At 43.0% G+C, this 63925-nt stretch overlaps 1 protein-coding gene across 3 annotated transcripts; it reads right to left on the bottom strand.

Annotated features, from left to right (window-relative positions):
- Positions 1-15372: 15372 nt before the first annotated feature.
- Positions 15373-36148, bottom strand: AMOTL2 (angiomotin like 2). 3 transcript variants are annotated; one of them, XM_061636594.1, is made up of 10 exons: positions 35791-36148; positions 32144-32982; positions 29160-29424; positions 25186-25330; positions 23930-24022; positions 22146-22441; positions 20820-21112; positions 20010-20209; positions 19119-19292; positions 15373-17527 (listed from the first exon to the last, which is right to left on the bottom strand). In XM_061636594.1, the coding sequence occupies exons 2-10, from the start codon at positions 32890-32892 to the stop codon at positions 17469-17471; spliced, it is 2274 nt and encodes a 757-aa protein (XP_061492578.1). In that variant the 5' UTR covers positions 32893-32982; positions 35791-36148; the 3' UTR covers positions 15373-17468. The 3 variants fall into 3 exon arrangements, with proteins under 3 accessions (XP_061492578.1, XP_061492580.1, XP_061492579.1); XM_061636596.1 differs by lacking the exons at positions 32144-32982; positions 35791-36148 and adding an exon at positions 31322-31340; XM_061636595.1 differs by lacking the exons at positions 32144-32982; positions 35791-36148 and adding an exon at positions 30999-31087.
- Between the last annotated feature and the right edge of the window lie 27777 nt (positions 36149-63925).

Genomic DNA, 63925 nt, shown 5'->3' with positions numbered 1-63925 from the left:
GCAAGCTCCCACAACTTTTGGGCACATTTATTCAAAAAGAAGAAGGGAGTCTGTGCTTACTGTACTTGGATTAACATTTGTAGAGCTGTTCATTAGCTATCCCTGCTCTTGCAGAAACAGTGGAGGAAGGCATGGAGGCAGTAACCAGCCTAGGCCTCATATTTAATCGTACTAATGGAAGAAAATGCACCATTTCCATCAAGTATGGGAGAAAGGTCTTAACATCAACCTTGATAAGAGCCCAATCAAAATTAAAGCAAAAAAGTCAAGCACGGACTGGATCAGATGATAAGCCTTGGCTTCCCTCCAGATTTAGCCCTGTGCAGGGGACATTTGAACATCTGAAGATGGGGGGAGTGGAGGAGAGAGAAGGGCTTGTAAATATCCTTCATCCGCTAGGGTGGCCGCCAACAATGAGGATATTCATCACCCAAAAAGAGGAAACAGATCAGCATAAAACGTGAATATCCTACTTTATATGTATACAAGCAAATTTAGAAATAATTGCTATAATTTAAAGAGAAATGCAATGTATCTCAGCACAGTGGGGAAGACAGTGACCTGTGTCCCTGCTCAGTCTGCTGTCGAGGTGCTCACTGTGGATGGGCAAGTTCAAGGCCCCTCCTGCTCTCCCTCCTTAGGGCGCTTTATCTTTAAACCATCCTTGGACTGGACAGCTCTTCAAATAGAGGACACCTTCAGCTTAGGGTTGCAAGGCTCAGGGCCTGAGAATGATTCTGTATCTTTAAGAGAAGAGAAAATTCTGCCAAGTGCAGGTTTTCTTGCAACACTGTAATGGGAAAAACCACAAGGTGAAATTCTCCCTTGCACAACTTTTAAAGATACAGAAGACCTCTTGGAGGCTGGGCCTGGCAACCAAGAGGTCTTCTGTATCTTTAAAAGTTGTGCAGGGGGAAGGGAGAATTTCACCTTGTGTTTTTTCCCATTACGGTGTTGCAAGAAAACCTGCAGTTGGCTGAATTTTCTCTTCTCTTAAAGATACAGAATCATCCTCAGTGCTACTTCAGCGTGAGGACTGGAAAATACGACAAATGGCCACCCTCCTCCTTCAGTGAGCCAGTGGTGGTGAGAGACAGCAAGAGTAGCTCAGGAGGAGAAGCCTCACCATGCAAAGGTTTGGTTCTAACTGCATGTGACATTCAGTCCCTTGCTAATTGCAGTGTGTGTGGGGTGAGGATTTTCATTGGGATCATGGCCAGACAGGGGAAAATTAACCCTCCCCTCCCCCCATGCTGTGGCTCCATGCTGTGGATCCAATGACAACGGCCCCCATCCTTAGCTTTCAATCAACAAAACCCACTGATGTGGCTGTCAGCAACGCGTTTAATGTCTCAAGTCATTAGACCCTAAGATTTAGCTGCACTGGGAGCCATTTCTAGGCCAGGTTCAATTCCTGAGAGACCTGCTCAGAGCTTAAGAAACAATGTGGCAGTTGGACCATCTGAGGACTGCACCCTCATACAGCCACAGAAAGCTTCTGCATGCAAAATGACCCTTCACAGCAGCAGCAATTGGTGATATCTTAGCATTGCTGAGCAAAACAGCAATACAATTAGAACTTACATTTATGCAAAATTATTACAATGATCCATACCAATACTGTGATGTTACTTAAATATCTCCTCTCTGGAACAGGCCGAGGCCTTGTGGGACAGGACGGAAGGACGTACTGGCTGATTCTATTGTTCTGATTTCATACTGGGAGGAAGGGTGGGGTATAAATTCAGTAAATAAATAAATACTAGTCATTTTTAGTTAAAAGCAAGGAGATAGCTCAAGTGGTAGAGCAAGAGTGGCATAGCTCAAGTGATAAAGGACATGCTTTGCATGCAAAGGGCCCAGGTGCAAACCCTGTCATCTCCAGTTAAAGGATCCCAGATAGTAGTGCTGAGAAAGACCCACAATCTTGGAGAGTCACCATCAGACAAGAGGAAACAACAATAGGCTCGATGTCTGACAGCTCCATGTAAGGCAGATTCATATGCAAGGTCAGTAGTACATTCTCACAGCTAAGGGGACATCGCACATTTACTAGGGAAGCATGCTTCACAGTGGCCACATTCACACCATACCTTTATTCCACTATTATTCCACTTTCAATAATCATGGCTTCCCCCAAAGAATCCTGCGAAGTGTAGTTTGTGAAGGATGCTGAGAGCTGTTGGGAGTTAACCCTATTCCCCTCACTGGAGTACAATTCCGTCTTCCCAGGGAAATCTGGGAATTGCAGATCTGTCTTTCTTTGTCTTTTGCTATGGGTATACCTGAAGAAAGCTTTTTAAAAATTCTTTTGGCATCTCTCACTAACCTCAGTCCATTCTCAGCTTTAGCCTTCCTGACGCCATCCCTGCAATTACGTGCTATCTGTCTGTATTTTCCGTTGTGGCCTGGCCTTCCTTCCACTTCCGGTATGTGTCCTTTTTTGTTTCCAGGTCATCTCTAAGCTCTTGGTGAAGCCACAAAAAATCTGGGTCTGTTCCAGTTACATAAAAAGAGTCTTCCAATTTTAACAGCAAAAGGGGTGCCTAGGTGAGAGGAACCCAACCTTCCCTCTAGGCATCTCTCTCCAAAGAGCCAGAGTTACTTCCAGCTCAGTTTATTTGCAAATAAGCCTCAGCTTGTTACTCTAATCTGAATACCTCATCACTGAATGTTGTGCTTGACTGATGGCACTTACTTCATTAATGTTGCTCATTTGCTTAGGGATCATGTGATAAATCTACACACAGAGACACCCTTACATTCCAACTATATTATGTTACTATATTAGTACAGTCACTAAATAACAATAACTCTGTATAATGAGAGTCTGCTAACTATTAGAATCAGTATCAGTCAGTGTTCTCCCGGGGGAAAGCTGAATGCAGCAACATCACTTTGCTCAGATCTTAAAATAGCTAATCTTAAAATTATTATTATTACAATAAACAAGGCTGTCCAGCTTATCACTGTTTATTTCAGAGAAGGGAAGAACAGAAAGATTGTTTAACCATTGCTTTCCTCACTGTAATAACCTTGTTGGCTGGCTCCTTACTTGCATTCTTCAGGTTAATCACAGCACATACCGGGGCCAAATGCATTGTTAGTAGTTACAGATTAACCACCAAGGTCAGCGTCTCCGCAGGATACAAGCTGCTGTGGCAAAGCAGAAAATGTCTGTGGTCCTTACCAGGACATTTTGGAAGCATACCCTTCCCTACACTGGAATGCAGCTGTAAACTCTATGTCTGTTTGTGTGTGTACTACTGAGGGCACAGTGTTTACTATTTCCACCAACTTGGTGGAATCTGCCTCACCCACATAGAGTTGCCACGTGCGCACAGATTGTTCCCTTCTTATATTGTTTGTGTTAACACTTAGGAGCCCAGCCAGGAACTAGGCCCTGTGGAAATAAAACAAGCCTGTGCCCTAATTTAATTATAGCAAGAATTGCTAACCTTTTTGGGCCAGTGGCCATATTTGGAATTTAGCAAAAGTGCCATGGGTGCCAGTTACAAAATGGTGCTGTTGTGTGTGCAGCATAACATAAAATGGCAACTGTGAGGATGTCGCATAACAAAATATGGCTACCTTGGGACATGGTGTAAGACTGCCATATTTGGAATTTAGCAAAAGTGCCATGGGTGGCAATCACAAAATGGTGCTGTTGTGTGCGCAGCATAACAAAACATGGCAACTGTGAGGATGTCGCATAACAAAATATGGCTGCCTTGGGACATGGCGTAAGACTGCCATTTCTGAAGCAGAAAAAGAGACAAGAACAAAAAATAGTGCAGGCTTACCCCTCCATCAGTGGAAAAGGGACACCTACATCAGTCACCACGGCACTCACAGAGAGAAGCTGTACCTCTCTGTTTAGAGTGGAAGGGAGAGTGGATGTCTGAACCCTGCCATCCAATGATATCTGGCATACAGTTAGGGCCCCGCTTTTTGGTGGCCTGCTTTTTGGTGTTCTGCTAATAAGGCAGCTTTCAATTAGAGTAGGGCCCCACTCATATGGCGCTTGTTCCGCTTTTACAGTGTTTTTCAGGTGTCGGGCACCATTTTATTTTATTTTATTGACGGAGTTCCGCTTTTTGGTGGGTTTCACTTTTGGGCAGGGGTCTGGAACGTAACCCGCCATATGAGTGGGGCCCTACTATATTTAAAGTCTTGTGTTCAGTGTAGGAGAGGCCAAGCCAGTGCAAACAGGAAACAAGCAGGAAGAGCAAACAGCCTCTTGTCTATTGCAGAATTTTGAGGGGATATTTACTGAGACTTTCTGTGGATGTCCAGGAGGATCTACTGGGCATACTGGCATCTGGGGATGCTGGGTTGGTGACCAGATGCAGTAGACAGATAGTTCAGATCATCTGAGGTACAATGAGATGGTGCTGGACAGCATGCGAGCTGCTCAGCCACCCATCCTTTCCAGTGCTGTTAAAGCTGCTGGTAATGTTTTCCTAAATGTATCTTTAGATGCCAAGAGTAACCAGAGTAACATGGTCCCACGGTGCCAGACAGTTATACCAAGGCTAACGAACTCTGGCTTCACCTAGCTGTTTGTGACACTGTGCTCAGCCAAGAAACAGAAGCACAATAGCTGTAGAAACTAAAGTAAAGATAGCAGCACCCCTGCTAACCCTTCCCTACCCCTCCTACCAACCATGAGGATCGCTGATAATTCCCCCTAATAGCTATAGGCAAAAGACACCACCAGATACACAGCAATGATGGAATGATCCATGACCTACCTAGCTCAGGACTCACAGCCCATCCACACACAGTGCACAGCCAAGCTGCCAGGAAGAGGGTTGCTGTTGACTGCAGAGTTTATTTGAATCTTGTCCTCAGTTACAGCTATGGGGGTGGAGCAAGAGAAAGTGGGGGATCATCTGGAGATGTCACACTCCAGTGGGACTGTTTAACTCAGGGGTGGAGAATCCTTTTCAGACCAAGGGCTGCACTCCCATCTGAGCAACCTTTTGGGAGCCATATGCCATGGGGAGGTGGGTGGGGTGGAACCAGAGGAAAAAGTGGGAGAAACTAATGGAAATTTTACCTATCTACGTAGGCCAATTTCTACACATACTCACGCGCCTCTCTCTGTCTTCCATCCAGGCAAGCAAGAGGCATTATTAGGTTCAAAGACACATTCCACCCAGCCAAAAACCTTCAAAGAAGGTGTGAAGCAAGGCTGGTGAGGGCCATGGCCTAGAGAGGGACGCCGGTGGCTACGGTAGTACTCTTATGTGAGTCCTCAGAACCTGATAGAGAGGCTTGGAGAGCCTAGCCCCCAAGCCTGAGGTCCCCACCCCAGTCTAACTTATTCCACTTCCTTTACAAGTCTAATATAAAATCATTGCTGGAGGTGGTGGTGGGAAACTGTAAGAGGACAGGCTTCCTCTTAAGTTCACTTTGCCCTCACCATGCTGCATCTCCACTCACGTTTGATCTTTGCATTGATGATGGTGCTCTGCCCATGTCCCACCAACAGAACACTTTTGTTTTGCCAGTTTACATTTCCCTCCACCAGCACAGAGGGACAGAGGAGTTGGAGCAATCCTATATTTCCCAATGGGTGTAAAACGTGGGTAGAATAACAGAATGAACTGTGAATTGGGAAGGTCTCCATCCCTCCTTTCAGCAGTCCCTTCAGTAACCTTTCAGGGGAACTGTAGTGGACTGTCAGTGCTAGGACCATTATACTTAATATATTTATTTCCCTATTTATCAAACCCACAGGCGGAGAAACATATCAGGAAGAAGGCAGCCATGTTCCTCCATGTTTGTAAAAACAATACAATCATGCCTCATTGCCCAAAACAAATCATTTCTACACTGGCCCTGCATCACCTTAAACTTAGATGTCAATTTCTCAAGTAATGCTACTTCCCACATCTTTTGGTATTAGGAATCTATAGTTGCTCCACATAACAGATGTCAAGCCAGACCTGTGTCATCGACAGGTTGCTGATAACAAATGACTTATCCCTATTTTTCAGATCTTTATCCTGCCCTAAAAATAAAAGAACCAGTTGCAGAGAGAATTATATAGTCTGCTTGTAATAACACTAACTTAATTAAAAACCAGATTCCAAAACTCCCTCACTCTGTGACATCTCCACCACATATGGAGATCCCCTCGCTGGATCTTCACCTTGTAGTGGTGAGTGGGCTTGCGTGTTCCAATGAACCCTGTGAGCGATGCCATCGGGAGTCATGTACTCCCAGCAGGGTCACCCATGGCGGTAAGGTCAAATTTTTATAACCAGCTGGACACCATCTTATCAGAGATACCTAAGGAGGATAAAATTATCCTCTTGGGTGATTTCAATGCAAGAATTGGGTGTGATTTCGATTTATGGCCAGAAACCATTGGGAAAGAAGGAGTTGGCAATAGCAACCTGAATGGCAGTCTACTTCTGACTAAATGTGCAGAGCATAATCTTGTTATTACAAACACACTGTTTCGTCAGAAAAATAAATTTAAAACATCATGGAAGCACCCTCGGTCAAAACACTGGCATCTCCTGGATTACGTAATTGTCGTGCCAGAGATCGTTGTGATGTACTCCTCACTAGGGCCATGACAAGTGCCGATGACTGCTGGACAGATCACCAATTAATTCGATCCACGATGGCCATTAATATTGTTCCTCAACGTAGGCTCCAAGGAAGAAAACCAAGGCGTAAAATGAACATCCATGCCCTTCAAGATCCTATTAAGTGAGCCTGCTTTCAAACAACTCTCAAGAAACATCTACCGATGGAACTCCCTGAAAATGTTGAGGAACACTGGATTAAACTGAAGACATCCATTACTGCAGCATGTGAACAAACTATTGGATACCAAACTAAGAAACATCAGGATTGGTTTGATGAGATTGATAGTGAGATTGAACATATCATCGACAAGAAAAGGAAAGCCTTCCAGATATGGCAGAAAGACATTAAATGTGCTGCTAAGAAAAAAAATCTATGCCAGTGCAAAAGCTGAGGTCCAAAGAAGAACTAGAGAACTTAAGAACGCCTGGTGGATAAAGAAAGCTCAAGAAATCCAGCACTTTGCAGATGCTCACGATGCACGGGGCTTTTTTAATGCCACAAAGGCCATCTATGGAGCAACAAATTACAGTGCAAATCCCTTACGTTCAATGGATGGTAGCAAACTTCTTAAGGATAAAGAGTCTATTGCACTGCGCTGGAAAGAGCATTACCACAACCTCCTTAATCGTAACTCTATTGTGGCTGATGAGGTCTTCTCACAAATTTCACAACAAACTAGAGACAAACTTGCAGTATCCCCTAATCTGGATGAAGTCAGTAAAGCCATAAATCAAATGAAGAACAACAAAGCTAGTGGACCTGATGGGATTCCTGCTGAAGTCTTTAAATAAGGTGGGCCTGAATTTACACAGCAATTTCATAAACTCATCGAAAAAATCTGGATGAGGGAGGAGATCCCAGAAGACTTTAGAGATGCCATAATTATCACCTTTTTAAAGAAGGGTGATAGAACAGATTGCGGGAACTATCGAGGTATCTCTCTTCTAGCTACCACAGGTAAAATCCTTGCAAGGATCCTCGCAAATCGCCTCCTGCTGATCTCAGAGGATGTCCTCCCCGAATCTCAAAATGGTTTCCGCCTTTCCAGGGGGACAGTGGACATGATCTTCACTGCACGACAGCTTCAAGAAAAATGCCGGGAGCAGAATCGACCTTTATATATGGCGTTTATTGATCTGACTCAGGCCTTTGACACTGTGAATCAAACCGCTCTATGGACCATCCTTCTGAAAACTGGATGCCCTGATAAATTTGTGAATATTTTGCAACTCCTTCATGACAACATGACAGCAACAATTCTGGACAACAATGGCTTTCAGAGCGATCCATTCAGAGTCGGAACAGGCGTAAAACAGGGAGACGTCATTGCTCCTACCTTATTTGCTATCTTCATTGCTATGATTCTACACCTTATTGAGGGGAAACTTCCTATTGGTGTGGAAATCATATATCGAACAGATGGAAAGCTTTTTAATCTTAGTAGGCTGAAAGCAAAAAGTAAGGTAATGTCAACCTCTGTCATAGAACTTCAATATGCTGATGATAATGTAGTCTCTGCACATTCACAAAGATCTTCCAACTATCCTAAATGTCTTCCCAGAAGCATATGGAAAGCCTGAGCTCTCATTTAATATTAAAAAAACCAAAGTGCTTCATCAACAGGTGCGAACTAGTCCTTCTGTAGCACCATCGATCCAGCTTAATGGTGTGTCGTTGGAGAACGTTGATCACTTCCTCTATCTCGGCAGCCATCTCTCTGTAAAAGCTGACATGGATGCTGAAATTTAACATTGTCTGAGCTCTGCGAGTGCAGCATTCTCCCAAATGAAGCATAGAGTGTTCGAGGATTGGGATATTCACAGGGAGACCAAAATGCTTATTTACAAAGCCATTGTACTACCAACCTTACTGTATGCCTGTGAAACATGGACCATTTATAAACGCCACTCCCAACTTCTTGACAGATTCCACCAACGCTGCCTCCGGAAAATTCTGCAAATTACTTGGGAAGACAGACGGACTAATGTTAGCATTTTGGAAGAAGCAAAGACTACCAGTGTTGAAACGATGATCCTTCAACATCAACTTCGCTGGACCGGCCATGTTGTTCGAATGCCTAATCACCGTCTTCCAAAACAGCTACTTTACTCTCAACTTAAGGATGGAAAACGGAACATCGGTGGACAGTAAAAGAGGTTTAAAGATGTTCTTAAAGCGAATCTAAAAAAATGTAACATGAACATCGAGAACTGGGAAGTCTTGGCCCATGAACATCCCAAATGGAGGTCAGCTATTATATAAAAGGTGCTGTGGACTTTGAAGAAGCACGAATACAGGGCAAACAGGACAGACGAGCTAAGCAGAAGGCACGTCAAACAAATCCTCATCGTGACCATCTTCCATCTGGAAACCTATGTCCTCACTGTGGGAGGCTGTGTGGATGCAGAATTGGCCTCCGCATTCACTTATGGACCAACTGTTAAAGACCTTATCTTGGAAGACAATCTTACTCGGCCATGAGGGATCGTCAATGAATGAATTAATGAATTAATGAAAATGGACATATGAAGATGTTTCAGTAATCTGACGCCCTCTCCAACACAGTGGAGAGGATCTAGGACTGATAAGAGATAACTTCTGTAGAGTAAGATAATTTTATTTTATTTTATTAGATTTTTATCCTGCCCTTCCTCTCAGTAGGAGCCCAGGGCAGCAAACAAAAATACTCTAAAACATCATAAAAACAGACTTTAAAATATATTACAACAAAACATTATTAAAAACATATTAAAACAAAAGATATTTTTTTAAAAGGGAGGGCTCTACTTAAAAGGCTTGTTGAAAGAGGAAGGTCTTCAGTAGGCACCAAAAAGATAACAGAGATGGTGCCTGTCTAATATTTAAGGAGAGGGAATTCTAAAGGGTAGGTGCCACTACACTAAAAGTCCATTTCCTGTATGTACGGAACAGACCTCTTGATAAGATGGTATCTGCAGGAGGCCCTCACCTGCAGATCGCAATGATCGATTGGGCATATAAGGGGTAAGCCATATAAGATATCCTGATCTCAAAGTGTATAGGGCTGTATAGGGCTTTGCACACCAAAACCATTTGTGACTGAGCTTTTTAATGAGGATTCCTTAATTTGAGTAGAAATTGATTTGTCAACAGGATTGTAGCCAAGATGATGCCACTGAGAAGTTACAGCAAGGTATCAAATGCCTGGGGGAATCCTGAGATTTTCAGAAGTACAAAAAAGCTTTAAAAAAATTAAGAGCAATTTCTTTTTCAATAGCCATGAATGTTCACTACCAGAGGGAAAACTGTGGTGGGAGGAGAATGTCCTGCTTACCCTCTAATGGCTTATATTATAGTCAGGGCTGGCGCCAGAGGGTGGCCAGGTCAGGCCCTGGCTGAGGGCCCCTAGGTCCCAAGGGGCTCTGAAGGGGCCCTCCTTAGGGTGGGTGGGTAGCACTTCCTTCTGTGATCTGCTTCAGCATCAGCTCCTGACCCTGCCACGGATTGTGAGAGGGAACTCCCAGGCATCCCCCTAGTGCCCACACAGGCTCACTATGCCCACCTGTATGGCCCAACTACCTCTCCCTTAACATAAATGTTGGTTGCACTATGGGTGCAAGCGTTACATTAACCAAGATGGTGGCTGAGGTTTCCCTAAAGGGCTCATGACCCTGCTGCCATCTTGGTTGATGGCAGGGTTGTGCACGCATGGCATGCACATGTGCCATCAGCCAAGATGGCGGCAGAGGCATTAGCCCCTTAGGGAAGCTTTGGCCACCATCTTGGCATGCGCACACAGTGCAGGCAGCATTCACCAAGGGGAAGGTTGGTAGGTTCAGCATGAGTGTGTGTGCCGGGACAGGCTGTTGCCCAAGGGCCCCTGCATACCTTGCGCCGGCCCTGATTATAGTATCCTGCAGTGGGCCATGCATGGCAAGTTGGCTGGCTGGCACCCTGTAAAGGAGAACTCCTATTAGAAGCTGAAGGTATCCTGTAAAATGTTGCAGGTCCCACTTGTAGTTTCACATTTCTTCCCTGGCCTGAAGAAAGGTTTATATTCAAATTCATTGGGCTTTATAATCACACTTCTGTGTACCAGCCCGGCCTCCAAGAGGTCTTCTGTATCTTTAAAAGTTGTGCAGGGAGAAGGGAGAATTCCACCTTGTGGTTTTTCCTATTACAGTGTTGCCAGAACACCTGCACTTGGCTGACTTTCTCTTCTCCTAAATATGCAGGATCAGTCTTAGGCCCTGAACCTGGCAACCCTAACTGGCATGCTGCTTCTAAACAATGAGATTCCATTTTACCATCATTGTTATTTGTTGTAAACACAGCTATGCTTCAAGAATCCCCCTTTTCAGGTTATCCAGGTCCATAGTCATCATCAAACATTGTGGCGGCAGGTAGCAGAAGTCTTTTCCTTTCTAAATCCTGTATCTACTATGGGCCCGTCCAAACTCACCTGGATAATCCACATTTTCCCTATTTGCTATGTGATTGCCTAGTCCCCAGGAAGCCTGTTTGTCCATTGTTTTAAATGTTAAGAAAACAGCTGTTTTTGCGCCCACACTTTAAACACATTCTGAGAGGAAGAAATCCCTCACTATTCACTTTCGCAACATCAAGCATAATTTTATAAACCTCTGACCATTTTCTACCCTTAGACAGAAAGCCTACATACGCTTACTCACCTGAGAGTAAATGTTGAATTTAACCTGTTGAATTTAACAAGGCTTACTTCTGTAGACAAGCATAGCTTGTACTGTCTGTATTGTGTGCCACCCATTTTTAGCCCCAAATGCTTTATTCTTTCTTCATGTGGATGACATTCCAATCCTCCAATTATTTTGGATGCTCTTTTCTGTGCTTTTGACAGTGCAGAACAATCAGCTTTCTTGGAAGCAAGGCTACTCCAGCTTCTTCCATGAGGTAGAGACTGGCTATAGAGTTGTTAAGGAGAAGAGGCCCTGGTAGTGCAAATTATAAGCAATCAATGTAGGGAAAAATGCAGGATGCAGGATTTTTTTTCTCCAAGACAGGCTGCTCATAAGCCTTCTTCACATTTTAGCTGTGCAGTCACACAGCCTAGACTTGTACAGGTCATCTTGCCTAATTGCCCATCTGCCTTGAGGCATCAAGTCCAATGAGTGCCAGGTACTTTTCCAGTGCTGTCTTTAAAAACAAACAGCCTAAGTAGGTTATTCCAGTAATTATTCAAATGGGATTTTTTTCTTAAGCCTGTCAAATCTATCTTCCCTCTACTGAGGTCATTATTCTTTGATCTCCCCCCCCCTTACATTTCCTAAGCGGTGTGTTTTAGGAAGGATGATGAACCTGTTATAACATAAGGCCAGAGTCAGACCAGAATTGAGGCGGCCCTTGACAGACTGCTATCTGGTGGGCTCACTTCTACATCAACCCCACCCTCTCCCCTCCAGTGCAGACTTACCTGGTGACACTAGCAGACAACCTGGAAGTCACCATCTAATATTCCCCACAGTGCCTTGGGGTATCTGACTTAGCATTGCACCAAGGCATTGCAAGAAACTGAAAGCAACTGTTTCTCAGACACCGTTGCTTGGTGCCCCAGTGCCAGTGGTTCTACTTAGGCCCTGGCAAGTGCTCATGGGTACCAGATACTTATGTTTACTTGCATAAGACCACATGACATCCCCACAAAGGCCATGGGCAGAACTAACATAAGAAGAGCCTGCTGGATCAGACCAATGGCCCATCTAGTCCAGCATCCTGTTCTTATGGTGGTCAACCAGATGCCTGTGAAAAGCCCACAAGTAGAACCTGAGTGCAAGAACACCCTCCCCTCCTGCGGTTTCCAGCAACTGGTATTCAGAAGCATACCGACTCCAAGAGGCAGAGCATATCCATCATGGTTAGTAGCCATTGATTGCCTTATTCTCCATGAATCTGTCTAAACCTCTTTTAGAACCATCCAAGTTCATAGCCATCGCTGCCTCTTGCTGGAGCAAATTCCATAGTTTAACTATGCATTGAGTTTTCTCTGTCCTGAATCTTCCAACATTCAGCCTCATTGAATGTCCCTGAATTCTAGTGTTAATGAGGTAAATACTTCTCCATTAACTTTCTCCACACCATGCATAACCATATACACATCTAACATGTCTCATCTTACTTGCCTTTCTCTAAACTAAAAAGCCTCAGATGTTGTAACCTGTCATCATAGAGGAGTTGCTCCATCTGCTTTAGTTTAGCTCCAGCAACTCCTGGATTGGGGCAAATTTTGATCATTTATTCAGATTCTGCTAGTCATAGGGAAGGGCTATACAACCCCTAATCTCAGCCTTTCTTTAATCAGCCACATTTCATGCACCATGAGAACTAGGATCATTATTTTGTGTTAATCCCACTCTTACACAAAGGAGATCCAGGCACCAATCATGTTCCTCCCATCCATTTATGGGCCAATCACTTTCACTCAGGCTTTACCACCAGGTAAGGGCTTAAACCCAAAATCTGACATCCTAGCCATTATACTTCTTATTTGTTTTGTTTTTACAGGGGCAGGGTGAGCTCAGGATTCTGAATGCTACATCTGATACTTGCTTGAAAACATTTGTTATAGTATTAGCACTGGAGTTCAGTCTCCCTCCTAGGAACACTGAATTCACAATCAAGGTCCTTAGGTCAAGAGTTATTGCACGCTTCATATATGGGAGATGAAAGAAACTCCACCTCCTGCAACCCAGGTGAGTAATTACTGTCAAGCAAAACACCACACAGAAGCACCAGAAGCATGTTTACTCTGAAGTAAGTAATGCTGAATTCTAACAGAACTTACTGCCAAGGCACTTTCTTCAGGATTGCAGCTGCAGGTTTTCCCCACCCCTTCTCAAACTGCCAGATTGTCACAGATCAAAGAAGTTTTCTTAAACCAGGCAAGTGTTTGAGCCTGTTTAGATGAGTTGCTCCACTTTCCTTGGTCAGCATTGTTGACACTGACTGGCAGCAGCTTTTCAGGGTTTCAGACAAGGGACATTCCCAGCCCTACATGAAGATGCTTGGGATTGAACTGGGACCTTTTGCATAAAAGCAGATGCTCTGCCACTGAGTCAGGGCCTTTTCCCCTAATGGGATGCACTTTTTTCTAGGCAACACTGTACCTTTCTCAGAACCAGCTTAAATTCCTTTGACATTGTTTCCTTCTTGTGAACATTCTAGGCATTAAACTAATACATCCATACTAATACATACAAAACTAATACATCCATTATAATCAACACCTACTTCAAGTATCAAGCACACTAACCCCCTTTTAAAAATGGTTAGGTACAATACCTGAATGTGGATTATAAAATTTAGTCTATGGCTGCATACACACCATACATGTAAGGAATATTTTATTTATTTGATTTATATCCCTCCCTTTCTCCCAGCAGGAGCCCAGGGCGGCATATCCCACTCCCCCAAGAATCCTGGGAACTGTAGCTCTGAGGGGTAAACTACATTTCCAGGATTCTTCGGGGAAAAGTGTGTTTAAGTGTATGGTGGGTTTGCAGCCTTAATGTCTTGACCCAGGATTCCTGGTTCATGAGCGAAGAACTTCCATTCACACGAGAATCTTCTCCAATACATTAAATGTATTAATTCTGGGCCACAAAAACTTTCCCTAAATAAGCCTATGAAAACAAAACCACACTTCTAAAAAATCCTCAAGCAGACTTTGGTAAGGGAAGCTCCATAATTGTGTAACAACTGCTGAGAATACCTTTTTATGCATGCTTCCCATCTAAATATGTGGTACATGGTTAGGGTTGCCAGGTTCAGGGCCTGATCCTGTATCTTTAGTAGAAGACAAAGTCAGCCAAGTACAGGTGTTCTTGCAACACTGTAATGGGAAAAACAAGGTGGAATTCTCCTTTCCCCCTGCACACCATTTAAAGATACAGAAGACCTCTTGGTTGCCAGGCCCGGCGTCCAAGAGGACTTCTGTCTCTTTAAAAGGTGTGCAGGGGGAAGGGAGAATTTTACCTTGTGGTTTTTCCCACTACAGTGTTGCAAGAACACCTGCACTTGGCTGACTTTCTCTTCTGCTGAAGATACAGGATCAGTCTCAGGCCCTGAGCCTGGCAACCCTATACACGGTGGTACATGGGCAACACTGTTAACAGTTCCATCACACTCTCACAGTGCAATCTGGAGAGCCAGTACAATGAGCTGGTTAGCTGTTGGGCTATGACCTGGGACAACAGGTTACTCAGCCATGAAGCTCTCTGGGTAGCCTTGGGCCAGTCACCATCTCTCTGCCTCACTTCTTTCACAGGGCTGTTTTGAGGTTAAAATGGGTGGGGGAGCATATATGCCACCTTGGGGAAAGGTGGGGTGTACATGTACTGTATTCAATTTTATTTATATCTATTCAAAAGTAAGCCCCATTGAGTTCAGAGGAGCTTACTCCTAGGTAAGTGTGTATAGGCTACAATTCTGTACACACTTCCCAAGAACGAAATCCCTCTGAACTGAGTATGGGCTTACTTCTGAGTAGAAATGGATATGTTTAGGACTGCATCGTGAATCTTACACAGCGTGATAGCACACAGAGGAAAAGAAAGCAGCCTCTTGGGGCTTTTATAAAGTAAATTGTGGATTAGGCCCAGGAGACAACCAGGAGGCACTACAAGTGTCACAATGCGAACACCGTCAGTGATAGGAAAAGGCACAAGAAAACCTCCCACTAGCTGCATGTGGATTCATTGCCTTTCCACTTCTCAAACACATTAGCAATGTAGAGGAGAAACACACTTATAGCTTATTAGACAATATTTATTTATTATTAAAATATTGTTATACCAAGTGGAATGCTACAGCAATCTCGGTATAGGGCAGCATAATAAAACAGTCAGGTTTACATTTAAATACTTAAGATAACTTAAAATGCACCCAAAAATAAAGAAAGGGAAAAAACACACCTCTCATCGTCTTTGGCAGAAAAAAAGTTCACAGCACAAAAATACTTATTAATATAAAATATATTAAGCTGTGTATCTTTCTCTCATAATTTTTTTGCTTTGTTTTTCACTTTGTAAACAATGCACAATAACTGAACACCTTTTTACATATTTATGGAGGGTTTTTTTTTTTTTTTAAATGCAGTTGTCCAGCAAATGCACATGTTTAACTGAGACAAAGGTGGGGATGAAAGAGTGTGAAGGAAGAATCAAAAGCACCAAGATTTGGTGAAGCGAGCAACTGATATTTGGCTCCTGTCAGAAGCCAGCTGTCAGTAGAAAGGGGAGTGTAAAAGGCTCTTAAGTGGTACTACAGATTCTGGAGTGGTTCTAGAGAAAAGATATGCCAGTAAACCAATCCTTATCCAATTTTTTTAAAGGCACATTAGGGAAATAAAGTTGTTTTGCATCTCCATATTCATTCACATAATTCCCACAGTTGCCATTTTTTTTAGTAACTGCTACTAGCTGTTGGCCATATAGAAAACTAGCTAGCTAGCTCTTGGCCACATTCCTTCCTTCAGTACCTGCTCAGCACAACCCCCCTGCATACATACTGCATCATACTTCCCCCACTCTCTTTGAATAGTTCAACTTTACTTCTAAACAATTTTAATGGAAATAAGTGTTGTTTATATCAGTACAAGGCCCAAATCATGATCTTGTTTTGGACCAGATTCTACTGATGGAAAGGCCCCAGTTTTATACCAGCTGGGGATCAGGGCCATTCATCCCTATTCAGCTGTGCTGATCTACATTACATGATTTCTCCAGGTTGTTTTTTTTAAAGGCAGCTTAGAAACAGCAGCACATGAAAAGAAACGCTGCTGCTCAAACAAAGAGCAGGGAAATTCCATTCTGAAGCATCATGGGAAACTGCTTCAAAGGAAATGGAATCTGAAGGATTCTGAAGGCGGATATTTAACTCTGGACAAACAGGATGTGAAATGGAGGAAATGAAAAAGCAAACACTAAAGAAATCTGAAAACAAGACAATGGGGGGAAATAGTTTAAGTGATGTGGAGCAAATAGAGAGATCAGGCAGAGCCACCACAAATATCATAGAGGTACAGGAAGAGTCAAAAAAGAGGGACTGTGGCTGAAATGTTTGTAACTGTTGGGCTTGTTCTTACGCAAGTTATTTACAGAAATGAAGACAGATGGGACCATCTCTTTGATTCCTCCTTCCCCAGTACCTGACAGGTCATGTGCTATCCCCCAGAGATCAGGCTGCTTGCAATCCCCAGTATCTGCAGCTGTCCTTCTGCCTGGGAGCTGAGAAGTGGATTTGGGGAGGGGGGGGGTGTAGGGAATTAATTATATTCACACCAGCACCAGACAAACACTCTTGCTTAAAATAGCTTACACTTCAGGTCCAGGTACCTGCCAGGAGCCCAGTGAATCAGGCATTATCACCTCTTTTGATGCCAAATCCCAGCATGCCCCTCTCTGTAGGGCCACACTCAGGCAGCGTGAGAGTCCCATACAGCTTCCCAACTATTGAGAAAGCCAGTGGCAAAGAAAACTGTGGAGCAGTTGTCTCTGCGCAAGCACCGGCCTAAACACAGTACCCCAGCTGTTGCTCAGCCCATTGGATGAGGAGGGAGAGAGAAATCTGTCTGGGCAACAGTGAATGCTCATGACCCAAATGAAAGCATGCTGCTGTTGTAGCTTTACACTCTGGGGGAAAAAAATCGATTGATCTGGTGTTCTCCTCCAACCCGCTCTTGCAAAGTCTTTGCCCTGCTCGCCACAGGCCTTTCTAATTTGCTGTAGGGTTCCCTCAGTCTTTGCCCTCTTGGTCGGTTACTGTCTCCTGATAAGGCAGCAATCTGCTAAAGCAGAGGGGAGTGGCAAGGTCTGGTCATGTGCTGGAGAATTCCCCTCCCCAATTCCTCAGATAAGAATCTCCACCATGTCCGAGAGATCCAGGCTTTTAGCAGCTGGCAAAATCTCTGGAAGAAAAAAAAAGGCAGCTGATGTTATACTGCAAACATTTTGAGGAAGAGTTCAAAGCTGTGTCTGGCAAGAGAGCAATGCAAACCATCAACGACCCCAGTGTCTTTTTCTGCTGAACATTTATCCTAACGATGCAAACTCAAATAAAAGTGGTCCAAGAACCATATATTAAAAAAGGACTTTAGTAATCAAGCAACCTGCTGGAAAAATCTGATGGCGTAAGGCACCAAAATTTGGTGGAAAACTGCAGTTTTCACCACTGCAGCCCTTCCCGCATACTAATGAATGAAACCCATGGCACACTGACATAATCAGAGGCATCTGTCATTCATTCAAGCCACATGTTAGAGGAGGCTGATCTAATCCAGCTCCCAGTATAAATTCTAAGCCTGTTGCCTTGTGTTATCTTTGTAGGCCCAAAGCAGGAAGCTCATCTTGGGTTTGTGGTTCTGAGGCCCCATCAGCTCTATACATTTAAAGCACTATAATTCAACTTTTAACAGTCATGGCTTCCCCTAAAGGAATCTGGGAACAGAGCTACAATTCCCGAAGTTCCCTGGGAGGAGTGATAGTTAAAGTATTCTGGGAATTATAGCTCTGAGAGGGGAATAGGGATATTCCAACAACTCTCAGCACCCTTAACTACAGTTCTGTGGGGGAAGCCATAACTGTTACAGGTACCAACGAATACTCATTCCGTATTCTTAAGAAATCGTTCTTTTAGGATGACAGCACCTACTCCTTGGAACTCCCTGTCCACTGACATCAGGCAGGCCCTTTCGCTGTATTCCTTTTGGCACCCGCTTAAAACTTTTCTGTTTAGGCAAGTGTTTCCAGGTGCATAATATGTTGATCTGTTTTAATTTTTTTTTAGTCAGTAGCTGTTTTAATTACTTGTTTTTAACTATTTTATTGATAATTTTAATGTTCTTTGTAAACCGCTTAGAGGTCTTTACATTCAAATGGTATATAAATTTTGATAAATAAAATAAATTAAAAGTGGTATGATACTGCTTTTAATGTATAGTGCAGATAAGGCCTGAGTTGAGCCCCTAAAAACACAGGTTATCAGCTAAAGAGGGTGGGGGATGGGTGGAAATAGAAAGCAGCCACTCAGATTTCACCTTCCTGCCTTGAATCCTCCTTCAGAACTTTTCCTCTCCTCCCCAAGATGTTTAAACAGTGGGTCTTGGGGACAGCTGGGCTTTATTGTGGAACAAGGTAACTATGAGACCACTAGGGAACTGAAGGAGTTTTAATCAGTGTAGTTTTTCCTCATAAGCCACAGTTTAATCTCTCTCCCCTTTCAATCCCACCTGCTTCTAGAGGATAAGCCTGTACCGCATTGCACGAAACTCATGATTAGTCACTATGGCAGGAATCTGGATTCTGGCATTTAGCCTGGAGAAGGCAGCTCTGTGTTCACTTCTTAGTTATGTGAACTTTGTCTGGCATCTCTGGAAGGGGAAGGCAGTTCACTGGGTTTACTGCAAGCACAGCTACTAGCAGAGCCCATTAAGACAATGTATAGCACTGTGGTAGTCCCACAGACACACTTTGTGGGTTAGGCCAACAGCTGGGACTTACCTAGAGAATTTGCTGCACCGCTGCCACTTTGAACGTGGGACTCGGGCTCATCGCACTGAATGCTCTCAGATGAGCTTTCGGTCTGCGTACTCCCATCTTTGCTGCCATGTTTGGCATGGAAGGCAAGAGGGGCACAAGCTGATGCAGCAGCAGCTTCTGCTGAGGCTTTGGGTGCTGAAGGAAGGAGAAAGGGAGTCTCATTTAGACCAGCAACCTCAAGGTAAATTCAAGTAGATTTACAGAATTTAAGGAGTACTCCAGGAACAAGCCCGATTAGAGGAAGGGAAAATATCTAGAACTGTATGTTAATGCCCTCCTCTGCATTTTATCTAGAACATGAACACTCGCAGGAAAAGGTGTCCAAGTCTTGCTTTCTGTAACTAAAGGATATTTATCCAATCTCTCACCTTAGCTTTTATAAGGCAATCCCTCAAGTCTGACTTACGTCCCAAGAGGCTCTTTACGGATGTCATGTCCCCGATTCTCCAAATGATGATTTGGAGGACGGGGAACATGATATTTGAATTAGAGCACTGTGAACCATAGTTTGCGGCCAAACCATGAAGTGGGTTTGCACATACACTATGATTTGTGGTACCTACAGTTGGTTCAATGTCATAATAAACTACAGTTATCCCAAACCACTTCATGTTCCTGATCCAGTATACCGTATTTTGGAGAATCAGAAACATGGCATCTGAAACAAGCCAGACTCTCTTCCAAGTAGCACAACAGTAAGTGGATGCACAAGAATGCTGATACAATACAAAACACTACCACCATCAAATGTTTCCTGGGAAGCCTAACAGGAGCCAAAAGGAAAAGCTCCTTTGCATACATTCCAGCTGTAGAATCCCTCCCTTCTTGTCTATCAAGCAAAGCCTCTATTACCTGGACTCCCTCGGGAACCACTTTCACTGACAGAAGCACCTGGCCAATACTGGGTGCCAGAGGCTGCAAAGATGGATGGCACAGATTTGGCAGGCCGCAGGGAACCCTGTTGAGCCTTGTTAGGGTCCTTGCGAGAGCGTTGCTGCAAGACTTTGATGACAGCATCCTTCTCAAGTATTTGCGCATGAAGTGCTTTTAATCTGGGGGTGGAAATATATACAATATGAGAAAAGGCTGGGGTAGCACCCAAATTTGCCAGAAGTGCTGTTTTTTGAAGTATCTGAAAGTGAGCCCTGTTGCATCAGACCAAAGAAGGCCTATCTAGTTCAGCATCCTAGTTCCCACAGTGGCCAAAAAGATTCTTGTGGAAAGCCCACAAGCAGCACATATGCGCCAATAGCTCTATCTTGCTGCTGTTCCCCCAGGAACTAGTAATCTGAGGCATGCTGATTCTAATCCTGGAAGTAGTATACAATCATCATGACTCACAGCGACTGATAACAAGGACATAAGAGCCCTCCTGGATCAGACTTCAGATGTTCTGCAGTTCAATGGAGCTTTCCCTTCAGTCATCCCTGTGCACATTTCCACCCTGACTCCATTTTGCAGAGGAAGAGGCTTCTATTAATTTGGTAGTGGACTTGTCATGGACACTAGGAGCACAAGCTTTCCTTTGGCATGTTTTGAAGGCTGTCCAACAAGGAAGCCAGTTTTTAAGTAACGCAGCGTGTCAAGGAACAGATTCCTTCTTTCTTGCCAGGGCCAAGCCAATGGACAAGTAACCTCATATGAAATCTTTGTCGGACGAACCTGTTCTCCATCTCTTGGTGCTTGTGGTTTGCCAGCAAGAGGTCCTCATCAAAGCTACTGTTGGGAGAGTGGCGTGGGGAGTGGTTGATGATGGTGGTGTCCCGCTGTGCAGCAGCCGTGGCAGCAGCATCCATGGCAAACTGCCTCATTGTACATTCTTCTAGGTACTTTTGCTCCCACTTGGTCATATCAGCCTCCAGGGCTAGGATCTTCTCTTCTCTTTCTCTCAGCTGTTCAGACAGCATGCAGGGGTTCAGCTCAGCTGATGCTCCACTGGGTGCTCCCATCTGTCTCTAGATTGGCAAAAAGGAACAAAGATCCATATGACATGGCAATTTATATTGCTGGTGAAAACAGCCTATTCGCACATCTAGCATCACGGGCTTCAAGTGATGGGGATCCTGAACTAACAGTGCAATCCTAGATCGTCTACTCAGAACTAAGTTCAATTCAGTTTAATAACAGTAATTTCCAGGTAAGTGTGACTAGGACTGTAGCCTAAACTACTTTTGAAAATGTGGGCACTTTTAGCTTGGAAGGAATCTGCATCTATTAAGCATATTCTTTGCAACAGAATTTTCTACAGGGTGTTGTCCAAGACATACCCCACCATTTGCCATAAGACTCCAGCCTTCCTTGCCACTGGGTTAGCACCATTCAGCTTAGTAAGCAGTTGTACTTATGGTAGTTCTGGAAATGGCAGAAACTCATTGTTTGCATCCTTAAAAACATAAAGATTTAACACCCAGAATCTGTTTCTCATCTTCTTCCCTGCTGCTGATTCAATAGATTAATATAACAATTTTTTACAATTAACTTTATCTTGCGAATACCATGCTGTCGTACTTGGTGTTGCTGTTGCTTTTAACTCATTTTTGTGGTTATCTCAGCACATTTTAACCAATGAGCTAGTAGGCAGCTCTATGCATGGGTAACTGCTAATCAGTTCATTCAATATGCAGCAGCCAGGTGCTTAATAACCTTGCATACTTGCCTCTGCAGATTTTGAATTACTGAGCAATCTGACTAAATGGGTAAAAAACAAAAAAGAAACTGCTGTGAGAGGAACCACACCCCCAGCAGCTATTACTTCATAGACTTTCCATAAATATTCTGCATGTTACTAGGTTCAAAGTGCCATGGGTCTAATATTTTAATAAACATTTCCCTTCAAGCAAATGCAAGGTGAAATTTGGGGGCCTCTTGCAAGGAGAAGACATAAGATTATAACCCATCAGGTGTTGGCTGATCCAGATTAAATAGCCCTGCCACCCAACACTGCAAGCACAGGGCTGCTTGTGCCGCTGGCTTGGCCTGCCTTCTTACCTGCTGAGCCCGCAGCATCTTCAGCTCCTGCTCTAACCGAGTGCGGAGTCGCAGTTCCAGCTGCTCACGCTTCTCGCAGGCGGCCTGGAGCTGGCCCAAAGCCTGCTGTAGCCTCTCCACTTTCTCCACATACGCCCGTTTCTTCCGTAGTTCATCTTCCGTTTTGGCAGCCCGTGCCTGGGCACTGCTAAGAGCCTGTTCCAGCAGCTCTGCCCGCCGGCGTTGGTCTTCATTGGCGCCATGCAGCCGTGCAACCTCCCGCTCCAGCTTCTCCCTTTCTTGATGGTGCTCATAGTCTGGAGGAAAACATAAGGAGAGGTCATTAAACCAAACCTTGGACACCCACCCCTTTTTAACAGGGAGAAAAGCAATGCAGCCAAAAGCCGTTTCCACAGTATCTACAATGAAGACCAACACCAGCAGGCAGAGAACTTTTAACCACCACAAACTAAACCAGCCATTCTCCAAGTCATTGAAAGAGAAACAGGTGTTGCCTGGATTCTTAGCAGCCACTGGCCTTTCACTTGTTTAATTGTTCCACGGAGGGGTCACACTGGGCCTGTGTCCACGAAGCTGACAGATGGGGGCGCATCCATTTGTGCCAAGATACTTTGTTCTTATACTCAGATTCTAGCTATCAGTGTCCTGATTTGGGCATTCTCACACTGTTGCTGTATGTGATATGATCACAATGGGGGCACCAAGTATGTTTAGCACACTAAGTGAAAGGAAGAACCTGTGGTAACTTAGCTTAGTAGTCTAAGAAGCTTTAGGGTTACCAGTTTTATGCCATACACATCTGCACTGGTTATTCAACTGCCTCTCTTTAATGTACTGGAAACCAGGATGACAGAGGAACCCAACGGAGTTCTGGCAGTTCCATCCATGATTCCAGAGAAGCCACCCAAATCCTTCATCCCACTCTCATAATTATTCAAGCACTATAGAACTACAAGCAAGCGAGCTCCTTCCCAGACCCTAAGAAATAGGGGCGGGAGGCATCCTTTCAGTATTAATTACAAGAGAAAGCTAAACTGATACAAGCAAAGGAATGGACCATGGTCCTTTTGATGCAATTCAGTCATAATTAAGTTCCAATAATTAAGAACCACTAACAGTGCAGCCACTGGGGAGGGGGGATATTCATTTAGTGCAGTCCTAAACAAACTTACTAGGGAGGGAGTCTCACTGAACATGGAGGAGCTTATTACTTCTAAGTAATCATGCACAGGGGAACTCATTTAAGAGTATTTACAAGGTCAGGGAGAAAGCTGTTCTTTGAGAGGGAGCAGAAGTAATCTTCAAGGAGTAAAGGCAGTTCCTTGGGTTGCATATTGAAAACTTTAAAAGCAACCACTACCCCCTCCCAGCTCCCCCAGGCCAGTTCCCACCCCTTGGCAACAATCTCTCCTTTTTCAAAAATTCAGAACAAAAGCAAGGAGAGAGACAAGTTGGGCCTAGGACTCTGAACAGAGGGAGTACAGCTTGTGTGCTGGAACAGCCGGAACAGCCACTGGAATGCAAAGAATCCAGGTCACACTGATGGCTGTAGTGATTAATGGCTCTAGTGTAAGTGCCAAGAACAGCTTAGCACTCTCTGGGGAATGGCAAAAAGCTTCCAAGGAAGGATCCACCTCCTCTTCAATCTTAAAGGGACCTTAAACTTTCCTCCCTTCTCAACCCATTGGCAGCAAACACTTCAGGAAGAAGGACTGCAGCGTAAAGAACAGCTCATTGGATTAGACCTACAATTGCAACAGCAGAAATCTTTCATGGAGACTTACTTTGAGCAATAAGTTTTGCCATAGTCCCTTGGCTTCCTTCTTGGTTTTCCTGTGCCCGGCTAGCCAGCTGCTTATTTGCAGATTCCAGTCTCTCTGTGGCAAATTTAAAGGAAAAAGAAGTCAGGATTATAATTTAATCCATAGAGAGGTTCATGAATTAATAGAAAGGAGTGGAAAACTACTGTCACCTGACAGAGATGGGGCTCTGCTAATACTACATAGGCTAGGGATGGGGAACTTGTAGCCCTTCAGATGATGTTGGTCTTGTACTCCCATTAGCCCCAGCCAGCACGGCCCATGGTTAGGAATGATGGGAATTGTAGTCCAACAACAACAAAACCTGGACAGCCATAGACTCCCTATCGCTGGTATAAGTAGTAAAGTCAGGGATGCACAGCTACTATCAATGGCACTCCCTGATGGCCAGGTGCATGCATATATATAGATATTTATGTTTAAGGCAGAAGCAGCAAGCCTCTCTCAGCAAAAAGCCTTAGGACTCTATCATCAATTTTTCTACCAAGCTCAACAGTTCAGTTTGGACAACCTTCCAAACAATGGTTCAAAGGACTGTGAACAAACCAAGGACTTGCATGCTCCCCTACCCTCTTGTGCCCAGCTTCCCTCTTTATTATCAGTTCGCAACTAACCAGTTTGCCATAGGCATCCACACTGACAAACCACAACCAGGATCCCACCATTAAACAGGAAAGAGAGAGAGGTCACAAGCGAGAGGGGAGGAGGACATGTGAAAGTCCTTTAATTTTTAAAATTGCTTTCTAAAAATGTGTTTTTAAATTTGTGTATTTGTTTTTAATTTTTGTAAACCGCCAAGAGAGCTTCGGCTATGGGGCTGTATACAAGTGCAATAAATAAATAAATAAGTCTGTAGCTTGTTCACAGTTACTTGAACTGAGCTAGCAGCTATGTTTGAGAGCAGATATGCAATCTGACTGCACCCAAGGCAGGACCATATCAGACGAACTGTGTTTGTTTTAAAGCAGGGGAGGCTGAACTATGGTCCACCAGATGTTGCTCAACTCCAGCTCCCATCAGGCTCAGCCAGCATAGCCAATGGCCAGAGAAGATGGAAGTTGTAGTACAACATCTGGAGAGCCACAGGTTCCCCACCTCTATTTTAAAGATATGTTGGATTGGAAGCTTCAATCCAGCATACATTTTCCCTGTAGTGACAATCTCCTTTCCCTAGTTATTGGGACCAAGTGTACTGTCCAGGACTATCCATATCACCTTACCTTTCAGATCCCGGTTGAAGTCCTGCAACCGCCGCATCTCTCCATCCTTCTTGTTCCTCATGGCCTTCTCCAATGCCTCTCGCTTAGAAGATGCCTTCATTAGGTTTTCATAATCCTCTGAAATTCGTTGAATTTCAGTTTCCAGCTAAGGTAGAGAATGAAGAGGCTTCAATTAAAAAAATGTCTGTATCAGAAGATATATAAATGTTCCTAACAGATAATTTCTCAAGATAATGTACTTTGCAACCTGAATGGGAACATTAGCAAACATCTCTTTGAATTTTGTAGCCTTCTTTGGTTGATGAAACTAATAGGCAGTGCTGCTGAGGGAAGGTTATGAACTGGAAATGCAGAAAATCTTGCAGGGCATGAGTGAAATGTAAACTCAAATATACAGGGCAATGGTGCTTACTATGTACCTGTCCCAAAATACTGTTTTTGAGCAAGTTTACACTTCTGTAGCCAGGTCAGACTGAGTGTTAATCGATAATGCGGTAATGATGCAATATTGGGAGGTGTGCGTGTAAATAATTAGTGGAAAATGTGTGCTTTTAAAAATATGTTTGGGGATTTGAAATGGCTGGGCACCCTCATGAAATGCAAACTCCAGGGTTTACTCAAAGAAATCACAATTAAACTGATTTCAAAGCAGTTTAAAATTTGTAGAGTGTACATATTCATTTTTAATGAATATATATACCTATGTACACACACACACCTTCTCACCCAGAGATGCAGCTAATATACCAGCCAAAAAGCTGTCTCAGCGTCACTGGATTCTAGTCCAAGATAAATTAAACAAGCCACTGTGCAATTCTAATTTCCCAGCTGGCTGCACAGAATCCACATGCCCCATTTTCTGCTGCTTTACTCAACTATCCAACAAAACTTAAGTTGGGGTTTGTGCTCTCAGTAGTTAAGCAGAGCTTGAGGCTTGTTTGAGCATGAGCAACAAAATTCACTATTAAGGAGCAATGTTGGCTGCATCACCTGCCCTCACCGTTTCTCTAGTAGAGGCTATCAGTGCTAGACCCAAATGCTCTAAAAAAGTTACGCAACACCCACAAAATAATTAAATTAAGATTTTAAAACTATTTTTTGAAAAACAATCATTCTATATTAGGGACTATGACAATTGCTTTTATAGTCTGCAGTCTTTCCTTCTTTCTTCACTCTCTCCTCCCCCTCAAACCCAGTCAGCAAGATCCTGAAATCCAATTATATGTTCCATTTTTACCCCCTTTCCCTTGCAGGCTTGGCACATTCTCTCTGCATCTCCACCTCTGCAACCCTGGCACGTGCCCCCTACACTCCCCAAATAACTCACTGGTTTAAAAAGAGTGTAGTTTCACCCTTGGCTGAAGCTGGGCTACAACAGGCCTCTCCTTGTGTGCCTCTGCACAAAAGGCTTTCTGTGACTTGCCTTAGTGCAGACCCCAACAGGGAGGGCTCCATAACGAGAAGACACAACTGTTCACAGAGGTGGTGAATGGACTCTTTTTCATCCACTCAACAACTGCTTCAGCTTAAGACCTGTTGCATACTGTGGTGCTTGCGCTCCACAGCTGTTTAAAAGGGACAAGTACAATTTAAAAAAATTAAATGAGATGTGTTTTCGTGACAGCTGTTTCTGGGAAACAAAAGACAAGAGTCACAGAATTTTAGGAAATGTTCCTGAAGACAAGACTGGGGCTGTGAGGATTTTACTTTGCTGAGCTCTCATCTCTTATAGGAAGCATCATGACTGTACCCAGTCACAATTGCTGGTTCGTTATGGCCTTGATATGCACTTTCTTTACAGCAAGGGGCCAGCCTGAAGGCCACATTGCCTTCTGGGCAACCTTCTGAAGGTTACAGGTCTGTGGTGGGCAGGGCCAGAGGCAAAACTGGGCTGAGCAACAAATGTAAATTTTAACTTTGTACTGTAGGCTTGTTTATACACCCCCCCCTCTATCCTTCATCCATCCGGGCAAGCAAGAGGCATTATCAGAGATCAAAGACACATTCCAGGTAGGCAAACACACTTGGGGTGGAAAGCAGTGTAAGTGAGGGGGTGTGGCCCAGGAGAGTTTGAAGGGCCAGATAGAGAAGCCTGGAGGGCCACATTTGGCCTCCAGGCCAGGGCTCCCCATCTCTGGGCCTGACCATTACTCCTGTCCTAATTGGAGGCTGTAAAGTCTAACAGCCCACAGGTCTTTGGTACAGCTCAACTTTTTACCCACCCAACCCAGTTGCCCAGCTTTGGTTTTCTGCTCTTCCCTATTGGAACAGACAGTTCTAACCTTTAAAACCCAAGCACCACTTCTTTGCTACTTGTGCTATGAGATGCCTCCCATCCTTTGACATACTTTGTACCTTGAAGCCAATTTTCAACACTGATGTGATCATCCTCCTTAAAATCTGAACCAATGGCCTCAGGCAATGGCAACCAAGTTTCAACCCCAAGGTTGAAACAGTAACTCATCAAGATGAGGCTAATGCTAGTCAGAATTAGGGACCATAACTCAGTGGTCTAGAACATGCTTTGCATGCAGAAGGTCCCAGGTTCAATCCCTGGAGCTTCTAGTTAAAAGGATCAAGTAACAGATGATCAAAAAGAGAAGACTATGGAGAACCATAGTCAGGGTAGACAAGACTAGGCTCAATGGACAAATATGCTGACCTGGTATAACATAGCTTCCTATGTTCCTAGGATAGAATTTCCAATTTCTGACCTAGACAGGGTTTCCTGCAACCCTAACAACTGTGTAGCACAGAATAATGGTTTCTTCCATCAACATGCTATGAGAATCACACTCTGCAAAGACTTCCTTGCCTCACATATTTAAAGGCCCAGGAACATCCCGCAATGCCAAACATCAACCACACCATTTTAGAAGGATGGCAAAGGCAGCAAGGTAGATTCCCACAACCCCCCAGTTCATTGGTGCTGCTCAGACATGGAATCTTTCTCACTTCTCTTATCAGTAAATGATGGAATGACTTGTGAATGAAGAGGAGCTGGACTGGCTTCCCCCAGTGACATGCTATGACCCTTGCCTTCTTCTTCTGCTCTCTGCATCCCTACCTACTAAGAGACATGAGTCAGCCTTGCAGCCATATTGAAGACAAACGCTAGGAAGAAAGCAATTTAGGGATAGCCCAACGGTCCTTGTTCTTTTATTCAACACAGTATTCAACACAGTACGCAGAGAAAGCAACTTTCACTGTGAATCTTTCCCAAAGTTCAACAGTATAAAAGTAGACCTTCTAGGACCCCTCCAGATGCTGCTCTACTACAATTCCCATCAGCCCCAGACAGCATGGCCAATGGTCATGGTTGATGGGTGCCTGGAAGGCACCAGGTTGGGGAAGTCTGTGTTTAGTATCACTGCCAGCTATGCCAAAGTAGAGGAGAGGCAGTCAACAAATGGCTTTGAAATATCCATTTTTGACATTAAATATGGATTTATACTCTAGAGCAGGGGCTGTGAACCTTTTTCAGACCAAGGACAACATACCCTCATAAGCAACCTTCGGTGGGCAGGGCCACAGACAAAAACGGGTAGACCAATAGATGTGACCCTCACTGTTGTAGAGTACACTGTATTCCAGCCATACAAAAAAAAGCCAGAGGTTTCTCCATGTATACACACAGCCCCCTCCACCCTCCATCTAGGCAAACAAGAGGCATTGTACATTCCAGTTGTGCAAATGCACTAGAGGAGGGTGCACAACAGGCCCAGAGAATGGTGTGGCCTGTGAGGATGTGCAGCCTGGGTAGAGTCTTGAGGGCTAGACAGAGAGGCTGGGATGACTGCATCCAGCCCCTGGCCTGATGCTTCCCACCCTTGCTCTTGAGTTTTGAGGAGTGATCGGCAAGCATGGCGTGCCCTGCCTGGAGTAGCTCCAGCCTCTACACGGGCTTGCATTTGTTCCATGTGCTCTGGTCAAGTGGGCTACTTAAAAAGGAACAGCTATGACTGCTCCTTTACCTTCTGCATGCAGTTGGCTTTTTCACTGTAGTTTTCCAGTTCCCTCCGCAGCATCTCATTTTCCCTCTGAAGTTTCTCATTCTCTCTCAGCAACTTCTCATTCTCCACCAACACAGCTTCCATTTGGGACAAGTGGCTACTGGCAGAAGCAGCCTGAGCTGACATAAGAGCCTCCATCCCAGCTGTAGTGAGAGATCCCAGAGGACTATGGCATAGCGCAGCCTGTTGTGGCAGGAAAGCCTGGGACATCTGGGCCTGCATCACCCTAAAGAAAAGAGAGATGAAATAATTAAAGACAAGCACTTTGTACAAAGAAGGCTTCAGCACTGACTTTGTGCACCTATACTCTGCAGGTACTACCTCCAGCTCAGGTACCTGATACAGTCAAATGAACTACCTAAATCACTAGGCCTCAAGGATTTTGCAACCTGAATTTCTGTTACTTTAAGATCTAGTGCTACACGGAGTTTTCACATTGACTTTCCACTAACAATGCATTCCTACACATCTAGTTGGACGTAATTCAGTTATTCTTACTCCCAATTTAATTGGGTACAGAACTGCAGCCTAAGTCTCAAGAGTCTGAGGGAACAATCCAGATTGTTTTAGACCCCTGTGTATTCACTGGTAAATTACTCCCCTTCCACCTGGATTATAGGAGGCACGTCGCTGAATTTATATGCACAGAAGATACTTTGACTACCTCCAGATTCATTCTCAAGAAAGACACAGCTTGTTTCACAAGACATGGACTCCATTGCATCAGTAAGTGCCACCCACTATTCCAAAAAATCACTTCTCACTGGCCAAGTTCTACTCCCAAGCAAACTGAGGGCTAATCAGAATAGTCAGGAGAATTAAAACTAGGGTAAGGAGTGTATGTTTAAATCTGAGCCATAAAGTTCTTGCAACTTATGTCTTTCAAGACTCCATGTTTATAAAGCAAACACTGTCCCACTCAACATTTGGCAAGTGTTTAAAACACAGAGGAATACAGAATTGTGTTGAACAACACTCGCCACAAATGAAATGTATCATTTTTACAGTTCTTGGTGCTAAGGAAACTAGTCTTTTGATTAACAATTAAATTTGTATTGCACAATTCATAAAGGAGAATGTTCTTCTTTGAAATATTTATATACATTAAGATTTATTTACTATTCAACAGGTTTGAATGATAATTCTGTGCCATGCAGCTAAGATGACAATTGAAGTTACTTGTACCTAGATCCTAAACAAGTTTACTTAAGCAGCAGTCCTAAACAACCTTAGTGGAAACCCCATACTTCTGAGTAAACATGCATAATAGTGTGCTGTTTGAGAACTAAGCAAACTGATGTCAATGTGTGTGTGCAATAATCATGATAGTATAAACCTATACATGTTTACTCAATAGCAAGCCCCACTATGTTCAATAGAGCTTACTCCAAGATAAGTGTGTAGAGGATTGCAGCTTAATCTGGGGGTGTTCAAATGATCAAAGAAATAAAGAGAAACAAAACTTGTGAATTTCACAAGAGGCATGAATTTGTTCAAAACACTAGAAGAAATAATCGGATTTGCCCGGGAAATATTTAAATAGGCAATTCAGTAAAAATAAAAGAACCCATTACATACAGAGGCCTTACTATTCATTAAGGTGGCTGCTAACAGCTCAAAAACTTTGTCTATGGAGAAGCAGCTTGAAATTCTTGGAATTTAAGCTGGCCACCATCCTGGTGCCTGAACGGGAAGGTGCTGCCTGTGAAGATATGACTCCCATTGACTATGGCTTCTCTGGTGGAGACTTATTCTGACATTCTTGTGAAGTGATCTTGCAGCAAGCAAGAGTAAATGCACCTTCCTTTCAGCATGTAGCCACCGCCCACTCCTTTTGTTCCCTTGGAAAGAGACTTATTTCCTGTCTCCAACATTATCTCTTCCTGTCAGCATTCACTAGTTTGCCTCACAGAGAGAAGCCATGGTTTAGTTCCCCCCTCCTTCTCTAAAGTAACCGCTTTTGCCAGTAAGTCACAAACAGTGGTAGGCAGCTGTGAAGCCACTTGTAAACACCCTAAAACATCAATAGAATTAGGATATTCCTGAGCAAGTAGGAAAGTCCTTTATATGATGACTTCAGAATGCCATACATTGCCCAAGACTAGCCCTCATTACACTCATACCATTGAGACTCCTGATTCCTCCCCTATATCTTGTGTATGGCTTGACCGGGTGGTGGCGCGGCCCGCCCTGACCAACCCTCTCCCAAAACAAAGCCATGTGGCCTTTGTGCCTCTTCACTCGGTTGTGTTCATAGATGAGGCCAAGAGTCAATCAGACAACCCTCTTATCTCTCACAGGGTGCTCAGGTCCTTCAAATATTACTATGCAACTCAGACCTGCTGCTTCTTTGCTTCCCTGGGGCAAGAATGAGCATTGTTAGGCAAGATACCCATTTCTCTTTTAACTTTGTTACCTTTATGGAAGCAGAGCAGAGGTGATTCACCCAGCCCTCAAAGCTCACCAGTACCTCTTTCTAAAGTAAAGGGAGCTATACATAATTCAGACCACAAAGAAAAGGAGGTTGTTTCCACAAGGACATGTAAATTTGGAGTAAAACAACACTAAACCTAGTTTACACCTTTCAAGCAGAATCAGTAGCACACAAGATTTTGAGTTAATATTATCTCCCAAGGCCCACTTGCATTTGTTACATTCCAAAACCAATTCCATTCTCTGAAAAAAAGGAAGGTGCTCTCCAGTCAAAGGACGAGGGGCAACTGTGAGAGGCAAATTATCAGTTTAGTGATGGGATCAAGCTATTGATCCTCAAGCACCTTCAGAACACAAGCCAATCATGGATTTCCAGCCACATGTCAACTCAATGACTGACCTGAACCCAGTCCGCCACCTGAGCCTTTCCAGAATCATCCCAAGAATTTCTACCTTTCATCCGCATCTGAAACACTAACGGGTGTGTTAAGTGCCACAGGGCAATGGATTACCTGATCTCAGGGTGTGGAAATCCTGGACCTCCTCTGTAGTGGTGCCTGGGGTCTGGGAGGTAACTGCCCGGAGCCTCTTGTGAAGGCATTATATAAGGGTATTCTGGAGGAGGACCACGAGATTCCAGCACCTCAGAGGGCTTCCCTCTTGAGGCAGAGAGCTGGTGGTGCCTAGACAGCTGAGGGTAGCTATGAGAGGAACTCATGTGGTTCTGAGCTTTGGCTCCATTCCTCTCGAGTGACATCTGCAGGAGCCGTTCACTGAGCGACCTCACGTGTCCATGTTTCAGCTCTTTCAGCGACTCATCCTGGTGCTGGCTGCTGGTGTCAGAGGCATAGGCCCTGCGCTGCCCACCTTCGGCATGTGCCCCAGGCGAGGCTACCCCAGCCTGCTGTCCTCGCTGTGAGGCATAATACTGGGAATGAGCTTTTGCCTCCTCATACGTGGGAAGCTCTTCTCCCTTGTGCTGAGGCTGGTAGAGGTGACACATGTTGTTCTCCAGGTAGAGGTGGTCACCGTGGTGCTCCTGGCCCTGGGGCTCCTGCCGTGTGGATTGCTGAACCATCTGGCTCTCTTCCTGGGTAAGGCTCTCAAGGGAAGACCGTGGGCTGCCACTGCTTCCCCCTCCACGCAGGGCCTGCTGCTGTATTGCCAGGAGTGTACGGTTCTCCGTCAGGTTGCCATACCTCAACTGCTCCTGGATGAGGCGGTGAAGGACAGTCCCAGAGGAATCCTCCGCTGTCCTCATTCTGAACTAACTGGTTGTCCACCACTGCTTTCCAAAGGCACAGAAGATACTATTCCTGGAGTCTAGCAGCCACTGCCCAGCCAAATGATCCTGGAAAGGTAGAGAACAGAAGTCAGCAAAGATAGCAAGCACAGCTTGTTACACAGAATGGGCAGAAATACATTCTTCCAGTTTTACATCTTCTTCAGTATCCAGCAGAATGCTAGCTTTAAGGGACTAGACCCAGTTTAAAAGTCACACCACCCTCACTGAGGCCACCTATCCTACCTCACAGGGTTGTTGAGAGGATAAAATGACATAACTGTATGTACTTCTTGGAGGAAAGCTGGGATGCAAATGCGATAGATATTTCAAGTTATTTAAAACAATCACTCATATCTGCTGCATGCCTCTCAGAGCTCTTGGAGTTGTGGGAAATAGAAATGCAACAAACAGACTCATTTCAATAGGGCTTTCTTCAACAGGGTTGCAGCCCTTTCTGGGATAGCAACCTATAAAGAACCTATGCATCTTTATTCATAAGCAAGTCCCTCTGATTGCAATGGACTTGTTCTCAAGCAACCATGCAGCGGATTACAGCTTCACAGTCATAAATATGCAAAGTGATGTACACTGTTAAAGTCTGGCTCTTCCTCACAACATCCTTGTGAAGTAGGCCATTGAGCAAAGAGGCATTGACCTGGTAAGCATCAGCAAGTAAGGGTTACAGCAGGAATCTAAACCAAGGTTTCCCAGATCCCAGTGGGCTCATTCTATTTAGGCAGTCCTATTAGGTGTATAACAGCCATAGCACCATAGGTAATATTCTAAAGAGAGACCATCTACTAAACGGGCTGCAGTAAAGCCCTCCCCACCTCCATCCACCCCGTGTCTTAATCTTTCACTGGAAAGGAGTCATAAGCCTCTCAGCCAACACACAAATATTTTATTCAATGCCAGAATGAAAAACAAAACACAAAAAAGGTCTCTGGGTAAATTCTGATTAAATATTCATTTTCTTTAAATGAGAAAAGTATTCTCCCAAAGAACGTGTTGTCTGTGCTGCAAAGTAGCCAGCCAGTTATTGCAACTGCTACAGCTGGAAACCAACCATGCGCTCTGCCCTGAAAGGTTTGCCTTCTGATGTGTGGAGGTTAGCTCTGGCCAGGGAAAGGCCCTCTGCACATGGCCAAAGGCACAGCCTTAACTAATATTTTACACACTGCACACTACTTATGACAGCAATCAGCGGTACAGAAATGACACACCAATTCCAACCAAAGCATGCTCTGGTTTAACAGAGTAAGGCTGCAATCCAGTACACACTTATATGGGAGTAAGTCCCATTAAACCCAATGGAGCTTACTTCTGAGTAGACATGTATTGGATTGCTGCCTAAGCTATTCTGGAGACAAAGTCCTGTAACGGGGGAACAAACAAGAGATGGCTAATTCTGGGGAAGGAGCATTTACCCATCCTATAACACCATTCAGCAATTCTGCATAATTAAGCCTTTTTTACTGTAAAAAGAGGTGGAGACTGATTATATGGGTGAGCTCAAACTCAAATTAATACCTGAATGCAGAAAACTGGGAGGTGGGGGGAAGAAATGAACTACAAATTTAAGCGTTATTTTGGCAGATCAAGCTGCAGAATTTGAAAAAGTATCAGTTCCTTATTATCTGGTACTTCTACAGCGCTCTGAATTGAACAAGATGCTTCATTTTTTATTGCACTCATTTTTCTACTGCATGTTATAGCGTAGAGGCACCTTAAAAGATGAACAATAAATAACAGAGCAATCCATGCATCTCTACTTGGAACTGAAGTCTCACTGTGTTCAACAGTCCTAGGAAAGGGCACATAGCTTTAGCCTTAGGCTGCAGCCCTATGCACACTTCCCCAGGGCTGCTTTGTTAGGCTGCTAGTCTTTAACTGCCACAAGCCTCTTTTGTGTGCGTGTTTGCTTATCTTAATGATCAGCAATAAATTCTACGGTCAGTTCCCGAAAAAAAACTCTCTCCCTACGCAGAGGTTAGAAGAGCCGGCCAAGGCCAGGATTCCGCCCCGCCCCCTCTGCCATCCTTCCAATCCAAATGCATGTAATGGAGAGCGATCGCCCCAAGCGCACTCAGCAGATTGCCATCTGCGCAGTATTTCGAGTTTCCCCTGCCTCGCTGCCCGCTCTTTGTTTTCCAAATAGTTCTGCGCTGACATCATAGGGGTTTGGATTGCAATTAACATTCCTTCTAAGTGAGAGCCAGAGCTCATGGCTCCGGGAAGCATCGGCCAGCAGCAGGCAAGACAAAGCCAAGGCGATCGCTCGCGAGGAATACCCCAGCAGCACCTGCAATTCGAGCACGCCCCCATCCCAAAACAGCAGCACTCTATTCTTGCTCCTACCCCCACACTCAGACACAAAGATCTCGAAACGTTTCCTCCCATGCACCAGAGAAAGGCTCTGGCAAAGTCAAATGCTCTTTGCAAGAACAGGAACAACTACAGGCAGGCTATGAGAAGTGGGGGAGATTATTGGGGGGAGGGGGGCAGAGAGAAGACAGCAGAAGGAGCGAAAGGGAGTCGCATCTCCAGATCTAAATTTAGACCGGGGTGCGGGGAAAGAGAGAGAACGGAAAGCCTTGCTTGCTCCTGCAAGTTTCTTTAAGATCACGGACCATCGACCCACAGAGATGCAATATGGCAATCATTCTGGGGTCAGTTCACCCACTTGTGTAACAACAGGGATTTTGTGCGCGTGTTTTTACGGTCGGATCTTCCATCTGCGTCTCACACCATAGGCACCGTAGGGGAGAGCCAAAGACAAGCGGATCGTTGCAGTCTCCTCTCATATAGAACGCCATATGTCACTGCCATCTCTCTGTCGCCCTTGCAGTCGCTCCCGAGTAGCGTGAAACTTACCCGACCATAGCAGCCCAAATAGCTTCGTTTAACTGCTGGTTCGGCTGAGATCCGCTCTTAACGCGGCCCCTTTCCTGGCTTTGGAGTGCGGAGGAAAACGAGGGCTTAACCCCGGCAAAAGCCCGCCGTGGCTCGCGTGGTCCTGGCTTCGGCGTCTGAGTGAACTGTGGGTGCATGTAAAACCTCGCACAGCGCCTGCTTGCGTCCGCCCCTGCTGGAAGGAAGGCAAATTGAGCGGAGAGCCTGCCTCCTTCAGCTGTAATGAGAGCCAGGGAGGCTGGGCTGCGCAAGAGTCGGCTGCTATGTCAGGAATGCGAGAGGTTCAGGTCCTCCTCCCTGGGATCAAAGCAGCTAACTGCAAATAACCCTGCGGCTGCTCCTCCTGTTCTCTCGGCAGTTACGCTTAAACAGAGCCCGGTAGGGGGCGAGAGGCAGCGTCCCCAACCCTTAAGCTACGCGGGCGAGCCGAGCAAACGCGTGCAACGTTTGTATTATACGCGCAGCAGAGTAACGGCTCGCTCTTTTACATCGCTGTACACCCCTGCTTGGAGAACTGTGGCACAGAAAGACACAGGAGAAGGGGAGCCCCATAAATCCATCTGAAATTACACAGTAATGTGCGTTTCTTATTGTGCTTGCCCTGTTCAAGAGTGCTTTTCAACTCAACACAGATTTTTTTTTAATTGTACAACGCATAGAGAGATTTTTTTTATGAGGCATCTCAAATTAGCTAACAGAATAGTTGCTGCTGGCCATTTTTAACTTTTGGTTCACATGGCTACTTCTCCCACAGCTAGTTTGTTTCTTTAAGACAATTTCTGTACCATTTAATATATAAAATACCTCTGAGCAATACATAGCCAGTTTTTAAAAAACACAAACATTACAAGATATATAATAAAACCCTCAATGTAACTCCATCTCCTTCTGACACACCTTTAAGCCTCCTATCCAGGAGTGTTGTTGTCCAGGGTCTTGGGGGTCTAGACCCCTTACTTCTTTGGGAGCAGGGTCCCAGCAGGGTCTCTGTGTTTCCAGCATCCTGTGAGCCAATCAGCATGAAAGAGGAGTATGTTAGCCACTGAGAAGATTTATTCTCAACTAGTGATGTGCTAGAATTCCACCCAATTTGGATTCGGTACCAAATTTTCCATTAATTTGCTTATTCCCTATAATTGCAGAGAGGATTTTTATGTAGAGATTTTCTACAGCTATCTTCAAAAATTGATTTTTTAAAAAAGAATCCACCTCTAAAATATCAATATTTTCTTTATTGGTATTTCCTTTCAAAATATTGACATTTCCTTTCACGATTATTGATAATTCCTTTTAAAATGTTGATATTATCAATATTTTTTGCGAGGGAAAAAACAAATCAGTAAAAGCAACAGCTAACAAACAAAGAACAAACTCTGATCTATACTGGCTTATTAGGTTGACAGAATGCTTTCAAACTTGCACTGGAGAACAGATCCCATCCCTATTTTCAACCAGCAGCAAAAAGGAAAAAAGGTGTGGTTATGACTATCATGAAGGGACCCTGCACTTCCGAATTTCCCACTGTACTACCGCTCCTATCCCTTACTTAGGGCCCCAAAATCTCACACAACAAAAATAGTCTCCTAAATCTACAAAACAAGACCTACAGAACCTACATAAATTTGTCAATATGGAAAATAAAACAATGGCCCACTGACTAGAAGCGCTCAATATACATCCCAATTCCAAAGAAAGGGGATCCCAGGGAATGCAGTAATTATCAAACTATTGCCTTAATCTCCCATACAAGTAAAGTAATGCTCAAGATTCTACAACAAAGGCTCTTACCATATATGGAGCAAGAAATGCCAGATGTCCAAGCTGGATTTAGAAAGGGAAGAGGCACCAGAGATCATATTGCAAACATACGTTGGATAATGGAATGGACCAAGGAATTTGAGAAGAAAGTCACCCTGTTTTATAGATTACAGCAGCCTTTGATTGTGTAGACCACGAAAAACGAAAAACCATGGTATTCCCGATCTCTATCTATGGATATGAAAGTTGGACAGTGAAAAAAGTGGGTAAGAGAAAAATCAACTCATTTGAAATGTGGTGTTGGAAGAGAGCTTTGCAGATACCATGAACTGAGAAAAAGACAAGTTATTGGATGTTAGAACAAATTAAACCAGAGCTATCACTAGAAGCTAAAATGATGAAACTGAGGTTATCATACATTGGACACATAATGAGAAGACATGATTCAATGGAAAAGACAATAATGCTGGGGAAAACAGAAGGAAGTAGAAAAAGAGGAAGACCAAACAAGAGATGGATTGATTCCATAAAGGAAGCTGCAGACCTGAACTTACAAGATCTGAACAGGGTGGTTTACGACAGATGCTACTGGAGGTCACTGATTCATAGGGTTGCCATAAGTCATAATCAACCTGAAGGCACATAAGACACACACAAGCCTACTCACGTCAGGACTTGCTTTTGTGAACAGGTACCAAGGTCTCATGGAGCTTCCTCAAGGTGCCCAGATCTGTGCTCTGTTCAGCAATCAATAAGCTGCTCTTCACACACCCAGTTCTAGGCTATAGTAGGCTTAGTGAGCTTCAGGATGCCGTTGTGCAAATAATGACAAATAAGACTCCCTCCACTCACTTCTTGCTCTAGCCTCTCTACACATCTCTCTTATTCCAGATACTTTACTGGCCTTTGGTAGAACTTGCTTTTATGGGCAGGCCCCAAGGTCTGATGGAACTTCCTTGGGTGGCCCATTCGGGAATCAGTCAGATGCACTTCATAAGCCAAGTTCCAGACTACAGCGGACTTTAGCAGGGAGGGAAAATACTATACACAAAAGGTACCAACCAGTGTAGGGTTTTGTATAACTCTTACTTTTTTAGACTTCATACACTGTGCTGAAACTCTAGTGTGCAGTTTGGAGTAGCAAGGATTGATCCAATTACCCGGTGGCTTGTGTGCATCATCAGGTATGCTGAATTAGCATATCTGACACTTGAAAATACCTCCATCTGGATACACCCATAGCATCAATTCTTCCAAGGACAACTCTAGTAATGCGGATAAAGAAAGCTGTATATGAACAAAGGAGCCAGTAGAGGGAGATGTGTGCAACCAGCCAGTTAAACTTGCCCTTACTTTAATATCTGGCACTTTTTTAGTTCTGAGGAGGTAAATCTAAGTCTGCACAGTACCACGTTAGATTGCAGATAGGAGCTCATATCATTAAATCTTCCTCCCTACCATCCATCCATCCATCCATCCATCCATCCATCCATCCATCCATCCATCCATCCATCCATCCATCCATCTCCATGTAAAAAACTAGTATCCCCCCCCCCCCCGGCTACTTCCTGGCAGGTGTTTTTAAAAATAATAATCAGTGCTTTTTTGTAAGGAAAAAAAAGATGTGCCGGTACTCAAATCTTGATAAAAGTGCCATAGTGCCAACACTAAATGGTTGCCATGGGCAGCAAAAAAGAAAGAAAAGTGCTGGTACTCTGTACCAGTGAGTACAATCAGAAAAAACCACCACCAACAACAAACAATACTTCAACTATGTGATCCCCTCCCTGCATTCTGAAATGGTATTGCCTCAGCAAAAAACTAGGCCTTGATTTTTGTACCCATCATGCAAGGTAGCAACTGGCGTACTTTCCCTACTCTAGCCTCCAGAAATCATCATGCCATTGCCTCCCTGGAGAGGTGACATAAGGGAGCAGTTCTTTTTCCTTTTGTGAATCTCTTTCAGTGCCCTAACTTGGGTGCCTTTCACTAACCCTATGCATCCAAGCAATTTTCCACCATTCCCACCCTGTCCTCAGCAGCAAAGTATTTTGACTTGCCATCCTCCATAAAGCTTCCCTGTATTAGTCATTGTTCACTGCCCCCACAGTGTAGAAAGAAATCTTACGGGTCTGGAATGGATCCTTCTTGTTGCTCTGCTCCTAGGATACAGCCCCAGAACAGGGCATACATCTCCCAAAGCAATTAATTTTTATGCCTCTTTTCAACCAAAGTGGCTTACAAAGCAATAAAATATAAAATATGCCAAGACATTTTAAACAACAAAATAAAACGAGCAGCTGAAACGGAAACATAAAAAGCAGGACCTATCTATAAGAAGTCAGCCAATCAGGGAAACAGTTACTCAGTCGTAGAGACTCACCAAAAGAAGGCAGCCTTTACTAATTTTCTAAACATTGACCAGGGGTGGTGGTAGAGGAGTTCCAAAGACTGGGCACTACCATTGAGAAGGCCCAACAGACCAGAGTGTTCCCTGTCAATCTCAATGGATGGGCAGAATCATGTGGGAAGCAGCAGTCCTTCAGCAAGCATAATTAGAGACTTCCCCCCCCCTTATACCTGCAGGCTGTCTGGAGAAGAGAGAGACTACCTGTGAGGAGATTGTGATCTATACAATCAAAGGCTTTGCTGTAATCTATAAAGCACAGGGTGATTTTCTTCTGAAATTCCTTGGTCTATTCCATTATCCAATGTATGTTTGCGATATGATTTTCTGGTGCCTCTTCCCTTTCTGAATCCAGCTTGGATGTCTGGCATTTCTCTCTCCATATATGGTAAGAGCCTTTGTTGTAGCTTCATATGTAGCTTCACATTGGGAAGGTTTTCAAGACACTACCCTCTTCAACAACCCAGGAAAATTTAAACTTGATTGACTCCTGCACACAAGAGAGAAAAAGATTGAAATCTATATACTTACTCAATTTATGAGATTTTCAGATAAGCAGGAATGTGATGGGGTCTAGATACTGCCTTGTCAACCACAACCCAGACTTCACTTATTGGCTACAAATCAGACAGGGTGGGGTTAGAGCAGCCAGCTACTAACTCATTTTACAGAAGTTGTGGGGTTGCTGGCTGATATTTTGGTGTATATCTTGTGAACCAGGCCCCCTAGAAACTTATTCTTTTTTTAAAATGAAAGCTGAGAGTCCGGAGGTTAAAGTCATTCACCAGGGACCTGGAGAGGACCTAAAAATCTGGAGTCTCTGGGTGAAAACTGGAGACCTGGTACCCTAGTGTGTGTTTATACATATATACATACACACAGAGAGATTATATGCACTGGGGGTTGTAATCATTTCCCCCCTTAAGACCAATAGGAATGGCTTTTATCCCCTTAAGACCAATAGGAATGGAACAGCTGCCCTGTCTAATGCTAACACAGATTGCCAGGTCTCTAGAATTCAGTGCATTTAAAAAAAAAAAACAGGGTTCAGCACTCAAGTCTCCATCAAGGTCCAGCCTTTATGATAGAAGGCTGCATTTTCCCTCTGCCTGATCTGTTATGTGAGAATCAGTGTACTAAAGACACTTCTCAAATGTTCAGACACTACTCTCTTTAGATAAAATGATTGACTGAACCGATAATATTGAAATCTTGATTTCTATCTGCAGGACAGTTTGTAGTGGTGTGGTCATTTCACATTTCCTAATTGTTGGTACAGGCATCCTCTCAGTCACAACATTGCTTTTAACTGATGCTTTGCTGGTTTTTTGTTCCATGCTAGATTTTTACACTGCTGCATTGACTTGTTATCTGTTTGTTTCTATTATGTTTTTACATTGATTGTGTATTGTTATTGTTTTTATTATATTTGTAAGCTGCCCTGAGCTCTTTTTTTAACAGTGGAAGGGCAGGATATAAATCCTCTTAATAAATAAATATTCCATAGTATTGGAAACTTGAGTCTAGGCATTTAAGGCTGACAATTTTTGGTGGCAATTACTAGGCACAAAAACAAAACAACTGGACAATGCAACCTTTAATGTGCTTAATTTGCATAATTAGCAAATAATTTGCATAATGTGCAAATTACCCTGCCTGCATTTGTGGAACTGGAATATGGCAACCCTAGCCACTCTTAATTTACAGAGTGTTTATGATTTATTTGTAATAGTTTTTTCCTCTGCCTTTCCATCCAGTAATGGGATGCACAAGGCAGCTACCATAAAAAGTGCAATTTTAAAAATACAACATAACGAACAAACCAGAATTAAGCACTGCGAAGAGTATTGCTGTGTGTTTGTTCCGAAGCTAGGGATTGGCCTAGCAGGATAAGAAGGGGGTGTCCCAGCTTCTTTCAGAAGAGAAATTAGACCCTTTTCTTTTTAATTTCCCTGGGATGAAGGGAAAGTACAAGGGCTTATTATATTTTGTATATGAGGAACAGACATTCTGAGAAGTTTTCTGAACGTTTCATTAGCTATATAATATGTGGGTTCAGGGAGTTCATTCTTGGAAATTCTGTTCATGTGTTTGTGTGTCTGTACGAGGCAAGTGCAGGCAGCTTGTTGCTAGAGGAGGGGTATTTATTGACCAGGGATAAGCATTCTGCCTGCCAGCTGCCTGTGGAAATAAATCTTATTTAATCAAAGCTGTGAGAGGATCTGTTGTCTTTAATGCCAAAGAAGGCTGATTAAAAAAGAAAGAACTTGCCTATACCATCTGCTCTTCTCACTGCACACCCCAAAATGAAACTTCTCTTCCCCCCTCCCCCCCCCCCATCTGCTCCCATTTGACAGGTGATGGCTGTTTGCAACTAACAAAAAGGCACAATCTCCTTTGACTTGGAGGAACGTTCCAGGGGGTAGCTTGGGAATTCCTCTCCCCTTTCCTGTGCCATGATGGCAAGTTTCCAGATATTTCCTGCTGTACCCAGAGGACAGTCAGCCAAGGAGATGGAATATATTTTGATTGTGTAATTGAGGATTAGACTGAAGGCTGAAGACAACATTAGATTACAAAATAAGTGCAGAAGCTTTAGAAGAGACAGGAGGGCAGACAGTACTCTGAATTATTAAATTTTAAATCTGGCAAAACAAAGGCTCTAAGGAATTAAATCAACCCATAAGAACAAAACAGTAAAGATTCATAAAATGTCATAGGTACTTTTTCACTGGGGTGGGACAGGCTTGAAGGTGTGGCTCACCACTAACCATGTTGCACAATAATAATAATAATAATAATAATAATAATAATAATAATAATAATAATAATAATTGCTCACAGCACTTATGCAACCACATTCATGCAGTGAGCATTAGGAATTTGAATATTTATGGAAGTATGGTACTTTTATAGATATAAAATATTGTGTGTTTCAGTGCTTGTTAGGAGAAATGCAGGCAACAGAAGCACAACCATGAGGAGAGTCATGAGGACTAGGTGCAACAAATGAAGAATAGAAATGCTTTTATGCTAGAAGCTAAAATGATGAAACTGAGGTTCTCATACTTTGGACACATAATAAGAAGACATGATTCACTAGAAAAGACAATAATGCTGGGGAAAACAGAAGGGAGTAGAAAAAGAGGAAGAGCAAACAGGAGATGGATTGATTCCATAAAGGAAGCCACAGACCTGAACTTACAAGATCTGAGCAAGGTGGTTTACAACAGATGCTACTGGAGATCTCTGATTCATAGGGTCGCCATAAATCGTAATAGACTTAAAGGCACATATCACACACACACAGAAGCTGATTGTGCAGAAAAGCCCTTAGGCACAAAGATGGCAATATCCCTTTAAAAAGAAATATTTAACAGAGATACAATAAATAAACAATATGTATATCCCCAGCCTATTCCTAGTCACTGGAAACTTGCTTATTTTTAATCTTGCATAACTTCTGCAAAATGCCCAAGCTTCAGCTTTGGCAGACCTTAGAGGGAATGCAAGAACTGGGAAGTAGACACACAAAAACATCTCATTCTGTTTGCTCGCTATTCTTATTTAAATACGAAGGACACTGTCAAGAGTTTCTAAAACATATTTACCTGGAAGTAAAGTTAATTGATTTTAACAAAACATGCTTGCATATAAGGGTGCTTAGGATTTTAATGTAAGAGATTCATCTTTACATGCCTTTTCAATAGTGGTACACTGCTAATGTGACCGTTCAATGTCCAAAGCGGCCATTCATTATATGTAGGGTTGCCAGGTGTGCAGTTTTTGCCTGGGAACTCCAGTTTTTGGGGGTCCTCTCTGGGTCTCCAGGCAAGTCACCTTAATCTCTGGACTCTTAGCTTTCATTTTTTTAAAAATTAAGTTTCTAGGTGGTCTGGTTCAAAATATATAAACCAAAATGTCAGCTGCCCCCCCCCAACTTCTGTTAGTATCAGCTGCTCTAATCTCTGCCCTTTCAGGCCCCCAGGCAACAACTAACCCCCATTTCAGGTTCTGAGAACAGTTTCCTTTTCCTGCCTGTCTCACATCAGGAATTTAGTAAATATATAACTTTCATCAGCATAATCTCCTCTAGGATGCACACCTTAACATGGTGAGGGGATTTGAGAGTATCGAAGAAGCTGACAGCAATGCCGTCAGGAGCCTAGACCAAGGGGCTAGACTTCTAGCAGGGTCACCCAAGGCAGAATGGTCAAAGCTGAGACAAAAGACTAAGATGCATCCAAACTCAGAGGAAGGCAATGGTAAACCACCTCTGAATACCTCTTACCATGAAAACCCTATGAACAGAGTATCCAAAATGCAACATGAGATAGTGCTGAGAGATGAGATCCCCAGGTCAGAAGGCACTAATCAAGCTACTGGGGAAGAACAACGGACAAGTACGAGTAGCGCTGTGACTAATGACGCAGCTGGGTCAAAGCCGAAAGGAAGCATAGAGGCTGATGCACACAGATGCGAAAGGAGAGTCAAGAGTTGTACAACGTACACAATAGGAACATGGAATATGAGAAGCATGAACCAGGGAAAGTTAGAAATTGTCAAGCAAGAAATGGAACGCATTAACATTACCATACTTTGCGTGAGTGAATTAAAATGGACAGGAATGGGACATTTTCAATCAGGCAACTACAAAATATTTTATGCAGGAAATGAGAAATTAAGAAGAAACGGGGTTGCTTTAATAGTGAGGAGTGATGTATAGGAAAAGCAATTAGGAGCTATAAGGCAAGGTCTGAGCGAGTGATTAGCATGGGGGACTGGAATGCAAAAGTAGGGAACAGAGAAGAACTAGAAAATGTGGGGAAATGGGGCTTAGGAGATAGAAATGAAGCAGGAAAACAAGATGTTCTGATAATTATGGGGGACTGGAATGCAAAAGCAGGGAACAGAGAAGAACTTGAAATTGTGAGAAATTGGGGCTTAGGAGATAGAAACGAAGCAGGAGAAAGACTTATTGAATTTTGTCAAGCCAACAATTTGTTTCTTGCAAACACATTTTTTGAGCAACAGAAAAGACGACTGTACACGTGGACATCACCAAATGGTCAATATGGAAATCAAATTGATTATATAATTGGTAGCAGAAGATGGAGAAGTTCCATACTTTCTGGGAAAACAAGGCCAGGAGCAGACTGCGGTACAGATCATGAACTGGTCATATTGAAAATCAGAGTAAAGCTAAAGAAGAACAACAAAGCAATCAAAATGCAAAAAAAAATGTAAATGACATCTCAGAAGAAGATAAAGATTAAATAAGCAACAGTTTTGAGACTTTAAATAGTTGACAGAGAACCAGAAGAACTATGGAGTGAAGTCAGAGACATTATCAGGGAAGAATGCAAAAAGACAATACCTCTAGTTAAAAAGAAAGACCTCAATGGATGACAGACAAAACTCTTGAAATGGTTAAAGAAAGAAGGAAAGCAAAAGCAAAAGGAGACAGAAACATGGTCAGAACACTAAATGCAATAATACAGAGACTAGTACATAGGGACAAAGAGAACTATTACAGTAGTTACTGTATAGAGATAGAAGAGGACAACAAAAAAGGTGGAACAAGAGCCCTATTAGATTAGAGAAATTAAAGGGAAATTTAAACCAAGAGTAGGGATGTTGAATATCGACAAGGGAACACACTGACTGACTGAGATAAAATAAAAGGAAGATGGAAGCAATACACTGAAGAACTATATAAAAGGGATGCAAGGATGACAGATTCATTCACGAGGAAAGGTTATGATGAAGAACCAGAAATTTAAGAATGTGAGGTGAAAGCTGCTCTTCAAATACTTGAAAGAAACAAATCACCAGGAACAGATTGCTTACTAATAGAGTTGCTACAAGCTACTGCGACTGAATCTGTCCAAACTTTGACAAAAATTTGTCAACAAATATGGAAAACTAAACAATAGCCCACAGACTGGAAGCATTCCACATACATCCCAATTCCAAAGAAAGGGGATCCCAGGGAATGCAGTAATTATCGAACTATTGCCTTAATATCCCATGCAAGTAAAGTAATGCTCAAGATTCTATAACAAAGGCTCTTACCATATATTGAGTGATAAAGGCCAGATGTCCAAGCTGGATTTAGAAAAGGAAGAGACATCAGAGATCATATCGCAAACATACCTTGGATAATGGAACAGACCAAGGAATTTCAGAAGGAAATCATCTTGTACTTTATAGATTACAGCAAAGCCTTTGATTGTGCAGACCATGAAAAACTATGGAATGCTTTAAAAGAAATGGGGGTGCCACAGCATCTGATTGTCCTGATGCGCAACCTATACTCTGGACAAGAGGCTACTGTAAGGACAGAATATGGAGAAACCGATTGGTTCCCCATCGGAAAGGGTGTGAGACAGGGGTGTATTTTATCACCCTGTTTGTTCTATACACAGAACATATCATACAGAAAGCAAGACTGGACCAAGATGAAGGAGGTGTGAAAATTGGAGGGAGAAATATCAATAATTTAAGATATGCAGATGATACCATACTACTAGCAGAAACCAGTAATGATTTGAAACGAATGCTGATGAAAGTTAAAGAGGAAAGCACAAAAGCAGGACTACAGCTGAACATCAAGAAGAATAAAGTAATGACAACAGAATATTTGTGTAACTCTAAAGTTGACGACAATGACATTGAACTTGTCAAGGATTATCAATACCTTGGCACTGTCATTAACCAAAATGGAAACAATAGTCAAGAAATCTTTTTGTACTATTTTGGTTTTGAAAATTAGAATAAAAATTAATTGAAAAAAAAAAGAAATCAGAAGAAGGCTAGGACTGGGGAGGGTAGCTGTGAGAGAACTAGAAAAGGTCGTCAAATGCAAAGATGTATCACTGAACACTAAAGTCAGGATCATTCAGACCATGGTATTCCCAATCTCTATGTATGGATGTGAAAGTTGGACAGTGAAAAAAGTGGATAAGAGAAAAATCATCTCATTTGAAATGTGGTGTTGGAAGAGAGCTTTGCAGATACCATGAACTGAGAAAAAGACAAGTTATTGGATGTTAGAACAAATTAAACCAGAGCTATCACTAGAAGCTAAAATGATGAAACTGAGGTTATCATACATTGGACACATAATGAGAAGACAGGATTCACTAGAAAAAACAATAATGTTGGGAAAAACAGAAGGGAGTAGAAAAAAAGGAAGGCCAAACAAGAGATGGATTGATTCCATCAAGGAAGCCACACACCTGAACTTACAAGTTCTGAACAGGGTTGTTTATAACAGATGCTATTGGAGCTCGCTGATTCATAGGGTCGCCATAAGTTGTAATCAAGTTGAAGGTACATAACAACAACAGCACTATAAAGAGTACTTTCTCTATACAGGATTGGGACTTTTTTCTGAGTAAACATGCAAACGATTGTACTATAACAGACGATCACAACAGGATCTTGGTATTATTATTATTATTATTATTATTATTATTTCCATTTATAGACCGCTTACTATCTAAAAGATCTCAAAGTGGTTTACAATAGAATACACAAGGTACACTAAAAAAAATCAAATTAATTTACAAAGCAAAATACGTAAACAATATCCATAAACATATACATAAACACAGTATAAAAGTCAGAATTCACCAAGGGAAGCCCATAAGCCGCCTTCCCCGCTCTGTGAAAGTATCAGAAAATTGAAATTATGTTGACCATGGAGGAGGGCAACAAGCAGGTAAAATGTTATGGCTCCCCTGGTGTGGCTTGCCAGCATCTCTCCGTGAGGCAGGTTATCCAAGTGCTTTATTACCAGTAATGGTTTAGCTCAGAGCTTGGAAAAATTACTTTTTTGAACTACAACTCCCATCAGCCCCAGCCAGCATGGCTGGGGCTGATGGGAGTTGTAGTTCAAAAAAGTAACTTTTCCAAGCTCTGGTTTAGCTGCAGTTTGCTGTGATTATTCTTCCAATAGTTATAGTGTCATTTGCCTCTGATGTGGTGTGAATGATTCCCTTGTTCTTGCTGTCCTGTCTGTCTTGTCAGACCCAAAGGTAACTGTCAAAAGATGCAATTCAGGGCTTTCACTTGAATATGAGAAAACTGTTGGAGTTGTGCTCCAGTTGTCACTTGAAAGAGGCAGTCAGAGTCCCGTAGTTACAGTCATAAACACCCTCATTTAGCTAGGATTTCTATCTTAATATCCAATCAGATTTTTTTGTTTGTTTGAGTGGTATGCTCCAAGCAACTATGGTTGATGCTTAATGTATCATGCTTAATGACATCACTAGGGCCCACCCCTATGATATTACTAATGGATGTCCGTATGACAACACTAGGGCACAGCCCTGAAATCTCAGGGTTCGGGATGCTTCTGACCTGCCAACCCTAATTATATGGGGCTACTGCCTTAAATGGCCTAGGTTTATTAGGGTTATTAGAATATTGTTTGGGGATGGTAATGTATAAAGGTACTCGAAACAGGGTGCATCTTCTGCACTATATGCAGAATATTCTCATTTAACCTCATCTCCTGTCTGCTGCAACCAGCAGGGTTCTAACGTGACCCTAAACAAGTGTGGGAGGAGTATGGGTAGGACTAGTAGAGAAATAAATAGAGCAGGATGTGCAGCAGCTGTTTAATGCATATAAATGCATACAGAGGACCAGGCAATCCTAAATGTATAAGCACCAATTATGGAATGATAATGGTGATTCTGAGAGATGATCAGGATATTAACTAGAAAACCAAGCATAAAATAATTTTGATCCAGTCACTTGGAGCCTCAAGTCCTAGCCACATCTGCTTTGAAATTATGTCAGCAGCACATTTTAAAAGTAGGATTGCAATTTGGTCATCATGGATAAGCCATTTTAGGTTAAAGTTTTCAACACAGCAGAGAACTGTAAAAAGACAAAGAATGCTGTGGCTCTACCTTGAAGACTAAACAGGTTTATTGTGGCATAAACTTGTATAATCAGTTACAGAATCATTTTTATTGTGGCATGAGCTCATTAAATGAAGTGGACTAAAGGAAGAGGTAGGTATAAATATATGGACTGAAATCTAAGGGTGTTTCCCCAGGCAGGTCAATATTTAAATTTCACATATCCCTGTGATGATGTCACAAACTTCTGCATTATGAATATTCATTCACAATGAGATGTTTTCTTGCTTCAGCCACTAGCTTTGAGACTGTGAGAGATTATTCCCTAGTAGGGGAATTCTAATTATTCATTTTCAATGATAGTGGGACCTGCAACAAAATGTTGTAGTGTGGAGTACTTCTTTCAGGATGCCCCATTCCATTCCTCATCCATTCCCCCTGATTTTCCATTCCTTCCCCAAACAATAAGTCAGCATTCCACGACCATTGAAAATGCTCAGTCTTCACTGGGCTGTTCCCCACCCCCTTTAGAGTTTTTCCCCTAAAGGTTTTGTGTACTTCTGCATGCCTCAGGGTTTCCACAAGTGTGCTGATATCTCCCTCTTATGTGTGGATAGTTCTGTTTTGGTTACATAAAGATTGGCACTCAAATAATTGAGTTTGCTATTAATATTTATGAGATGCCCTGTGTTCAATTTGAGCTCACACATTATGTGAGGCACCTCTCCTATATGGTCTAGGTTTATTATTCGGTTTATCACACTTGTATCCCATTCTCTTTTACAAGGTCAGGATGGAGATTTTCACACATTTATCCCCATAACAATCCTATGATGTAGTTTAAAGCTGTGAGATAGTGACCCACAGTTCCTAAGTGAAGTTCATTAACTAATCAGGGATATGAATCCTTAATCTCTCCAGACAACATTCTGTCCACTACACCATCATGCTATTTCTCTTGGTTGCAAACATGTTTTAACACATGTGGACACAAAGGCTTCTGACCAGAACTCCTTAGTGTTATCACACGTTCAATCAATGTTTTCAGTTTATCCTATTTTATTGTAAATATGTACCAGACTAAACAGTTTACAGTAAATAACACTGGTAACAGCTAGTGCATTCCACTCTATTATATATTAAAGGCTAAAAGACTGGTGTAATTTTTATTATTTCAGGCAAATAAGCTGTGCAATTTGAGATGTATTTTTTTAAAAATATTTGATATCTGCACCCTTTGGGAATTGGGTTTGTTCTTAGAGTGTGAGATTGGCATCCATAGTGAGATATGGGCTGTTCCCAGAGGAGATCCATCCTCTCCCCACCCCTTTAGAGCCATTGTGTTGTATGATGACCTTGACCCAGACAATTTCTCAGCCTCACCTATTTCACAGGATTGTTGTAAGGATAAAATAGGGGAAATACTGTATACCAAACTGAGTTCCTTTTATGAAGGGTGGGATAAAAATGTAATGAAGAATAATAGTTGCACATGAAGTCAGATTCTTTGCTTTAGTGCACTGATATGTTGGCACTATCTTATTTATCTATTAAGTATGTTTCTAACCTGCCCTTCATCGCAGTAGATCACAGGGACTGCTTTAATTATATACACAGTCATTCAGCATAAACATAAGAGCACCTAGAAAAACAACAGAAAGGACTACCAAACTGTAGGATAGGCTACACATCCTCCATCAAAACATGAACTAATAACCTGCAGATTCCTGGACAAATAAATGATACAGTGGTCCACACAAAGTGTACTTCTGGGTGTTCTCTTGCACAGGTAACCTGTGTAACCATAATCAGGATAACCATGAATTTAATAATCTCTCTTCAGCAATTGTTCTTTCGCCAAGGAATTTCTATCTGTCTTCCTTTCTTCTCTCCCGCCAGGTCTCATGTTGTCCTGCTGCCTCCATTTTTCTTTGACCTGCTTTGCCTTTGCCTTTGAGGAGGTTTACATGTCTCTGCCTGGATCTAGCTACATCCAATCCATAAGGCCCATTCAGTATCAATGAGATATTGTAAGAGTAGAGGGCAGGAAATACCTCCAACTCAGATGACTGCACCAGGCTTCAGTGCTCCACTAAAACTACAGAAGCCATAGCCCAACACAGCAGGATTGGAGATTACATTGCAGTTTGTTGATTAGGTGTTTTGGGAACTCCTGCCCCTCACTGTGCATAATCGTTGTGAATAGAGCCAAGTCCAAGCCCCCTTGAAAAAAGCAAGACACAACAGAAATTAAACTAGAGTACTTTCCAGATTGTGGAGAGTGGGGGGTCATCTTTTTACCTGTGTGCAATGGATGAGTTTCCATTTCTCTTCATCTGCTTGGCCCTCCAGACCCAGAGGCAGCTGCAGATGTTTCAAAGACAATGTGCAATGCCGATTTATAGAAGACAGCATGTTCTCTTTTGTACTTCTGTCTCAGCACAATGATCTTTGCATAGTAAAAAAAGCTCTATTCACCTTCCAGCTTTTTGGAAATGAAAGACACCACTAAACAGATATTATATCTGGAATGCAACAGAAGGTCTTCCTTGAGGAGCTTTTGAATACTTATCAGTATTGATACTTATCAACCACTGAGTGATCCAAGCCTCTGTGGCCTTCATTTACATTCTTGCTAATTTGCTGTTGTTCAACATACTAGTCTTTCTAGCAAAAACAAAAACAAAGTAATCCTGGAGAGCCAGTATGTTGTGGACTACAACTCCCATGAGTCCCAGATAGCATGGGCAATGGTAAGGGATGATGGAAATTGCAGTCCACAACATTTGGAGGGCACTCTGATGGTAACCCCTGATGTAACCATTATGCTGTTAAATGCACTTATGCTTTTATCTTCTGTATTTATCAATGGCAGTGAATGTGAGAATAACAGTCTGCCAGTCATATCCCATTATCATTTCCAATTAGGTAATCATGAACTTGAGTGGTTTATTTATTTATTTATTGATGTATATCCCTTCCTCCCAGCAGGAGCCCAGGGCGACAAACAGAAATGCTAAAAACACTTTAAAACATCATAAAAACAGACCTTAAAATACATTAAAACAAAACAACGTTAAAACATTTTTTTTAAAAAGCTTTAAAAACATCTTTAAAAAAGGGTTAAAAATATGTTATTAAAAACACACATATTAACAGCAATTCTAACACAGACGCAGACTGGGATAGGTCTCAACTTAAAAGGCCTGTTGAAAGAGGAAATTCTTCAAAAGGCACTGAAAAGATAGCAGAGATGGCGCCTGCCTAATATTCAAGGGGAGGGAATTCCACAGGGTAGGTACCGCCACACTAAAGGTCCGTTTTCTATATTGGGCAGAACAAACCTCCTGATAAGATGGTATCTGCATGCGCCCTCACCTGCAGAGCACAGTGATCGACTGGGCATATAAGGGGTAAGACGGTCTTTCAGGTATCCTGGTCCCGAGCTGTATAGGGCTTTGTTCACCAAAAGTAGAACCTTGAACTTGGCCCGGGAGCAAATGGGCAGCCAGTGGAATTCTTTCAGTAGCAGGGTAACATGTTGGCAATACCCTGCCCCAGTGAGCAGACTTGCCACCGCATTTTGCACCAGCTGCAGCTTCCGGACCAATCAGCCCCACATAGAGCACATTACAGTAATCCAGCCTGGAGGTTACCAGTGTGTGGACAACAGTGGTCAGGCTATCCTGGTCCAGAAATGGCCACAGCTGTCTTAGCAGCCGAAGCTGGTTGAGTGCCAATCAGTTTGGGAGCAAAACAGAGCCACCCAGAAAAAAAGACGTGGGAAGCCCCTAAATATGTAGAAGGATATAAGTTTGTCTGTTGAAAGTAAATGATCACTCGTATTCCATTAATAGTGAATGGCCCCTTTTTCATATAAGTGCTGCTGTCATTGTTGCTCAGAAATTTGCTATCAAGCATGATAGAATTCTACCGTCGAGCAACTTCCATCTGATAAGGAAGAGATTGCTTCCTGCAACAGTCTTTTTAGCTTATCTTCTGTGCAGAGAATGTATGCAACATTCCAGTGCAATATTGGACCAAATCTCTGCATAGATTGTTCCATAGTAGTTGAGATACCATACCCATACTGTAAATACAGTCAGGGAATAGATATGGAAATAGTTATTTATGACCATAGTTTGCAGTTATTTGTCAGATAGTTATAGACTCCTCCAGATCTTTTTCTTCACAGACACATAGTGCAATCTTGTGCATGTTTACTTGGAAGTAAGTCTCGCTGCCTTCTGTGAGAATTACTTCCAGGAATGTGTGCATAGGATTGTAGTCTAAATATAAAAGCAGCTAAAACAAATCCCTTCCAGCCTCTTCTTTCTTTCTTTCTTTCTTTCTTTCTTTCTTTCTTTCTTTCTTTCTTTCTTTCTTTCTTTCTTTCTTTCTTTCTTTCTTTCTCTGCTGCAGCAAAGCTAAATTTCCATCCATTTAGTGGTAACAGAATATTTATTTTTATTATATTTATACCCTAGGTTTGTTTGTTTTTTAGCTAAGATTAGCTCCCAAAGCAGCTTACAATGACAATCATACATCTGGGAGGTGGATTATTAAGAATAAAAGCTTTTTAAAAAGTCATTTTGAAAATTCTTAAAGACGATCATGACATTCAGAAGAAGTATTTCAGAATCCAGGTGAGGGTTACATGTTTGAATGCTTGACTACTTCAGAAACTTCCTACACTAACAAATAGTCAGGCACAAGGTTGCTGGAGAGCATGGAGACAAAAGATAAATTCCACCTCTGATGGGAATGCCCAACGGTACCATCTTTTGGGGATGAAGTATTAGAAAAAATTGTTTAAAATTACAGGCAGAACATATGTAAATATTCCAAACTGATGCTTCTATTTGTCTTTATGGAGGATAATGCTAATGTCTTCTTTAAATATGTAGTATTATTTATGACTGTGATAGTACATTTGGTTATATCTGTTTTATCACTGATGTGCTTGCCTCCCTGGTATCCTTTGAGAGGAAGGCAGGATGTGAATTTAATAAATAATAACATCACAAAATTGGAAAACTTCAGGAGACTTAAACCTGGACAGCTGACATAGAAAAATATGATATATTGCAGTAGCTGAAAAATTATCTCAGGAGCAGCAACTACTATGAGGAAAGACAATACTGGAAGTTTTTTACACAACATGGCAAACATGTATTTAATATGCTAACACATATAACAATCTGTTCATCTTTTTCACTTTCAAGGAGGACAGTCAAACTCTTAATGCTGCATCTTGCAAAAACAATCAGAACAGTCTGGGGTTTTTTTTGTAGTTGTTTATTTAAAAATCAGCATATGTTATTTCTGTTGTGTTACTGCTACTAAAAGCTAGTACATCAGGAAGGACTGAACTCTTCTACCATGTTAATTTTTGACAAGCAGGGAGTTCTTATCATAGACTTATTCTGCAATCCTAATAATGTCTAATCAGAAGAAAGTACTATTGAATTCAGTGGGGCTTACTCCCAAGTACGGGAGGTTAGGATTGCAGCCTTAAATGGGACTTCAAAGGTCATCTAGTCCAATGCAGGATATTCAGTTACAGCACCCCTGATAGGTGACCATCCAGCCCTTGCTTAAATACCTGCACTGAGAATTGCTATGTTATAGACCAGCATTCAGTTACAAAATGATTCTAGGGTTGGGAACCTTTCTCACCTTGACGACTGAATCCAGAATTGGTCTGCCCTCTGTGGGCCTTTTTTGACAGCAAGCCTCGCTTGCCAAGGAACAGGTTGGAGTGCATTTTCAACTTTTGTTTCTTCCTTTGCTGCCCTGTCTTTACTAGCCCCACTCATGATGTCACATATGATGTCAGGTGTGGGGGCAGATGAATGGAAAAAAACAGCCTCATTAGCCAAGTTAGAACCCCTGCTGAGCCTAATTAGGCTCACTAGCTGGAGGTTCACCACTGCTGAGCTAAAGGCACATAATACAGCACCCTTGATGGTGGTAAACTGGTCTAGGCCTGGTCAGTGCCTGGATGGGAGATTACTTGGAGCCTAAAGTCAGAATCATTCAGACCATGGTATTCCCGATCTCTGTGTATGGATGTGAAAGTTGGACAGTGAAAAAAGCGGATAAGAGAAAAAACTCATTTGAAATGTGGGGTTGGGGGAGAGTTTTGCGGACACCATGGTCTACAAAAAAGACAAATAGTTGGATGTTAGAACAAATTAAACCAGGACTATCACTAGAAGCTAAAATGATGAAACTGAGGTTGTCATACTTTGGACACATAATGAGAAAACATGATTCACTAGAAAAGACAATAATGTTGGGAAAAACAGAAGGGAGTAGAAAAAGAAGAAGACCAAACAAGAGATGGATTGATTTCATAAAGGAAGGCACAGACCTGAACTTACAAGATCTGAACAGGGTGGTTCATGACAGATGCTATTGGAGGTCGCTGATTCATAGGGTTGCCATAAGTCATAATCGACATAAAAGTACATACCACTTTCTAGTATGGAAAAGAGGTGTGGTATAAATGTGATAGATAGATCCTTCTACCTGCATTCTAGTCACACACTTTTTCTGAACACGTTTATTATCTCTCACTTTGGTCTTATGCCTTGTTCAAAGTGGGAAATTATTACCTAGACTTCCCCCCCCTCAGCTCCTGATACAGCTAGATTTACTGTATACATACCAGGTCCCCCCAATTGCACATACCTCTTTGTTTTTTAATTCCTATGTTATTTGCTTTGTGTCTGAAAAGGTGAAAACCCAAATCATGCCTGCATTAAAGGACTCCACTTTTCTGTGCTGGGTTTTTGCGGCATTCCCCTGCATGCTTCCTACGCAAGCGGGCAGAATTATGTGTTCACAACACACATATTTTGGCCACTGCTTTGTGAACATAACACATTTTGTCACACACTTCTGAAAATGTGTTTTTCCATTAACCTGAATTGGTGACAAGTACACCCAACCACTAGGTCCAAGTGGTGCTGTAGTGTTAATGTTAACATGGAGGTAGTTTTTTATGTTTAAATATGACCTTAGCTTCATGTCAAGGTAAAATTCTTTTTCTTAATAATGTAGGAGGGGCTCTGGGCAAGAAGACAGGCATCCCATTGTATAAACACACACACACACCAGCTGTCCACTCCTTCCCCTCCCCTCCCGTTTACATTGACATGGTAATGTCTGGAATGCAGCTATTTCCTCTTCTGTTCCCAATACAATGCAAGGCGACAAAAGGCAGCAATTTGCTCACCTCAGGTCAAATACTAACTCTCATGCCCTTCCTTGAACACCATGAGTCTCTGCTGTATATTCCTTCTCACTATCCCATTATCTCAGCAGGGGGATGGAGAGAGCCATTCCTTCCCATCAGGAGGCCTGCTCCAACATCAGCCCCTTTGATATGGAAAAGGACACACACACACACTCTTATGCCCTATTATGCTCTAGAGAGGTTCATTGTTAATGGGCAGGAGAGCTTTGGGAACTGAAAAGTTGGCCCTGTTTTCTTACACCAAAACTCATGGGGAGAAATATTCTCAGACTCTTTCACAGTTAGTCTGTGGTCTGATGATGGGACCATATGGGAAAATTTATAAATGTCTCCTCAGATTTTAGAATCCACAAAAGCTTCTCCCAGATTTGTACTTCCTGAAGCTGACCCTTCTCTTGGTGGTGGTGGTTGTTATGTGCCTTCAAGTCGTTTACAAAATATGGTGACCCTATGAATCAGTGACCTCCAACAGCATCTGTCATGAACCACCCTGTTCAGATCCTGTAAGTTCAGGTCTGTGGCTTCCTTTATGGAATCAATCCATCTCTTGTTTGGTCTTCCTCTTTTTCTACACCCTTCTTTCCCCCCCCCAGCATTATTTATTTAATTACATTTCTAGACCGCCCTATAGCAGAAAGCTCTCAGGGCGGTGTACAACAAATAAAATCACAATTAAAATATGAGCAAGTGTGAAAAATATAATACAATTATAAAAACATTAAACATGATAAAAATCCAAAATAGAATTGCCATTGAGTTTATAAATTAAAATCCATATTAGGTTTAAAATTAAATTTAAAATGTTTAAAAAGCCTGGGCGAAAAGGTAGGTTTTTACCTGGCGCCGAAAAGATAACAAAGAAGGCGCCAGGCGTATCTCGTCTGGGAGGGCATTCCATAGTTCGGGGGCCACCACCGAGAAGGCCCTAGATCTAGTTGTTGATCTCCGGGCCTCTTTATGAGTTGGAACCTGGAGAAGGGCCTTCGACGTCGAGCGTAGTGAACGGGTAGGTACATAGCGAGAGAGGCGTTCCACCAGGTATTGCGGTCCGATGCCGTTTAGGGCTTTATAGGTAAGAACCAACACTTTGAATCTGGCCCGGAAACATATCGGTAGCCAGTGCAGCTGCGCCAGGACAGGTGTTATATGGTCAAATTTCTTTGTCCCAGTGAGAACTCTGGCCGCAGCATTTTGCACTAGCTGAAGTTTCCGAACCGTCTTCACAGGTAGCCCCACGTAGAGTGCATTACAGTAGTCCAATCTAGAGGTTACCATAGCATGGATAGCTGAGGCGAGATTCTCCCTGTCCAGATAGGGTCGTAGTTGGGCTACCAGCCGAAGCTGGTAGAATGCATTCCGTGCCACCGAGGCTACCTGAGCCTCAAGTGACAGGAGAGGATCTAATAAGACCCCCAAACTACGTACCTGCTCCTTTAGGGGGAGTGTAACCCCATCTAGGGCAGGTCGAACGTCAACCATCTGGGCAGAGGGCCCTCCCACCAACAGCATCTCAGTCTTGTTAGGATTGAGTTTCAGTTTATTAGCTCTCATCCAGCCCATTATCGCGGCCAGGCAGCGGTCTAGTACATCAACAGCCTCACCTGACGAAGATGAATAGGAGTAGTAGAGCTGCGTATCATCAGCATATTGCTGGAAACGCACTCCAAAACTCCTGATGACCTCACCCAGCGGCTTCATATAGATATTGAAAAGCATGGGGGACAGAACTGAACCCTGCGGGACCCCATATTGGAGTACCCAGGGACTCGAGTAATGTTCCCCCAGCATCACCTTCTGGAGACGATTCCCGAGATAGGAGCAGAGCCACCGCCAAGCAGTGCCTCCCACTCCTAAATCCGTAAGTCGCTCCAGAAGGATACCATGGTCGATGGTATCAAACGCCGCTGAGAGATCAAGGAGAACCAACAGAGTTACACTCCCTCTGTCTTTCTCCCGACAGAGGTCATCATACAGGGCGACCAAGGCCGTTTCTGTACCAAACCCCGGCCGAAAGCCCGATTGAAATGGGTCCAGATAATCAGTTTCATCCAAGAGAGCCTGGAGTTGGCGAGCGACCACACGCTCTAGGACCTTGCCCAGGAATGGAACATTTGCTACCGGCCTATAGTTGTCCAAATTATCAGGGTCCAAGGAGGGTTTTTTTAGGAGCGGTCTCACCACCGCCTGTTTCAGGCAGGGTGGGACCACTCCCTCTCGTAAAGAGGCATTAATCACCTCCTTGGCCCAGCCGGCTGTTCCATTCCTGCTAGCTTTTATTAGCCATGAGGGGCAAGGATCCAGAGCAGAAGTGGTTGCCCGCACCTGTCCGAGCACCTTGTCCACATCCTCGAGCTGTACCAACTGAAACTCATCCAGTAAAACAGGACAAGACTGTGCTCTGGACACCTCATTAGGATCAACTGCTACAATATTGGAGTCAAGGTCCCGGCGGATGTTCATGATCTTATCACGAAAGTGTCGCGCAAACTCATTACAGCGAGCAATTGATGGTGTTATTGCGTCCTGGGGACCAGAGTGTAAAAGTCCCCGGACAACTTTATAAAGTTCCGCTGGGCGGTTAAGAGATGACTGAATAGAGACAGCAAAGTATTGCTTCTTTGCTGCTCTCACTGCCTTCACATAGAGTTTGGTAGAGACCCTCACAAGTGCATGATTACAGCCGTCGGGAGTTCGCCTCCATTTGCACTCAAGCCGTCTCCTTTCTTGCTTCATCACTCTTAGCTCCGGGGTAAACCAGGGAGCCAATTGAGCTCTGCAACGGAGAGGGCGCACCGGGGCGATCGTGTCAACTGCCCGGGCCATTTCTGTATTCCACAGCGTGGCCAGGGTTTCGACAGGACCGTCAATTCTATCAGCCGGAAAATTCCCTAGAGCCATCAGAAAACCCTCAGGATTCATTAGTCTCCGGGGACGGACCATCTTAATTGGTCCTCCACCCTTGCAGAGGGGAGAAGACAATGTGAGTCTAAACCTTAATAGGCAGTGATCTGACCATGACAAAGGAATAGATGTAAAATTCCTCACTCTCAGATCACCATCCCCTAATCCAGAGGCAAAAATCAAGTCCAGAGTGTGCCCCAACACATGCGTAGGGCCAGTAGCAAATTGAGACAGCCCCATGGCTGTCATGGAGGTCATGAAGTCCTGTCTTTTCTAGTGAATCATGTCTTCTCATGATGTGTCCAAAATATGAGAACCTCAGTTTCATAATTTTAGCTTCTAGTGATAGTTCTGGTTTAATTTGTTCTAACACCCAATTATTTGTCTTTTTTGCAGTCCATGGTATGCGCAACGCTCTCCTCCAACACCACATTTCAAATGAGTTGATTTTTTCCCCCACTGTCCAACTTTCACATCCATACATAGAAATCGGGAATACCATGGTCTGAATTATCCTGACTTTGGTATTCAGTGATACATCATTGGATTCAAGGACCTTTTCTAGTTCTCTCACAGGTGCGCTTCCCAGTCCTAGCCTTCTTCTGATTTCTTGACTATTATCTCCCTTTTGGTTAATGACAGTGCCAAGGTATTGATAATCCTTGACAAGTTCAATGTCCTCATTGTCAGCTTTAAAGTTACATAAATCTTCTGTTGTTACTAGTTTAGTCTTTTTGACGTTCAGCTGTAGTCCTGCTTTTGTGCTTTCCTCTTTAACTTTCATCAGCATTCGTTTTAAATCATTACTGGTTTCTGCTAAGAGTATGGTATTGTCTGCATATCTTAAATTATTGATGTTTCTCCCTCCAATTTTCACACCTCCTTCATCTTGGTCCAATCCCGCTTTCCGTATGATATGTTCTGCGTACAGATTAAACAAATAGGGTGATAAAATACACTCGTCTCACGCCCTTTCCGATGGGGAACCAATTGGTTTCTCCATATTGTGTCCTTACAGTAGCCTCTTATCCAGACTATAGGTTGTGCATCAGGACAATCAGATGCTGTGGCACCTCCATTTATTTTAAAGCATTCCATAGTTTTTCATGATTCTCTTGGTGGGTTTGTTGAAAATCCATTTTAAAAGCTCCTCCTAAAAAGCCTTCCTGATTAATATGTACTTTTGTTTATTATTATTTATTATACAGTCACGAGAGTGGCTGTATACTATAGCCAGCGTGGATTTTTCACATTCTGCAATGTTAAATTGAAAATACTCCCCATGCCATTCTGATGCTTTCCATAAGCTCATTTCAAAACAAAACCTTACAAAACTTATAGTCCTGAACTCAGAAATGCTTGCTTAACAACCCCCTCAATTTTCATGGCGATACACAAAACAGTGAGAGAGAATAGAGAGTTCAAAGTCTAAAAAGAGAGAAAAAAACACCAGAGCCCTTAATCTGTTGAAATTCATTAAAAAATCAGCTATGTAATCCTAATACTGGCCTTGCAGCATACTCTGACCTTCACCTTCTGCAGTTTAAAAGTTAAAAGAATGCCTGGCTGATTTTTAATTAATTTAATAAATTTTGGCTGGAAACCTATGATAAGCGGGGCATGCTCAGTAAGAACCAACTGTCTGTGTTCTAAAAGCCTCACAGCTGCTGGGCTTGGCTAATCAGGGGGACACACCCACACCAGACTTTGATTTCATGTGAGACAGTCATGGCTTCCCTCAGAGAATCCTGGGAAGTGTAGTTTGTGAAGGGTGCTGAGAGGAGACTCCTATTCCACTGACAGAGCTCCAGCGGCCAGACTGGTTTAACAGTCAGCCACTCTGATTGAAGGTCTGCGAGGGTAACAAGGCGTCTCCTAGCAACTCTCAGCACCCTTCACTAACTACACTTCCCAGGATTCTTTGAGAGACACCATGACTGTCCAAAGTGTAATAAAGGCCTGGTGTGGATGCGGCCAGGGACAGCTTTGGTTTAAATTTTGGTGGGAGGCTACATGTGCCTGCTGTAGATAAAAAAGTGAGCGAAATGCTGAAAAGCAATGATACTGTTCGCAATGTTTTACTTTTGGAAAGGAAAGGGTTTTCCCCTCTGCCCAGTGCCCACCCACCCAATCTCCTCTCCTCCCCCTCCCCGCCCCTCCCCCAGGTCAGTGTTGGAGTAGGACCTGGGAGACCAGGGTTCGAATCCCCACACAGCCATGAAGCTCACTGGGTGACCTTGGACCAGTCACTGCCTCTCAGCCTCAGAGGGAGGCAATGGTAAAACATATCTGAATAACATTTACCATGAAAACCTTATTCAAAGGGTCGCCATAAGTTCGGTTGACTTTAAGGCAGTCAGTTTCCATTTTCAAACATGATTGCACAGAAATAGATCCCACTGAACTCAAAAAGTATGCAAATGATCAAACTAGGGTAGCCAGGCCCAGCCTCCAAGAGGTCTTCTGTATATTTAAAAGTTGTGCAAGGGAGAATTTTACCTTGTGGTTTTTCCCATTACAGTGTTGCAAGAAAACCTGTACTTGGCTGAATTTTCTCTTCTCTTAAAGATACAGAATCATTCTCAGCCCCTGAGCCTGGCAACCCTAGATCAAACCCATCCTCCCTTCTCCCTCCTATCCCCTCCCTCTTGCCGCTCCCCTCCCCCTTCCTTTGCCCCTCCCTTCCCATCCCCTTCCAGTTCTCTCCTTCCCCTTCTTCCTCCTCACCTTCCTCCCCCCCATGGTCTGTTTTACCTATCTTAAGCATGATTACACAGAAGTAAATACCATTGAACTCTATAAGCATGCAAATGATCCAACCTCCCCTCCCCTCCCCCTTCCTTTGCCCCCCTCCAATATGCTCCTTCCCCCTTCCCCTCCTCCTCCCCCATGGTCAGTTTTGCTTATCCTAACCTTGATTGAATAAGAGTATATCCCGTTGAACTCAATAAGCATGCAAATGATCAGACCTGCTTTTCCCCTCATTCTCCTCTCCCTTCCTCCTCCCACTTCTTCCTCCTCCCCTGCCCACTCCAGCCCTCCCTCCGTCCCCCTGGGTCAGTTTTACCTATCCTAAGCATGATTGCACAGGAGTAAATCGCACTGAACTCCATAAACATGCAACTGATCAAACCTGTCCTTCTCCCAGTCCTCCCCTCCGCCTTTCCTCCCCTCCGTCCTCCTCTTCCTCCTCCTCCCCTCCCCATCCTCTGTGGTCAGTTTCACTTATCCTAAGTATGATTGCAGGGGAGTAAACCCCACTGAACTCAATAAGCATGCAAATGATCAATCCATTCTCAGCAAACTTGCACAGGATCCCATTTCTTACCTCCCGGATTAAAAAGCAGGGGAATTCACTAATAGGCAAAAAACCTTGCGGTTTAAGAATGTACCTATAGCCCACAGATATTTCTATCCAACTTTAAAAAGCAGGGAAATTGGGCAGCTATAGCGAATGCACCAGGGCAGCAGGAGACCTGACCTCCTCTCTGAGATATTGGACTGCCCTACAAATTTGTCAAAATGCAAACACAATTTGGGTTGGTCTTTCACAGTCCAATCCACTTGCTGTGTAGCTTGGAAGAATTTGGTAACATGTGCCTCTGAGCATATAGTGAGTGATGGCAACACCTGCAATCAGCCCAAATAATAGAAAGAAGATGTGCTGTGCTGATCTTGTTTTAGCAGGAGGAAGCAACATTATTAAGACAGTTCAGATGGTCACTTTAAATATGTCTGATTTACTTTGCAATTTTAGTGAAGTTTCTAATAGTAAATCATTCTTTTTTGCGTCTGCTTCTGTGAATATGTGAACTACAGGAACACTTTGCAACACTAAAAAAAGCTCAAAAAACAATTGTGGAATAATAGCACTGACTGTTCTGCAGAATAGTTTCCAATGGACATGAAGAGTGTCTCGGTTTACACAAGTTAAAACAGTGGGAGGTGAAATATATTCTAGCAAAATTCTAGGTGTGCTCTATGTTTTTAATTGACCATGCCCACATTTCCTTAAGTGGAGTAGTTTAAACATAGCAGGCAGAAAACATGCATCCTCTTTTTTCCAACAGCTAGAGTCATTGTTGAAGTAGCAACATATTGTATCAGTCTGATTTTACATCATACTGCAGTTTCAAATTCCTGTTCATGCACCCAAGATAGAAATAGAACATAACCAACAATTTGAAATACAAAAGGTTGTCTTCATCATCATATGACAGTGACCAATAAAAAGGCTTTGAAATTAATAAAAATAAATTTGAAACAGATTTCTAGGATGAATAATGAAGGGAATAAAATGTTCTAGTTTAGATTCTCTGTAGAAACATTAGTAACACAGGAAAGAAGCAAAGTAAGAACACCAACAAACATACAAAAATATAATTCTCCATCTTTGGAGATGGCAGGTATTGCCACAACTCACCATAAGCTCAGAGGCACGTTAGCAAATTCTTCCAAGCTACACAGCAAGTGGATCGGACTGTGAAAGACCAACCTAAATTGTGTTTGCATTTTGACCAATTTGTAGGGCAGTCCAATATCTCAGAGAGGAGGTCAGGTCTCCTGGTGCATTCATTATAGCTGCCCAATTTCCCTGCTTTTTAAAGTTGGATATAAATATCTGTGGGCTATAGGTACATTCTTAAACCACAAGGGTTTTTTTGCCTATTAGTGAATTAGTTGTTTTATTCTTGTGAACCACCATGGGAATATGATTGAAGGATGCTATAAAAATACTTTACAAATATAAATGTACAAGAAGCAAAAACAAAAACACCTTCCAGAATCATATGTATGTGAAGTGAAGACTGGTACAAGTATGTTGAAAAACAATAACAGTACAAAATTTGAGGTAGCCTTTTGTTTTCCCTCAGATTTAAGAACTCTGAT

The sequence above is a fragment of the Rhineura floridana genome, chromosome 7 (assembly GCF_030035675.1).
Source record: "Rhineura floridana isolate rRhiFlo1 chromosome 7, rRhiFlo1.hap2, whole genome shotgun sequence".
In the NCBI taxonomy this organism is placed as follows: Eukaryota; Metazoa; Chordata; class Lepidosauria; order Squamata; family Rhineuridae; genus Rhineura; species Rhineura floridana.
Note: the sequence above shows the minus strand (reverse complement) of the source record. Positions and strands in the feature narration are given on the sequence as shown.

Bases quoted from the DNA above. Each gene is read 5' to 3' on its own strand.
- AMOTL2 (XM_061636594.1), bottom strand. From the start codon at position 32,892: ATGAGGACAGCGGAGGATTCCTCTGGGACTGTCCTTCACCGCCTCATC. The intron at 21,113-22,145 runs GTAAGAAGGCAG...TTGCCAATCTAG, and splicing joins AGATGCTGCGGGCTCAGCAG to AGACAGATGGGAGCACCCAG. The intron at 20,210-20,819 runs GTTCGTCCGACA...TTCCACCCCCAG, and splicing joins CACCAAGAGATGGAGAACAG to ATTAAAAGCACTTCATGCGC.